Source organism: Humulus lupulus, chromosome 9 (genome assembly GCF_963169125.1).
Source record: "Humulus lupulus chromosome 9, drHumLupu1.1, whole genome shotgun sequence".
NCBI classification, from domain to species: Eukaryota; Viridiplantae; Streptophyta; class Magnoliopsida; order Rosales; family Cannabaceae; genus Humulus; species Humulus lupulus.
In genome coordinates, this window is record NC_084801.1 from 172176334 (window position 1) to 172248122 (window position 71789).

Sequence of the window (71789 nt, forward strand, 5' to 3'; positions counted from 1 at the left end):
TTCTGAACCTAGTTCAGGGTAATGCAACAGTAACCGAGTATGTTAACAGATTTGATGGGTTGGCCAAGTTTGCTTTTGATATGGTACCCACAGATGTAGCTTGGAAGGAAAGGTTTATCCAGGGATTGATACCCAGAATAGCTCAAGGCATTAGAGTTTCCCTAGTGCATGAAATCTCTACCTACGCTCAGGTGGTAGGGAAGGCTCTTGCTGTTGAGAGCACAAGAAATCAGACTAAAAAGGAGAGTGCTGGAGAGCACAAGCTCAAGCAGCGATACCTTCATTTATTGGATCGAGTAAGAACAAGGATTGGAGGACTTATCCAATATGTACTCGGTGTAAGAGGCGTCATCTGGGAGAATGCCGAGCAAAGGCATGTTTCGTATGTGGAATGGTTGGCCATTTCATGAGGGATTGCCCAAGGCAAAGGAAGGATAAGCAAAAGGGGGTGGACAGCTCGACTCCGGCTCGAGTGTTCACTCTGATGGAGTCAGATTCAGAGACTGAGACTGAGGTTGATTCCTTAGGGGTGGCAGGTCAGCTTTCTAGTTCTGATTCGTGTATTATGCTGACTGGTTTTGGTACCATGATGTTTCTTTGCTTGTTGCATATAAAGAGGCATAGACATGATATGTTGATTGCATGGTTATGTTATAAAGAGAATGTGATACTCTATTGGTAAATTTTAAGAGATGGGTTAGGTTATGGTGGAAATGACTCATCAGTTGTTTTGATAAGGTTGGTTATGACTGACTTCAGTATGATCCTGAATATGGATTGGTTAGCCAGGTGTGAGGAAATGATAGCTTGTATGGAAAGGATAGTAACTCTTGGGTTTGAGAGTGGGAAACCCTGGTGGTAGTTGACACTGTGCATGGATTTTGTATGCTTATGACATCTGTATTTAGAGCTAGAGATCTATTGCAAAAGGATGCATAGAACTCTTAGCTAGTGAGGTGGATACTACTTAGGTTGTGCCAGTGGGATCAGGACAAACTAGATTAGTCTGTGAAGTTCTGGATGTATCTCCAGGGGATTTGCCAGGATTACCTTTACATAAAAACGATAGAATGGTGATTGGATTGGTGCCAGGAATGGAATCAGGTCTAGGGCACTGTATTGCACGGCTTCAGCAAAGTTGTAAGACCTAAAGGCTCAATTATTGAGTAAGGTGGTATTCTCCAAGGTGGATCTTTGATCTGGTTATTACCAGTTAGAGATCAGGGAGAAGGATATGCAGAAGACTGTTTTTATATTAGATATGAGCACGGGGAGTGCTAAGTTATATTCTGACGGATTAGATGAACAGAGTATTCAAAGATTATCTTAATTGGATTTGTGATCGTCTTGATTGATAGTATTGTGGTACATTCTCGGTTGGAGATTTGCCAAGGTCAAGGAACGCCTCAGAGGCAGGATTTTCCTTGCACGGGCAGGATATTATATGTATTTTGTGGTAGAGTTATGAGTCTTCTTGCATATCAGAATCAGTTTGTAGGTTGTTATGACACCTCAGTGACAGGGAAAAGTGATTGCCTATGCATCATGTTGGTTAAAGGATATGACCAAAACTAGAGTAAAGTTTCTGGTGGGCCAGGTGGCCAACATTATGTTTGAGTTACTCTTGTAGAAAGGATTAAAGGAAAACAGTTAAGTGAACCACAGATGGGAGAATTGAAAGGAATATCTTAGCTGGATTAGCTAAGAATTATACAGTGTCAGGTATGGATTTATTGTGGTATAAGGATCGGATTTGGAATCTGATGGACACTGGGATTAAATGGGAGATTCTGGATGAATCTCATACTACTCTCTTATTCTCTTCATCTAGGCATCATGAAAGATGTATTAGGATATGTGTAACGCCCTGGATAGCCAAGACCACTACAGTGTGTATTTATAAATGTGCAAGACTCGTTAATCAAGTCATTATCTCAAAAACGTGTCACTAAACGTGTAAGAGCTAGGGTTAAAAAGGTTTTGGTCTCAAAAGACTCATTTCATATATTTTAACTGTGGTAAACATGGGATCCCATAAGAAAACAAAGTTAGAATAAGTTTACAGACTCCCAAAAGTACATGAGTTTTCACTAGCCATACTAAGGCAAAACCAGACAGTCTTCAGGTTTCACGTCCTTGCCTAGACCTCAACCATGGCGGCCGAGTACCTGGCTATGTACATTCCGCTCGCTGAGCTCTCCAGTCAAGGCTGGTCTAATTTGCGCTTGCCTTTACCTGCACCACGTAGCACCCGTGAGCCAAGGCCCAGCAAGAAAACATCTTATACAACTCAATCAACGATAACAGACAATTAACTCTTTATGCATGTATTCCCATCAGATAATCCACAACAGATATTCAGCACAAACAATCAGATTCAAGATACACTCTATCACATATAACACTCATATCACATAACATTCAGGGCCGACGACTTAGGCCGCACCCTCTGTTTAACCCACTGACTCCGGCCCGCTTAAACCGAGCTCAGTGCATAATAAGCTGTCCTCAGCTACCAGTGGCCGAGCCGCGCCCTGTGCGCTAGTGAAACCCTTGGCACCCTTAGGTCGTTGGTTCACTAATTGGCTTGCATGGCGTAATACCATCTTTTCAAGCATTTACTATAGGGAGCCCTTAGTCCCTTCACATATATTCAACCAAGTGCAGTTTTCTTACCTTTAGTCTGTACAGTTACTGAATTACGAGCAACGCCCCTCAAGCACGATCCGTTCCCGAGCCTAAGCCTTTATCACCTAGTCACAATCAAAGTATAGGGTTTCATTAATACTCAAATATAGGTTTCCGATTATAAAACTAACTCCCGGGAATCCAAATTCCACCAAGCACGGTGGTGAAACCAATCCCGAGCGCACTAGACCACCTTCCTGTGCCTAAAACCCTCAAAAACTCATGTGTGCAACCAAGGGTTGTAGCCCTTGGAGCTTAGCCGCGGTCCTAGCCTCAAAATAGAACCAAGCCTATCCTGAACAAGACACGCGCCGCGGCCCTTGCCTTGGGCGCCGCGGCGCCCTCCCATGGCCGAGCCTCCTTGGCCCTTTTTCATCCTAAGGCCGCAGCGCTCTAGAACAGAACCGCAGCCCTCCCCTTCGTGCCCAGAAAACCCATCATTTTAAAGCCCAAAACCTCAACCAAAACCATCCCTAAGCTTCCTACTTCAACACCCAACATATCCCCAACTCATGCTACACAATTTCAACAGAAATTCAGCTCAATAAACCATAGAAGATTCACCTCCAATCCTTGAGACTCTAAGAACACAAACACCCTGTTATAACCAGTCAAAACTCAAACTCAGATCATCAATTCATAAAGCAAGGCTTACCTTCTTGATTGAACTCTTCCCTTAGCCAAAACCCAGCTGATTCCAAGGATTTCCCTAGCTCAATTCCACCCTAATCATCAATGGAGTAATACCGTCAAAAATCCAGCTGAAGCTTAAGGTTAAATTTCAGGAAAAACAAATGGATTAAATCCTTACCTTGATCTTGATTCAACCCTGGTTAAATCACTGAGCTAAGCCTCAAGATTACTCTTGAATCCCTCTAAACTTCCAGAAATTCTTCAGCTCAAATCCCCAATTCCCTTGAGTGCTTCTAGTTAGTTTCCTTTGTTTTTTTCTTAAGAGTGAGAATGAGAGTAACCAGCTGAGTAGAATTTAGGTTGGTTTATTTTCTTCTAAAAGTTTCCTTCAGTCTATCTCATTGCTAAATCAATCCCAAGGCTCGGGGTGCCGGAACCGTCCCCGAGGCCAAAATAGTAAAATCCCCCAATATTCCCGCTTAGACATCCTAACCTCAAATATATCTCCATATATTTATTTTCGTAACCCGATAGTCCAATTCACTACCCGATACCTAAAATACCCCTGACTTGTCCAAAGTCACATCTTAAGCCTCGTTGTGACTTTTCCCCCGCTATCTGACCCTAAGATCGTCTTGAGTCGTGCCCTACAAACCTACCACATAATAATGTGGTTCTCACATTTATCACATATATATACATATCACATTACCACATAATATCATCGATTATCATATAAACATTACTAAACATATAATTACTCATTTAAATCACAATTATTCCATTAATGCCCTCCTGGCACACTAATCAAGGCCCTTAAGGCTTATTAGCGATTTTGGGTCGTTACAATATGAAAGCTTTATATTGGTGGCCTGGGATGGAGAGGGATGTGACTGAATATGTGGCAAAGTTCTTAACCTGTTAGCAGGTCAAGACAGAGTATCAGAAACCAGTAACGCTATTGTAGCCTTTGAGTATTCCATATTGGAAATAAGGAAACATCGCGATAGGTTTCGCGGTGGGGCTGCCCAGGATAGTGGGTCAGCGTGATTGGAATTGGGTCATTATGGACCAGTATCTAAAGTGAGTTCACTTCTATCAGTGAGGACAATAACACAACTGATCGGTATTCTGATCTTTGTGTGAGAAAGATAGTACGCATTCATGGAATTCAAGGTCTATCTTATCAGGTGAGGACTCTATTATTACTTCCAAGTTTTGGGGAAGGTTGCAGAAGACAATGAATATACAGTTAGAATTTAACACAGTTTATTACTCTCAGATTGATGGTAAATCAGAGAGAGAGAGAGAGTTATCCAATTATTGGAAGAACATCTAATGAGATGAGTGAGATATTATATATGGATCCTGAGCTTGGTATAATAGCCTCAATGATCTTATTGAAAATGTTAGAGCTTGGATGCTCACTTCTCAGAGTAAATGGAAAGTTACGATGATTTGAAAAGCAAGAACATGGAGTTCCAAGTAGAGGATTGTATCTTCCTTAAAGTATCACCATGAAAATGGGTGAGGAGATAAGGGGAAGTTGAGCCCTAGATTAATATGACTATTTGAGATCCTGGATAGGATCGGTTAGGTTGCCTTTGGGTTGACCTCAGTTTTGGCACTGTTGGCCGTATACAGTGTATTTTGTATTTCCATGTTGAGGACATGGGTTGGAAGAGACTCATGTGTTGAGTTATGAGAATTTGGAGATTGAGGCTAAGTTATCCTATGAGGAGTAGCCAGTTTAGATTTTAACCAAAAGAATAAGGTTCTAAGAGACAAAGTAATACCTTTGGTCAAGGTATTATAAAGAAACAATGAGGTCGAGGGAGTGACTTGGAAACTGGAATCAGTTGTGCGGAATTTATATTCCGTGCGGTTCAAATAAATTTCGAGGATGGAATTTCTGTAACGAGGGGATAGTTGTAATGACCCAAATTTCCTAATAAGATTTAGGACATTGATTAGGAGGCCAGGAGGGCCATAATTGATTTATTATTCCATTAAATGACTATATGCATGTTTATGTAAATTATATTATTATATGATGATAAATGCATGCATGCATATGAATCCATTTTTCATTATAAGGGCATTTTGGTAATTTGGCCTGTTGAGGGCGTAATTGCGTATTTTCATGCATTTTGGTGAATTGTGAGTAAGACCACATCATAATGTGGATTTTTTCGAGCCATTTGGCATGAGACAATCTTTGAATGCAAGTTATCGGTTTGGTCATAACGGGGTTAATTTCGGGGCTCGGGGTGAGTCTCGAGATAATTTGAGGATTAGTACATTACCGGGAATTAAAGGGTAAAGGGATATGATTTATTAGCATTTGAGAATATTGGGAATAACGGGAATTGTAGGGTGTTAATTATGATTAACGAGATAGAAGAGAAAGGACGGTTTTGCCCTTGGTGGCCTTAAGAGGACTTTAAATGACCTAGGGGCATTTTGGTCTTTTGACCTAAGATATATATATGAACTAAGAAAGCTGTAGAACTGAACCAAAACAGAGCATTGCTCCTTCTTCAAACGTTCATCTTTTTCTCTTCTTTTTCCTTTGAATTTTTGAGCTCCTTTTGAGGAACCAAGCCTTGAGGGTTTTGGGTTATGCTCCACCATTGAAAAGGGTGTGATTCTAAGATTGAGGTGAGTTTTTAGCCATTAAAACTGTGGTTCTTGCTCTGTTTTTCCTTTTGATGTTCAGTTGGGATAATACGAATTGTTGGGAGTTTTTGGCAAAGGTTGCTTGGGTTATGATGCCTAGGACATGTAGAGTAGATATTTGGGGGTTTGGATGGAGTTTGAGATCAAGTTTTTAAGGTTTGAAGTGGAAAACTCGAAGGAGGAAGAACCAGGGTTGTTTCAGCCTGGTCCTAGCGCTATAGCACCCAAGGGAGGGCGCTATAGCGTTGTCCAAGGCCAGACAGCTCTGGCTGTAGCGTTGGGGTGCTAGGGGGGCTGCGTTGTAGCACTACCCTGCTTTTCCTGATTCACATTTTGGGCACTTTTGAGGGTTTTTGGCTCAGGGCTTCAATTCCTAAGGCTCGGGATCAAATCTACTCACCGTTTGGGTACTATTCAAGGTCCCGGGAGTGAGTTTTAGGTCATGAACCTTTCATTGCTCATTTTCATTGATGGAGGTTATATTTGGTTATGACTAGGTGACCGCTAAGGAATTAAATGATCGATCGTTCTCAAGGGTTGTTCATTTGTTATTTCTCACTCGAACCAGAGGTAAGAAAACTGTACCCCATATGTGACATGCATGGTTATTAATGAGGCATGTTGAGTGTTTAAATGTGGATATTGATTGCATATTAAATGCTTAGCATATCTTGCTTACTTGTGAATGGCACTGACTCATTAGTCAGAATCGGCAATGGTGTCGATATTAACTGTGAAGTTGTGACTCATTAGTCAAGTTGGATAGTAGTACTGAGCACTAGTTGTATGGTATTGACTTATGAGTCAATAACAGTTTTAGCGTGTTTAACGCAAGCCAGAAAGATTAGATCTAATCGACATAAGCATTATCACCAGAAGCATGAAATGCTTGACCGACCTTAAGTTCGATGAAAACTAAAAGCGCTTGTCTAGTTTATAGGCTAGTTATTTAGAGCCATAGCCAAAAGGCTAAGGTGACCTACACGTCACATGACTAGGAGGGTATGGGACCTCAGAGATAGACTTATCAGTCATCTAACCGAGATAGACTTATCAGTCATATAACCGAGATAGACTTATTAGTCGTCTGACTGAGATAGACTTATTAGTTATCTGACCGAGATAGACTTATCAGTCATCTGACCGAGATAGACTTATAAGTCATCTATGCAGAGATAGACTTATTAGTCATCTATTTAGAGAGTGACTTATTAGTCAACTATTCAGAGAGACTTATTAGTCATCTACCTTAGAGCGTAGGACTCCACAAACATTTATTTGTACATGCTTGCATGCATGAGTAGGTTTATTACTGCTAGACATGCATATTATGACTTAGTAACATGTTATTACTTGTTCAAGAGCATATTAAGTTTTCTTGCTGAGCTTCGGCTCACAGGTGCTATGTGGTGCGGGTAAAGGCAAAAGAAAGCTAGACCATCCTTGAGTTGGAGAGCTTAGGTGACGATGTGTACATATGCGGTTGCTCGATCGCCACGGCCGAGGGTTGAAAGAGGAACTAGGGTTAAACCCTATTTTGCTGCTAGGCCGGCTGGTTGTAAATATTTTATTGTAATTAACCTTTAAATTATATTTTTGGGATCCCAATGTATACATGAAACGTTTTAGTGAAACATTGTATCTTAACCAAAAAAAAGTTAACCCTAAATCGCTAATCATACTTAATTACACGATTATACCTAAATGACTCGATTAGCGAATTTAGCACTGTTTAAAATGCACACCGTAACAGTCAATGGGTAGTAGGGCGTTACAGTATAAAATAATACTATTATTAAATAAAAGCACACGTACAACAAGTAGTTTGAATTTTATTTTTGGCACTTTAATTACTCGAAATTTCTCGAAAACTTGCAGGAGACTCGCTATATAATGAACATTATCATGAAAAAAAATTACGGTCAAGACACTCTTACGTATTCATATAAGTAGCATGTTGTACGAATAGGGTGAAAAAGAATCCCTTACACACAATCTCCCAACAAAATATTTTAAAATATATATTTTTTAATCATTACAAAAAACTGTGCGAAGCGCGACTATATTTTATAGTAATAAAAATAATAATAATAAAGACCAAATTAAGACTTGTAATATCCTTGTTCATTTAATATTTAAATAATAATGAAACAATATAAAATAACCTAATTTTCTTTTCTCACTCCCGACTAGGGATGAACATTTTTTCCACAGGATGGAGCTATTTTCTAACTCCGAATGTTAAATAGGGCGGGAATAGGGATAGTACTCTCCGCCCCAACAAGGTCTCGTTCAATTTTTTTTATTTATTTTACATATTTCTTATGTGATGTTTGTGGCGTATGAATGACTTTTTAAAAAAATTTAATTTAATTTTAGATATATTTAATACTTTGAGTTATTAAAATAGTGTAAATGGCTACCCATAGGGATTCCTTGTCCTACACTCGATGAGGAATATACGGGGATGAAGAATAAAATAGTTAACATAGATGGGAGAGGAGAAGCACCTCTTGCCAATTACCTGCTTCGTTACCATCTCTACTCTCTACCAATCAAGTATAGTTAAAACAAAATTTATTTTCCATCTTAGAAATTATTTTTCCCTTCCGTACATAATTTTTTGAGAAATTATAGGAAATGGCCCAAAATAAAGCCATCAAGAAGCTAATGTCCTCATTTTTAAAATTGTAGATAAATGACCATTTACATTGTTGATTACCTAAATTACTCTTTTTTTATAATTTATTTATTTATTTAGGATTGTATGAATTTAATATAGTGGTATATGTATATTAGTTTTGTTTAATTAGTTTTTATTTTAAAGTTATATTGATTTTTTAAGTTTTTTATAGGTTATTGGTATATTATTTTCCAATTAATGTATATGTTTTTTGTGGTATGGTATATAATTTTTTTTTTTGTGATATTTAATTTCTATTTTATTTTACATAGTGGTAGTATATAATTTTGTATCATGGTATATACATTTTAATGGTAGTATATAATTTTGTTAGCATAATATATATATTTTTGAGTAATAATTTTGTAAGTTTTGATGGTATCAGTATATATATTTTGTGGTATGGTATATCATTCAACAACCCATAAAAAACAAAAAAAAAAATCAAAATAACTTAAAAATAAAAACTAATTAAACAAAACTAATATACATATACCATAATATTAAAATATTTAGAATAAAATAATAATTTGTTAAATGGTATATTTGATAATATGTGATATTAAATAGCTACAAAATTAAAAACATAAACATTTACTTACTTTCACACAACATTAAAAATCATTTTGCACTGCCCCTAATTTTTTTCCACTACCAAACATAACGTTGGTTTTAGTTTTCATTTGTACCATTTTAGCCGAAATGTCAAATAGTGATATGGGCCAGCCCAATAGCCCATATATATTAGCTGAGTTTCTTACTATCTTCATTTCCCTCGGCACAACCGCTCAACTACCCCTTCCTACCTTCACTGGCCAATACTCTCACTGATGCTGATGCTCTAATCTCTACTCTAACCAAGTAAGAATTTAACAGTTTGTTTTTGAAAAAGATAGTTTTCATTATCAGAATCTGAGATTGTATGAGATGTTTTTAAAGATAAGCTATTTTGTTAAACAACTTAACTACTCTCAAATCTTTGATTATGATACAGCAATGGTACGATATGAGAGTTTTTGTGCCATTATTGTGTTTTTTTATTTGTGGGTTTGTGTCTATTGAGGTGTAAGATGAAAGAACTTCATTATTCTATTATTTCAACTTCCATTGAAATTGTCTGAGCAAGGATCAAATGATAAGCTCTCTCTCTTTAATTGAGTTGTTTAATTTTAATTTTAATATATTGTTTGAGTTTTTTTTTTTCTTTATAAGAGACGAGATATCAAATATATAGACAACTCTTATAATATAAACTAAATGTATTGTAAAATCAGAACATTGAAAGAAGAAATAAGAAGTAAGATTTCATGAGAAGCTGCTTGCTTTTTTATTTCATTTTATTTATTTATTATTATTTTTGTATATGTTCAGCACACCATCTAAGAGAGATTGCTCAAAATAATCAAGGCATGCGTTTGCTCCTTCAAATTTGAGGCTCAGAGTCCCTCTTGGGCAACTACATAGCAATGTTAAGCATACTTTATGTACCTCATCCCACCCTCACAAACAACTGAGCTCATTATCTTCCTTGTTTTATCCGTGAATACTATTAGTGGGATATAGGTTCTCTCGTTTTCATTGTCTTCACAGTTGTATCAATTGTATAGTTTGTATGAAACAGGAGAAGATAAAGATGCAGAAGAAGGAGGAGTTAGATAAACCAGCCCAAGCGCCTGTTTACTGGATCGAAATATCTGATTCTGTCTCACGCCGCTGCCAGTTTGAACATGATGGTCAACTTTCTGTAAGTTCCTTAATCGCTGAAACTTTTTCATGGTTCCATTCCATTAGGGTTAGGTGTTGTTGAGAAAAGTATGGGTGGGGTTTCGTAAGCCTATTTGTAGTAGAATAAGGGCATCTGACATCTTTGTGGAAAGCATTGTATTTATGACCTTGACAACCTTTGATAAGGCAATACAGGTGAGAGTCAAACAGTAATTTCATTGAGTATGCGTGTGTTTTGCGTAAACAGCCAAAAAGAAGGATTTTAGGGATATGGTGATGGATGGATGGAAGGATGGATGATGCACTGCATCAATTTAGGTTGCTGGGTTGAGTTCAAATTCAAACCACTGGATATATCATATAGGAGCATAAAGCTTTTGACATGATATCGTTGTTGGTGAAATTGAAAGGTCTTTTTTAGCAATGTCATTGTACAATTTTTGGTGTCTACTATCTGGTAATTTTTATTTTTCTAAACTTTGTAGTTGATTATCTCCAAATTAATTTCGTAGTATTTCTTTTTGAATTTCTCATTTAGAGGTGTGCTCTATGTTTTCATTTGAATGCGTCGAGATTGAGTTGAGATGAGCACTTGATTTTACTGATGTACTTTACTGGTGTGGGTTTATTTATTTGTTTTTATTTTTATGCAGGTGTCACTTGTTGATGACTCAAGACCAATAGCCCATAGGGTGGTTGAATCCTTCTTGAATAAATTTTTCCCCTCAGGATATCCATACAGGTGATATGGTTGGTTCATCATTGCTGGAAGTGAAACTAGCACTATAACAGATATACCTATTAATTATTTGAAGATACTGGTGTTTTACTTATGTAGTGTCAACGAAGGATATCTCAGATACACACAATTTCGAGCTTTGCAACACTTAACCAGTGCAACACTCTCTGTGCTATCAACTCAGGTCATCTCTCTCTCTCAAATATTTTACAGTATTCTGAAGAAAGATAGGCAGCAAATACAAACTACAAAATAAATACTCGTGTTTTTATTTGGTAACAAAAGATTTGAGGAAAAAATTAAACATAGTGATTTTGTAAACCAAGAATAATGTCTAAAGAAAGCGGAAGTCTTGAAGTTCTTTTGCCATTGAAGACCAAAGTGAAGTGTTGAAACTTAATTTTTTCTCACAAAGAAAAAAAAATCCAGCTACGTTACTTAACTATATAATTGTCCTTTTCCAACCAAATGACCCAAATAGTTGCCTACACAACAGAATTCCACATTACTATCACCATCTTAGACTGATCCCTAACCTATGGGCTTTTCAATATTTAATGCCTAACACCCAAAAATTTGTTTCTTTCAACAATTTATAACAAAGAACACTAGCTATCTGCAATGCAGGAATAAGTGGTCTGGTGTTTCACTATCTATCACACCCAGCAAAAGATTTCGAGCACCGATAGGCCTTTCCGATGTACAAAATCACAAATATTAATCTTCATGAGATAAACCAGATATGAAAAAAACTTTAATTATGTTAGGAACGGATGCTTAAAACTAAATTAAAATGCTCAAAAGAAGGAAGGTTGTCTATGTTTGTCAAAGCACAAAAATCTGTGAAAATTAGAGGTACGTAAAGGAAGATTCTCAGAAACGGTTGGTAACCCCATAGAAACTTGTTCAGAACTATTTTGAGAATCTGTGAGTTTCTATCTCAAGGAAAAGTGACAAAATAGAGTTAGAGTAAAAAAGTTTTGACGGACTAATCTCCCTATAAGAAATATCCCTCCCCACTAAGAAATAGTATGAAAAATTAGTTCGCAAGGCATTTATTCCAGTTGTATTATGCATTCAGTTATGTTCACCATGCACGGGATCTGGCTTTTTGTGTTTTAATTTTACTTTTATTGTGGCCAGTTAATGCATTATACTCTTGTTTGAGTCTTTATCCACTTTCTCCAATATATGCAATTTGACAACTGTAAATTGGGTTGTGTTCCATGCTTACTCCTTTGCAGTCACTACTGTTTGCTGCAGGCTTGCGACCCACTCCAGCACAAGCAACTGTAGTAAGTTGGGTAAGTTCTAATTGGTTTTGATGACCGCAATCATGACTCATGATCATATCAAAATTTATATTTTTCAAAAAGCTCATATAAAAAATATATAATATATATCTTGCTTACATGTAGGTCTTAAAGGATGGGATGCAACATGTTGGTAAGCTCATATGTAGTAATTTGGGTGCAAGAATGGATTCAGAACCTAAACGATGGAGAGTTCTTGGTTTGTCTTTTTTTTTTTTTTTCTGGAGTCACATTTTGTTTTATTTGTTATCTGTCTTTGAATGTAGAATGTTCATGACTGTTGCACATGTGTGATTTGTAGTTAGTGTTGATAACTACCTTTTGGGTATTATAATTTAATATGCCTTCATATTGCAGCTGATGTGCTCTATGACTTGGGCACGGGTTTGGAAGTTCTTTCTCCATTGTGTCCACATCTTTTTCTGGAAATGGCAGGCCTAGGAAATTTTGCCAAGGTAGAATTATACATAAATGTTTATTCTGAATCAAAATTTTACACTGCCTGTAAAAGTTAGATTTCATTTCATTCTATTTTTATAAGAAACGAAAGTAATATTTATTGATCAAATTTATTTATTTTAAATGTCGATCATTTTTTTGTTCTCGTGATGATTCTGCATCCATATGCTGCATTTTTTTTCCCAGTTGACTATAGAAACATTGAGCCCTCCTCTTAACCGGGTGTTGTAGTTATTGCAGCCATACCTTGTTATTTATTCTAAAAAAATTTATTGGTTGAAAAACTTTGAGCCTCTCCTCTTAACAGGGTATGGCAGTTGTTGCAGCCAGAGCAACAAGGTTACCAATATATTCTTCTTTTGCAAAAGAAGGTAATCTTAGTGATCTTTTCGCAAAAGGAGAAGCCATCTCAACTCTTTTTAATGTTGTTGGGATAGGAGCAGGAATACAGTTAGCATCTACTGTTTGTTCAACAATGCAAGGAAAGGTATATAATCTAATCCTATCTTTTGTTTCGCATTTACCCTACTTTTATTTCCACAAAATATGTTACTTCTTGGTGGTTTTAACATCCATAACTATGGTAAAGGAATAAGATTTTCTGATCCTAATAACTCGTTACAGTTGATTGTGGGGCCTCTTCTTTCGGTCATACATGTATACAGTGTCGTTGAAGAAATGCGAGCTGCCCCCGTTAACACATTGAATCCACAGAGGACTGCAATGATAGTAGCAGATTTTTTGAAGGTCTGTTGGAATTTATCTTTCTCCATGTGTTTGTGTTGTTATTTTGTTTAATGGGGTCAATTGGCTTCTCATCCAGACAGGAAAAGTTTCAAGTCCAGCTGACCTAAGGTATCGAGAATCTCTCCTATTTCCTGGGAGACTCATTGAAGATGCCGGAAATGTTAAAGTAGGGAGGGCTATACACAAGGTTGTTAAGCCTTCGAAACTTCGCGAACTGAAACAAATATTCCCCGAGGAGAAGTTTATTTTAAGTCATGGAAATAAATGGGTGGACATGGTATTGATGCACAATGCAACCGGTGAAGATGCCCTGCGGGGTTGGCTCGTTGCTGCACATGCTGCAGAGATGGAGAAGTCCTCCCACGAGCCCAGCACTAGTGTCTTGGAAGCGTCGTACCAGAAGATGAACCATGAATTCGGTCCATTCTTGTCTGAACTTCAGGTGAAAGGTTGGCACACTGATCGTTTCCATGATGGAACAGGATGCCGTTTCGCCATGTAAACTCAATGTGGAATTAGGTAGCAGGCAATCAATCCTTTTGAGAGACAAATTCTGTCTAGGGGACTTGAGAGTAAGTGATTACCTTCGATGTAGTTTTTTTTTTGGGGAAAGTGTTCTTACCAGAGTTTAGAGAAGTAGGAATAGGATGTAGTTGTAACTTTGCATCCAAAAGTTTAAGATTTTAACCTGTTAAAGTTACTGCATATATGCCTTGTTTTAGAAATTAGAACCATATTGTTCAATTGAATTCATTACTTGGCTCTAGACTACGTATTCAAGACAACTATAGTACCATTTTATATATATATATTTATGGTCCTACAGCTGAAAATTTATTTATTGAATTGCCTACTTTTGCTCATGGTTAGAGTATAAATTTTTTATGGCATGTATATTTAAAAAATAAAAAATTCCTCCAATATTATATTAAAAGTCATGCTGAAGTTACTTTGTGTCAAATATTTATCAAAATTGAACAATTAAATTATATTACCTGTATAATTTTTGTTTTTTCTTAATTCTAAATTTAATATTGCTATTGACATTTCATTGGAGATGGTAAGTAAACATTGTATATGAAATCTTTTTTTTTTTCTCGAAGCATTATTATACGAAGCTCAATCTGAATTATGCACTATGAGTTTCACAGTAATTAACATAGAAACCGATTTTAAACTTTCATTTTTCATTTTGATTTCTTATAATAAAAATATGTTTAGTAACTATCACTTTTATTGTGGTAAGTACTACACCTCTCTTTATAAGAAGATTTATGAAGGCATGGGTTCCACCATAAGGATCTCCATAGTGGCTGGGTTTTGGGCAGCTTCCTTGGTTAGATAGGTTATCCGTCGATGGCCATTTTTGTTCTTTCTCCAAAAGGTTGCCCTTTGCTGTTTAGGTCCTTGTTCGTAAGCCAGTTTATTCGTTACTCTGGTATTTCTGTTTCCTGTTGTGTTGAGCTGTTTTAGTCCGAACTTTTGGTTAGTTGTATTTCTTTTTTATGTTTCCTATAGAGTGTTGAAGGGTGTACTCTTTGCTACCTTCTTTTAGTTGTTTATTGTGGTTGTCTTTTGGTTTGGTGGGCTTCTAGTATGGAAGTGTCATTTTCGTTGTATTACTCCTTTCGATTAGTTTGAATTTGTGTGCTCTTGCTGGCTCACTTCAGCCAAGAGGAGGTTCAAAGTTGGAAACTACCGACCCTATTGTCTAAAAAGAGAGGGACAATGAAGAAAATGTTGGTGAAATGAGAGAGAATGAAATAGAGAAAAAAAAACTTATAGAAGGCGTGCTTGGTTGGGACTAACGAATAATGTTCATAATGAGAACAGAAATATAAATAAAAATGAAATTTAATAAATTTAATGTAAGTATAAAATATTAGTAAAAAGTACATATATTTATTACTATGCATTTGAATAATTTTTCTTTCCCCTAAAAAAAGTATTTCCTCTCTTTTTTCAGAAGGAATAATTATTCCACCGAATGATGAAAAACTATTTGAATGACATTCCAATGTTTTAAATTGCAACCACACAAAGACATTTAATAAAAGTAGATTCCTTTCCTTTCCGTTATATTTCATTGCCTCAACCAAACAGAGAAAAATAAAGTGAACATTTTTCTCCCAAACCACCTAAAAATTGTCAATTTATCTTAAAGACTTCTTTGTCATTTTATTTATTTTTATTGTAATTAAAATGCAAAATACAATTTTTTTTCCTTTTGTTGGCTCTAATTTCCGTCAATTAAATAAATAAAAAAAAGTTTGTAAAAAATCGTAAAAGGAAAACTAGAGGTGTTTGTTGGTATCAAATGATCAAATCAAATGTATGCAGCAGAATATATGAACTCATTTTTATAAATATTAATACCAGTCAGGATCAAATACATATACAAATATTAAATCACATACAAATAGATCAAGAATTACCTCTTGTAGCCTATCAAGTGTCATTGAGTCTTTTTGTATAAATCAACGATCTTCCTATCCAGTGTCCTGAGATCTCACACCCTGATCTTCCAGACTAATCCTCAATATATGTAGTTCTGTCCTCCATTATTGGTTCGTTAATTAGAGTTGGTTTACCCTTCTAATTACCTCTTGATCCTTAAGTACCATTAATTCACTAGCGAATAATTAATCTATAATCTAATTATAGATTTAAGCTCAATAACTATTCAGTTCCATAATCAACCCTTAAGGGAGCCAATATTCGATCCCTTAGGAAAGCATCTCCTAGCTCAGAAACTACACACAGACAAACACATGGGATTCCAATATTATAATTCATGTTCCCAGCCATCCATGATATTGAATCTCCTAAACAAAAGTCATTAGCCTCATTATTCTAAGAGAACTTAATGAGTGAATCAAAAGATCCAATAAACATAAACAGGAGTTCATGAATACTCAGGATTTAGACTAATCTATAAATGATCATCTATTATGACAAGAGTTAAATCTTTACGTCAAATGGCAAGTTTATAAAAATAATTAATTATCACCGGTCCTGTCATATATAATCTCTATTATATACAACACATTTACTAAGATGTCTATCCACATCAGTAATCCGAATCTAGATTACTTACATCTTGTATGCTTAGCAAACCGTACTAGTTACCATTCATTAAATATTCCTTACTTTAATATGTTACTGACTATTTTATTCATTGTAAATGATCTTAATTCTCTCAAACTAATACAAGATTATATTCTCATGAATGAATAGAGAATTTTCTTGATATTATTATATAATTAATTCAAACAATAATTATAACATTCAAATATAATAAAATTATACTTTTATTTAAAACCAATAAAATGTCTTTACATACTTTTAGGGCATTAATCATAATAGGGGGAGCATGTCGCGGCCTGTGTCCTCCAGCAGAGAGGGCCTTGCCCTTTGACCAAGTAGCGGGTCGCGGCTCTAAAGAGCATGCGGCAGCCCTAAATGGAAAAATAGGGGACGTTAAGGTTTTTAGCTCGAGAACTCAAATGTTAAGGCCCGGGAAGGATTTTACTACCCGGTTTAGTAGAATTTGAGGTCCCAAAGGCTATTATTTGATTCCAAAGATTTTTAAATGGTTTAGGATCTTATTGGTTATCCACTATCGCATTGTGACTAGGTTATACCGCAAGGGCTCGGGATTAGGGATCGTGCTCGGGGTTGTCATACGTTTACTGCTTGGGACCTGAGGTAAGAAAACTGCATCCGAGTTGTGATTGGGGCTTAAACCCCTAATATGAATATATATGAATATGAACATATTCATAACTGAGAATATCTAGATGGGCATGAAGTGAATAAGTTAAGGGGCATTGTCAGAACGAAAGCATTTTAAAGTCTTGTTAAATTGTGTCTCAATCATGACCAAAAAGTTTGGAATGATAGTAAGCACATTAGACTTGTGCTTGAGTAAATATATCCAAGTGAATTGGGATTTATCATCAACAAGGGTGAGAAAAAATCTATGATTAGAGTGTGATGATGTGTGATGTGGTCCCCAAATATCACAATGTACAATATCAAAAAGATCATCAGCAAAGTGGCTAGGATTTGCAAAAGATAGCATTCTGTTTTGCCAAAGGATAAATGAAACAAGGTAATATTTTATGTAAATGTGTAGTGTTACAATTCAAAGTGGAACTAAGAGTATCAAGACATTTGGAAGATAAATGGCCTAATCTAGAGTGCCAATTTCAACACTAACAGTATTGATGTGTGAAACAGAAAATGATGTATCTTAGGTGTATAAACCATTGCTTGAGCTACCATTGCCAATCATCTTCTTGCTGAGTGTTTCCTGTATGCAAAATGAGGCGTGACTAAAGATAATATATATAGAGTTTGAAAAGGTTAAAGCACTAACAGAGATAATGTTAAACTTGAAGGTTGGAACATAAAGGACATCTTTTAGAGTAAAATTGTATTGCAAAATCATTGTACCACTGTGATAAACATAAAGAGTTGAGTTATTTGGTAAAATGAGTTTAGTTGGACTTATAGAACCTAAAGATATGAAAAGATTTATATTTGAGCAAATACGACTTATGGCACCCGAATCTAGAATCCAAGATTCATTATTCTGTGGATGACTAATATGAGAAGTTGACAAAATGGTACCTGTAGTTTCCATTGAGGAAGGAGGAAGAGTTGGAGTTATACCATATTGTTGAGAAACAAGAAGATTTAGAAGTTGCTAGTATACTGAGTTGCATTGAGTTGAGGTAAAAAACTGGATTGTTCACCACTGTGTGAAGTCGAATTGTCACTGGTTCGCAGCTGATTAGCAGTAGCCGTTGGAGGAAGTTTAGGCTTGTTAAAAGGTGGATATTTATGGATTTTGTAGCACTTCTCAATGGTGTGACCATGGGCATTGCAATGTGTACAGAATGGTCTATTTTTCCTTTGAGGGTATGGTCGATTTGATGTAGAACTAGAAGAAGGATGGGATGATTGTCCTCCTGTAATCGCAAATGCCATTGTGGGATTGTTGACAAAATCATATGAAGTGGATGAATTCACAGTACTCCTTTGATTCTCATCTTGAGTGATGAGATTGAAAGCACTGCTTAAGGAAGGTAGGGGATCCATGAGCAAGATGTTGCCTCTAACTTGTGAATATGAATCTTGAAGTCCCATTAGAAAGGACATAGTGTATTCCATCTGAAAATGATCCTGTAATGCTTTTACTCCTCCACATGTGCAAGCAGGCCTGTAGTGAGACAACTCTTCCCAAAGTGTTCGGAGTTTGGTATAGTAAATGCTAACAGATTTAAGTTCTTGCTTGAGATTCATCAGTTCACGTCTAAGCTTGAAGATATGTGGCCCATTGCATCGCTAAAATCTGATTTTTAGATCTTTCCATTCCTCTGCAGTTGATTCATTATAGATAATACTATCAGAGATGTCTTTAGAAACATAATTTAAGATCCAGGAAATCACATTATTGTTACTAATCTAGGCATTATACAAAATTGAATTAGAAGTAGAGGGTTTAGGGATGGAACCATCAAGAAACCCCAATTTTTTCTTTACTAAGATTGAGAGTTTCATAACTCTACTCCAAGATGTGTGGAAGTTGAGAAACAAGCACATTTCCTGGGTTATCAACATGGTGTAAGTAATAGGGGTCAAAAGGGTCGTCGATTTTGTTCTTGCCAGAATAGATGAAGGAATCAATGATGGATTCGACTGAGGTTGTTGGTCATCGTTGTTAGTAGCCTGTGAATCTGAAGAGACAACTGAAGAATCCACATCACCAGTAGATGGGGAGGTACTCATGATTCAATCGAGAATGAAAAAAACTAGGAAGAAAAGGAAGACATATGAGAAGAAAGCTTGAGAACGAAGTCCCCGGAGCTGGAAGAGAAGCACCGCTCGCTGGAGAATGAAGAACACGAAGAGCAGGACGAACAAGACAGGATCACAGGGAAATCAAATTTCCCTCTCCGATACCATATTGCAGAAGAATTCAAGAAATGAAAAGTGGATTGTATTATGTGAATAGAATTGAATACAAAGCCAAGAGAACCTCAGGTATAGATGGGTTCTTATACCACGTAAAACAAGGTAAGAAAAAGGGTTTATGCATTTTTAGACCCTGTGTTTTGTCTCATTAACTGTTTGGACCTTGTGTTTTGACAAATTATTTTTTGGACCCTGTGTTTTCTAAAATAGTTCAAATTGACCCATAAACCCGATTTCGATCAAAGTTTTTTGAACTAAAATCACAAATAATTCATCAAACTAACAACTCAGAACAAAAATACAGTCATTCTGCCTAAAAACTGTGTTGTTATATTCAATTTTTTGTTCATCAAAATCAGATTTAGGGGCCTATTTGAACCATTTTACAAAACACAAGGTCCAAAAAATAATTTGTCAAAACACAGCGTCCAAACAGGTAATGAGGCAAAACACAAGGTCTAAAAATGTATAAACCCTAATAAAAATAAACCTAAAACTAATGAATTAACATAATTTGTTACAACTAATAACACTAATAAAATTAACTAACTATCTTAAACTAATCAGAGATACAATATAAAAATAAAGATTAATAGAGTAATCCTACTATCACTCTTTACCGCTACTGTCAAAAACTATTTTTCAAAATGTCTCCAATTTATATATATATATATATATATGGGGAGCGACTACAGCACATCCCATTTTTTTACAACACCGGTGCATCATTTTTCTATTTCAGCACCTGAATAGTTATAATCCTAAATTTTTTTATATGATGGTGTAGATTATAGCTATTTAGAACATCCTAAAAATTTTCAAAATTTTTTGAATAAATTATGGTACCGAAACATGGTCTAAACTGTCTGTTGCACGCGTGCTTGTTTTTTTGTGTACACGTATAAAATTTGACAGTTTGAAGTCTGTTTTTGGCTTCGTAAACTATTTAGAATTTCTTGAAAATTTGCAGAATATTCTAAATACCTACAATGTACATCGTCATATAAAAAAAATTGGGATTATATCTATTTAGGTGCCGAAATAGAAAAATGATGTACCAGTGTTGCAAAAAAAAAGATATGCGTTGTAGTCATTCCCTGTATATATGAATAATGCTTACATGTGAGAAAGATGGAAAGAATTGGGATGCCAGAAACTAATAGTAGATTGAGAACATAGAGACATTGATTCAAGAAATTTTGTTAAAAATGGATATGTATAAGACTAACATGTGAGAAAGATCAATGGAAGAATTGACATTTGACCGGTAACAAAGAAAAAGAAAGAGAAAGTAAATGATCAAAACGAGGAGACATATTCTATAAATTTATGCTATGTTTGGTAGGAAGGAAATGGAGTAGGATGAATAGATAATTTAAGAAATATTAAGAGTTTTGGAAGGATGGAGATTATGATGGATGAAGAAGATAGTAGCTCCTCTTTATGTTATTTGGTATGTAGATGAAGTTTGAAGAATGCAGATGAGATTTTTTTGCAGCATAAATATTTGTTATTTTTTAAAAAGAATAATGATATTATTTTACATATTTTAATTGTCTTTTTACTGAAAATGATTAAATTTTAATAGTTTGATTAAATTTTTATAGTTTGGAGGGAGAGGTCTCCCTACATCTCTCCTCTTCCTTCATCTCTCACTCTTACCAAGTTATTCTCCTATCCCTCCACCAAACATACCCGAAGTATAAGCCAAGTGAAGCCTTGCCCCCTTCCCTTTTTTTTTTTTTTATATTTACATTGATTTTTATATTTTTTACTTAATTTCATTTAAAAATACTGTTTTGGCTGCCCCAAAATTTGTTTCTTTATTTTGCCCCTTTACTTTAGGGTCTAGCTCCATCCTTAACCCTGGTAAGTCCAATCTAGTCTAGTCCTCCATTCCAAACAGACCCAATATATTATGGTCACTTGGACAAATTAACAATTCTCAATTAAAAAAAATGCCTTTGCTCTTAAAGTTTTTCTCAAAAACGGCCGCATTTAAAAAAAATTAATGGCTTCGACTTCGACGGTAGAGATAAAGCGGGAAAAAGGAAACGGTAAATCTTTTCTACAAGGAATAAAGCGCCTTACTCCACTACATGTATGTTACGTTCAGCTGGTAGAAGCTCTGCTACGACAATCCAACCGTGAAAACGTGTTCTCTAACATTTTTGGAGGCCTATAAGAACGCCACGTGTCCTATACTCTTTTTCCCGCGAAGGGCACGACAAATACGACAGTTGGCATCCATTGATTCGGTTAAAACTGAAAATAGCTAAATTGGGCCTGGACACAGGTAGGTCATTTTCGTAATTTCACACAAAGCTGACGTTTCATGCGCCTATATAAACACGGACAATGACCATGTTTGAAACGGTAGGCAATAGAGAGAGAAAGAGAGGGAGAGGAGAGAGAGAGAAACGAAAAAAAAAGAAAAAAGAGAAGGGGGGAGTGAGTGTGCGTGTGTGTGAGTAGAAGTAGGAGGGAGAGCAAGAAAAATAGCGAGCGAAGCTGAGAAACCAAACAAGGAATTTCGCAGAATTCATCCATTTTGTACAGACATTTGCGTGTTTGGCCCATTTTGGAGTTTTTGTAGGCTTCATAGCCAGTCAAAGTCGATCTGAATGAGTCGTTTAGGGTTTAAATCCTTGGTTTACCATGGCGACTTGTTTTTGGGGGAATTGGATGTTATTTCGGTTAAGGATCAGAATTTCCAGTTCCCAAACAACGAGATACGCATCCACCGGATTTCGCCACCAAGCGAACGATGTCCTCCCCTCTCGATTCTCCAAACGATTTCTTCATTTTCCGTTCGTTGCAAGCTTGAATCGTCTTCTCCCGTCGATCAGCCGCATTTGATCAATCTTCACGCTTCTTGCCACTACGAATTGAAGGTTCCGATCTTTATCTCCTTCCGTGTTTTCTGGTTTCTGTTTGGCTGCCAAGCATAGCTGTGATTAATTTTAAATTACTAATTCTTTTATTTAATTTGTATCTGAAAATTCAGTTTTCTTGGTCTTGAATTTTGGATAGTTATCTTTTTTTTTTTCTTTTCATTTTGGCTTGCAGACAGCTGTGGTATTGGCTGGAGATGAAGAAATTCACTTGGTAGCGATGCTGAGTAAGCAGAAAAAGTATCCACGCTTTTGGTGCTATTCAGTTCCGAAAGGTTTGTATAATGCTTCTATAGGAATGTTGAATATGCGGTGTCTATCGATCGTATTCGATCTTGACGAGACTCTAATTGTTGCGAATACCATGAAGTCGTTTGAGGATAGAATTGAGGTTCTACGTAGCTGGATTGCGCGCGAGATTGATCCTATGCGCCTGGCCGGAATGAATGCAGAGCTAAAGCGCTACTGTGATGATCGATTGATCTTAAAGCAATATGCGGACAATGATACTGTGATGGATAACGGGAAGATGTATAAGGTTCAAATGGAGGAAGTTCCTCCGTTATCTGATAACTATGAAAGAAAAGTCCGGCCTGTAATTAGATTGCAAGATAAGAATATTGTCTTAACTCGCATTAATCCCGAGGTAGGTGGATCTTGATTGGTTCTTCTGTTCATCTATATTTTTTATTATCGACTTGTATCTTGTCCTATTCAATTTTGAACCAAAAAAACATAGAGGGATAAACTAATCGAAAGAGTGCTTCGAGTGGCAATTGTGGACGAAAATAAATATCTTAGAATATTTGCTTTTCTTAGCTATAGATCAAGTGCGTGTTAGGTTGCTGTTTAGTGCTTGATTAGATGAATTCACATGTAAGTTTAGGTTAGTAACCTAGGTTTGCTTAACACTGCTTTGAAATGCAGACTTTTGTTATGTACATGTTAAGAAATAAATCTTTCCATGAAGTGTGAATAGCTTTAAAATGATTAAGCATTCATTTGATTAGATGTATATATCTGAATGGAATTTTGATGTTCTATAGTCAGCCAATTAGTTTGAGCATAGTTTTTGTATTTTGTTAATCTCGATGCAGATTCGTGATACTAGTGTGCTTGTGCGGCTACGACCTGCATGGGAAGATTTGAGAAGTTACTTAACCGCAAGAGGAAGGAAAAGATTTGAAGTTTATGTTTGTACAATGGCTGAAAGAGACTATGCTTTAGAAATGTGGAGGCTTCTTGACCCGGGGTCACATCTTATTGGTTTAAAGCAACTTCTGGGTCGTGTTGTTTGTGTTAAATCAGGCAAGCTTTTCTCTCAGGGTGTCTTTTAGGGATAGTAGGTTTACCCTCATGCATGAATCTTTCTGCATTCTAAAGTACTTGAATTTGATATAATTAATTAAACTGACATGCCATTCTTTTCAGTTGAAAGCTATTCTTTTGTTCTTTCCAGTTATTGATATTTTCGAATTTATCATAACTTGAAAGATAGAGTACAAAATGGAGGTTGCTTCTTTGTGGTCAACTCATTAGTGTATTTGCTTAATTAATTAAAGTCCAGTAAATATGCACTCTGCATATTGTATGTCAGTGTTTCTCAGCTATTGGCAAGTTTTAACTTAACAATTGTTTACTTTATTAGGCTCTAGGAAATCCTTGATTAATGTTTTCCAAGATGGCGTTTGTCACTCAAAGATGGCAATGGTAATTGATGACCGCTTAAAGGTTTGGGAAGATAAGGATCAACCTAGAGTACATGTAGTTCCAGCATTCACTCCCTATTATGCTCCTCAGGCAGAGGTATTCACTCGTGTTTTTATAAGCTTACATTACAATACAAGTTCTTTATTGTCTTTTATTAATTTTTTTTCTCTATTCCTTTAACAGACAGCAAATGCCGTTCCCGTCCTCTGTGTAGCAAGAAATGTGGCATGCAATGTCAGAGGTTGCTTCTTCAAGTAAGAGTGCTGGTATTTGATTATTGTTTCTTTTTATAACTCCAAGATTCTAAGTTGTGTCTTCTATATTGCTATGTTCCAGGGAATTTGATGAGGTTTTATTAAGAAGAATCTCTGACATTTTTTATGAAGATGATGTGGTAACTTTACCTCCATCTCCTGATGTGAGCAATTACTTGATGTCAGAGGTATATGATGTTGAAAAATTATTTGATTTTTTTAATGGTTATAGGTAATGTGTACATTCACTCATTTCTTTAAAATATATAACCTGTACTTTGAACTGATGAATGTTAGGATGCTGGTTTTGTACCAAATGGAGCTCCACCTATCAATGAGGGAATGAATGGGATTGAAGTTGAACGTAGATTGGGCCAGACTGTAAGTTCTCTTTGTTAAGTTTATTTGGAATTGTCTGTTTTTTCATGGCAAAATCAATGAGAATAATCTTATGGTAATATTTTTTTTATTTGCTAGATTCCTGTGAAGGATTAACTTTTACTAGCTGCTAGTTTTGCTGAACATGTTTGAGGATGAGAAACTAACAATATTTTTGCATTTTTGTAAATTTTTCTTTCAGGATGACAGGCATATTATGGAATCAACTTCACATTCTATGACAAACAATGCTGATATAAGATCTGAAACCTCTCAGGCACCTGTTCCGATTCTTCCAAATGCTATTAACCCTGCATCTTTGGGACCACTCCTGCCTTCTCAGAGTATGGAGTCTTTCTGATATTGTGTTTATGATGTCTTGATTTTAGAGCGTTATGCATAATGTCACATTGTAATTTCTTTGTACTTCTTATTAGGACCTGGTTTGCTTGGACCTCCTGTTAGACGAGATAGCTTTTCTGATCATGACATGAAACGAGGAGTTGGTGCTTTGAAGTATGGTATAGACTTAAGAAATCAAAGCTCTGGTGAACCTCCAATTCTATCTAGATTTCCTGCACCAATTTTAGCACCTCCTGTACATTCACCAGGTGGTTGGTTGGTAGATGACGACATCAATAGAGGACAGGTAAAGAATCGTCCTTTGGGGCCTCTTCAAGAGTCTGATGCATTAAAGCTAGACAAGCAACGAGTTCATCAGAACGCAACTTCTTATATGCCTTCGAGTTCTACTTCTGCTGGTTTACTTTCACAAACATCTGAGGTCAAGGCTGAAGAGGTTTGCTCTGAATTTCCTCAACATTATCTTTGAGAGGCTGCTGATTTCAGCTATGGCTTGGAAGAAATTACTAGTAGCTATAGATTGCCTTATTTTGTTGAAATATGCTTGTCTACAGGCTCACATTGGGAATAATTTGCAGATGCCAAAACTTCCTCTTGCCAGTCAGCTACCTGGTAGGTTTTATCCTTTTTCCTGGAAAAAAATTATGTCAAACGATTGAAGAGAATTGGATAAATTTGCATAATAACGTTTTTTACACCCAACAAACTTAGGTATTAGGTTGCACAAGAAGGAAGAAAATTATGTTACTCTTTTTGCCAGAGGAAATTGAAGTTTTTTTATGGTAAAAAAAAACTAAAAATTACAAGAAAAAGGATGATAATCTGTCCCCAATGGAATCAAGCATACACTTGCACACTAAAACAAACAAATCAGAAAAGAAACCACGGACAGCTAAACGAAGTGTTTTACAAGCCAGGATTAGTTAGTCGACAACTTAGAGTCATTCAGTAGATATGAATGTTCGGCAAGATAGACTTAACAAGTAATCCATCATTCTTAACCAAAATTTTAAGATAAAGAGGATTCCCCTAAAAGTAATCCCAAGTATGTTAAAGGCCATTATTTAAAAAATATGTTTCCACCTCGTTTCCTTGTTACTTTTTGGTCCAGAAACATCACAAAATTCTTTTATACATCAAGCAGTATACAAATAATTCATCGAGTCACTGAAGAAAACAAAATATTATTTGCATCCCTAACACATTATCCTGGCCTATTCAAAACCCCTTAAACCACTTGAGTAAAAATGGTGACAACAGGTCACCCCCTTAAATCCATTGAATCCCCAAAATTTTCTCTTGGTCTGCCATTGGTGATAGCATCATTAGTTTTATGATTCTATCTGATTATTTCCTTTTGCAGTTTCTGGTGTATTGCAAAATCAGCCATTTTTCAACAATAGAGACCTCCATGCTGAAGGTGGAAAGCTGAACCTGCTACCATCTCCTTTATCTATAGGAGTCCTGCAAGAAATTGCACGAAGATGCAGCTCAAAGGTACTGAGTGTGACTACATTAATTTTATTTTAAGAAAAGAAAAAGTTAACATCATTCATGCCTTTCTTTGCAGGTTGAATTTAAGTCTGTTCTTAGCACCAGTAAGGATTTGCAGTTTTCTGTTGAGGTTGGTGGACGTTTTCCCTTTTCTTCTTCTCATGTCTCTATTAGTTTCTACTAAATCTTTTGTACTTGTGGTTACTGTGAGTGATATAATAGTGATAATCTTGCATGACATATTGGTTTCTATTCATTGAGTTGAAGTAGTACCCATCGTTAATTTATTCACTAGTATTTAACTGAAAAATTAGTGTTTCTGAAGATAGTTCTATGTCTATCATATCAAATTACATAAAACCATACAAAGAGGTGATGTGCATGTTTTTGGTGCAATGAAATTGGAAATATATGGTGATACTATAGAAGTCCTATTTCTTGATGTTTTTTTTTTTAATTATCGTTTTGCTTAAGCCTATTTGTAAGAATATGTGTTTTGGCAAGTTTGTCCCTATAGAATTCTATTTAGCAAATAGGATCCCAAACTTATTGTTTTGATGCAAATACGTCCTTAGACTACCCCACTGTTTAAAAAACTTGCAACAAATAGAAATAATGCAATTTGGTCCCTAAATTTTGCATGTAATAGTAAATTGGTCTTTAACCATATTATTTTTAATATATTTAACTTTTGATGTTAAAAATAGAATTAAAACTAAATATAAATATAAAATAAACAAAAAATTGAACAAGAACTTAAAAAAAATATATAAAAGTCAACCGTAACAAATAATATATAATATTATTTTAAAATTAAAATATTAAAAATATCATTAAAAATTATAAAAATAAAGAACAACATTAAATAAGAATTAGCAAAGCTATAAAGTTTAAATTGACAACAATTCAATATTACAATTTTAACTTTTATTACTATTTGTTTATTATGATTATACTATTGTTCTCATATTTATTTTAAATATGATCTCATAAAACTATAACTCTCTGAATTATAAATATATATTTTAAACTTTATATATTATTTTTATATTTTTATAAATTTTTTATTTATTTTACAATATTTTTTTATTATTTTTATGAGATTAAATATTACAACTTTTCTAATTCTTATTCAATTTTTTTCATTATTTACAATTTTTGATTTATTGTGATAACTTTAATTCTATTTTTAATCTGAAATTATATAATATTAAAAATAATAAGTCTAGGGACCAATTTGTCAATATACGCAAATTTTAGGGACCACATTGTATATAATTTATTGTAAGTTTTTTTAATAAATTTTTTGACAGTGTTAGTACTAGGGATGTATCGAATCAATAAGTTTAGGGACTGATTTGAGAAAAAAGGGACCAATTTGCCAAGACACCTAGTTTGGAAACTATTCGTACAAATAAGCTTTGCTTAACTTGTACATTCTGAGAACCCATCTTTATCTTTTCTTTGAATCTACCATTCTTTCTGTTAACTTGGTACTTTTAGGTACTGTTCACTGGCGAGAAGATAGGCGTTGGAATGGGTAAGACTAGAAAGGATGCCCAACAACAAGCTGCTGAGAATGCCCTTCATAACTTAGCTGGTATAGCATCCTGTGATTGATTTTTTTTTTCTTTTTCCCTTCAGTTGTGCTAAATGTGTTCTTGTGTGCACTTTGTGTGTAGCCACATGATCTGTATTGTTATTGATTTTTTTTATTTCTTTCTATATATCTTGAATGGGGTTCTTTTATTCTTATAAATAAAATATATTTATATTAATAAATTTTTATCTTGGTTGTGGGGTTGTCTGTTCAATGTTAGTTCCCCCTTGAAATCCTTTTTCATTATTCAATGGTTGACAATTTTGAGCTTAAGGTCCGACGTCTGTTCATGTAGACCATGGTGGTTGTTTTGAGAAATAGGGCTTGAAATGAAGAGGGTTCCTTATTGATGCATGTATATTAAAATATGAATTTTAATCTGGACAGAGTATTACATGTGTGAAGTATATGCTAAAAGATGCTGAGGTAACTTTTTGTGCATTGAATGGCAGAAAAATATGTAGCTTATATTGCACCTCGCTCTGGAGCTGCTGTAGACAGGGATTTTAATAAGCTTTCTCTTGGAAACGACAATGGATTTCTATGGGATACTATCAAGCCTGGATCAACAGAAGCAGTTAAAGAAGATGAGCCGGCCAAAGAAAGCAGTTCCGAGGTGGGGATTCTTAAATGATGCTTTCAGTAATTGATTTGATATTTTATGCTCAAGAACATAGGTGATGCTTGGATAAAGGGTATGTGGGCAAAGACATTTCCAGGTAAAGGTTAGTGGTTATCTACTGAAAACCACTCCTTTTTCAAATTTTGCATTGGACCAATGTGATGGCTAAAACACTGAAAAAGGGGAGTGAGCTTACTCCATGTCTGCTACTGCTGCATGTCCAGCTCCATTAGTTCATTTTTTAAAAGGTAAGAGCTTGGTGGTCAGTCCCTAGTTCGACCCCTTATCCAAGTATTCCCAAGTGTGATTAATTTATCCTTTTTTTTTGGGTTTTGGTATCAATAATGTTGTTCATCGTCATTTGTTGATACAAGTTCATCTTTCCGTAAGGGGAGAAAAGTAAGTTTTTCCCCATGGTTGTTGTTCTGTCCCCAAGTCAAGTTTTTCCATAATGGTCGTTATTTTGATCCTGAATAGGTCATTAGGCTGTCTTCACACTGTTTTGCTTATTGATGTTGTAAAAACCATATTTCAATGCACTTTATTGTTCTTTTTTATTCACTTATAAATTAATTTCTTGTCAAATTTTGTATGTTTGTGTTGTGCCTAAATGTGCTTAGTGGATTGAAATATAGCTTTTTCTTCATGTGCAACATAAGCTCCTCGAATAGCTTTCAATTGTGATTCTTTTTCACAAATGTGTAACATAAAAAGAGTTCTATTATCTATGTATCTATCTTTATTTTTCTGAAATAGATTTTTTTTTTTCTCTTGATTGGTGCTCATTGATTCCTACACGTTAATGACAAATGAGAAATTACTGCAGGCTTCTGACATTGAACCTGGGAGGACATCTTCCACAGCAGTCAATCAGCAAGTGCAAAAGCGTGCCAATTCCCCGAGGTAATGTGGCACAGATGTGAAATCTCTAAATCTGTAATCGTTTGTGCTAGTTGTAGGGATCTAGTTTCTTCGGGCAATAGGAAAGATATAGATTCTGGCATCTAGAAAAAAAATTCTTGTAATATATTATATTTAACTTTCTTTATCAGCTTTTATACGTTGCTTGTTTGATGTCATTTTAGCGGTTGGGTTTTTTCAGACGGCCACATTTTATACTTGTATTTATATTCCTGATTTCTGTTATATCTTTCCAGATTGCAGCAATCTTCTCCAAGTAAACGATTGAAGGAAGAACTTCAGCAAGGTTCGCAAAACTCAACCCCTTCATGGCAGCAAAAAAATGGACATTCAGAAGTTTCATGAGTATTGGGAGATTTTTTAGAGCAGAGAAAAAGAAGAAAAACACAAGAATATAAGAAAAAAGTTTTCAGGCCGAAAATTTGGCAAATACAGTTGGAGATAGCTCGTCCTTAGCTCACTCTAAATTAGCAGCCAGGTAGCTAACACAGGTAAAGTTTATGTTTCTTTGTATTTTTTGTCCTGGAGAGGTGGGATGTGTTTCAATTTTGCCCCACTTCTTCCTTCTCACTTGGGGTGAAATTTACCCTTGCTCACAATTTAGTTATTGTGAAAACACTGTTCACTCATTGTTAACCCCCCGGTTTTTTTAATGCTATGTTCATTCTGTACTTTCTTTAGTCACAATCCGGTTTTTTCTTGAGCAGTCTAGTTGCATTCTTAATTTATCATTATAAGTAGTATATCTCATTTTTCTGCCATAATTGGTACCTACTTACAATGCACTCGACCAGTATTCAAAAACAGTATAAAAATACGATTTTTCGTGATAGAAAAATGACTTTCACATAGGATATACCATTACATCATGTATCACGTTCATAGAAGGTGTGGTTCTCAAAAACTATTCATCAATAAATAATCTTTTAGATAGAAGAATGGCTCTTAGTCATAAATAAGCTCTTGTTTTACAATCCCATCTTTAGCTTTAGCTTTGGTGTTTTACGGTTAAAGCCTACCTTAACACGGCCTCGTCTATTAGGTAGCTTCATTCCCTTACGGCGACGAAGCTGTTGCCACCAATGGATCCTCTTCACCAACTTCTTATTACCCTCAATTTTCATCTTGGGCTTTTTCTTTGAATGGTGGCCACCCACATGCCGTACTAGCCCCTCCACAAGAGTATGAAATTTCCCTACATTGTCCTGGCTGCCATGCTTCTTATTACTTTTCACCACTGATTTTTTCATCTGATTATTCCTTGTAGCTTCCAGTCCTCCATGTCTAATATTTGCATCTTTCTTCTTGGAGTGGAACATATTTTTCAATAGCTTCCAGTTGCTATGGTGATGGTGGTGGTGGTGGTGATGATGATGATGATGCTGGTGATGGAAGATGAACCCTAACTTGTTTTTCATCCTCCTCAATCGTCCGATGCCTTTTTCCGAGTCTGGCCTTTGGTTTGGTACATTTGTTTTACTCCGACTTAGTCCAGTTCTTTCGGAACTGGAGCTACTTTGTCGCATGCTTTTGTCATCCTCTGCAGAGCTTGGAGTCAAATACGATCCACTTTCACTTTCTTGGCCTTGTGAGGATGAAGGATATGAACTTGATGAGCTGGTCTCTCCGGAAGACATAATTATCTTTTGTTGGGCTTTCTTTCTTCTCTGATTACCTTCATCTGTCTGGTCCAGTAGAGTTGGCCTCATGATTATCTGATGTGTTAATGGCTTTATCTTCTTCCTCATGTTTGACTCATGATTCAACTTGCGACTCAACTGTTGATGATGATGATCATTAGATGACATGAGGGGTGGTACCATTGATCTCCTTTCTTCTCTAGTTGTTTCTTTCCTGACTGTGGGATCATCATTCTGATCGAGTGGCACCCTTAAGCCTTGAACATAGCTAGTCCGTTGACTGGCACCACTAGCAGGTTGGCTCATCGATTCGATTTTGTCCACCATTGTCTTCACATTCTGACCAGAAAATCTACTCTCATAAGCCTGACTCGCAAGCTGACCCGATGATTCATTTCCACCCCAACTTGACTTGCCAATACCACGACTCATCTTGCTCTCCAATAATGCCATAAACAAAGTGTTGTCATTGTTTCTAACAGGAGTACTAGTCTTCAAAAGTTGCAAAGCCAAAATGTGGGAATCTAATTGTTTAATTGCTTTTGCTACTTCCTTAGAGAAGTCATTAATCTCTCTAACATCATCAGACTTTTTCCCAGTAGAAACTGATACAAATGAAGTGGAACAACCAACTGAACTCGTGACAATATTGCTTGGACTTGGATTTGATATATCGAAATCAATCCTTTTCCTTATTATTATTTCGCCACCTTTCGTGTCGGAATGATCTAGGGCCTTCTCGATTTTCTGTTCATCACCATTATTAATATGGCTAATTCTGTCCTCTTTGCTTTCAGCTTTGTTTGATGTGACGCTTAGTCTGGAAACAACTACTTCATGAGGAGAGTTTAACTTTGTGGCTTGCGGACTCTTAAATATACCTGATTGATCATGACTCATTGAAAGTAACTGAAAAAAAAAAAAAATGAAGCATGCATTGAATTTTTATCAGAAACATGATATGGATAGTTGAAATAAATACAAAATGGTATGACATGGTTAATTTACCTCTGACTGTGTACTGTTGAAAAGCCTTTCCTTGCCATCATCAAGAAGATTCTTCAATAATTGAATTGCTTTTTTATCCAACAACTTGCAGGCCTTTATGAATTGCACCACTAATTAGAACATGAGAAGCTCTATTTTAATAATTTATTTATAATTTTAAAAAACAGCAAACTGTATGTATAGTAACTTCTTCTGTATGTATATAAGGACCAAAAGTAAGATAAATGATGTCAGGTATTGATAGAATTCATTACATTTCCTGTGCTTATATTTGGAACATTATTGTATCCAATAATACTTTGAAGAAGCCCATATAAATTTCTCAAGGCAAGGAGATCAGATAGTGCTTCATCAAGTTCCATGTGCGTCTCGTTTAAATCCATGAAGGATTTTGTAAGGCGTAACTAGCAATTAGAGAACCCCCCCATTCACAACAAATCATATCTGATGTAAAAGTTAACTGGAACTCTTATCATCTTCTTAACTCAATTTAATGGAGCTTAAATGACGATAAAACTCGAGATAGTAAAATGCGTAATGAAAAAATTATTGCGCCTATAGAATAATAATAATAATAACAAAATAAAATGTAGAGTAGACCAAACGTTGTAACCCTTCATCGAAGCACCACCAATGGTTGTATCATTTCCATTTGAAGAAGTATGTACCATCAAAGATTGTAACTCTTGATATAGGTACTAAAAACAAGTTTATATCTTTCGTTCTACCAATTACATAGTTTTGTAGTTCCAATTATTTTTGTCTTTTTTTAAAGGATACTTCCAATTATTTTTTTTGGACAAAGATACTTCCAAATTTTAATAGCATAATTTATGTAACATAACACTCGTCAAAAAAAAATTGTCCAAAATAGTGCGAAACAAAAAACTGTCACGTATCCACAATAACGGTTGTATTAGTTACCATAAATTATTACAATGCATTTGATTGGTTGAATTATATTAACAAAATATTTATTAAGAGTGAATATAATTCTTCATGGAACTTAACCTCTCTCACATTCAAAAAACACGTTTGTATTTAAGATTTAAGTTCAAATTTTCTTTAAAAACTTTTCAAAAATAGTATTACTCTATTTTCAATTAATTATTTTCTGGGTTTCATTAATATAACATATTTAGTGAATTGAGAAAATAATATATGTAACTCACTGTTCTTGAACTTGTGTTGTGGTGCACCGCACTTAGTGAAAGAAGAGAAAAGTGGCATTGATGGAAGCAAGATCTGCTTTCACTGATTTTCTCGGGAACCAAACAAAAAGGTAAGCAAGAGTAAAAAAATGATTAAATCAGGTGGGCAATGACATTTTCACAAAACAAAAACTCATTTACAAGTTTTCGGTCTCAAACCATGGTTTCCTTACACAGTCACTCATCTGTTTTTTTTTTTTTGTTCGTTTTCTATTTATTGTCGTTTCTATGAATATTTTTGTCGTTTGCATCTTTTGTCAGACTTTCTTTTCCGCTTTGAGGAATCGTTCTAGCGTTCTCCTTTATAATATCTTTTTTCTAGTGCGTTACCATTTTTGGAAATATATATAGATGAAATATGAATATATATGTATATTATTGTCATTTTTCTCATTTAAATAGTATTGTTTGTCTTTCTATCTGTTTATTGTTTTTGGGGTTTGCATATTTGTCTTAGTTATTGTGATTAATTTTGCTCACGAGCGCAAACTTTTAGCGGTTTTATTATTCGTTTTCGTGTTCCAGAACCTTTTATTCTCATTTTACATAATTTTAATCGCTTTCTATTATTACCTGTCGTTTTCTATTTGTTTTGTCATTGTATTTTCCTAGGGCTCTTGTCTTTGTATTACTTAACGATGTGTTTTCAATGAAATTAACCTCAATGTTTATTGCTCTTGTTAAGTCGTAATTATTCCACTTACCCCGTTGTTAGATTAATGAGTACTAATGAAAGAATGCTGGATAATTTTTCTTCCCATGAAAATCTCATCCTCACTCACAAGAAGATTAGTCACGCAAAAAAAAGGGGGAATATTAGGGGTAAAAGACATAAAATGTAGAACAAAAGAAGAAATGATAAAATGTAAACACATTTATTTTACACACTCAAAATATACATAATAATGTGACATATTTTAAATCACACCTAAAAATAGTATGTCCCACCTTAATAAATTTGAATGGTTTAAAATACATATCACATCATTGTGTGTATTTTGAGTATAAAATGAGTGTGTCTAACATTATTTTTTTGTGTGTATTTTGAGTATAAAATAAGTGTATCTAACATTATTCTTTTTGTATTTAGTGATGCTAGACACATACTCTTTCGAGTAATGAATGACACATATTTTTTTATGTATAAATTATATACACTGATGTACAAATATTACTGACAATTATATGATCCTATTCTAAATAAATTAAGTAAATTGTGCGGCTATAAATAATAACACATGCTAGTGTGCATATTTTATGCATAAATTGATAGTGTGTATAGCATTACTCATTGCTGTTTTTATTTTATTTTTGTAATTCTATAGAAGTGTCGTTTTTGCTGTTGTTTTGTTGTGCTATATCGTACTGTCGTATTGCATTGTTCGATGTCGTTTATTTCGATTGTTCTGGTTTTCTACGAGTTTATATATATGTAAATCCTTTCTCTACATACATAAACTACATTATAGTTATAGTATGCAAAATCTTCAAGTACGTAGACAATCCATATAAATCGGCAGTTGATGGAATAATATATAAATGTAACCTTCTCGTTTCATGTTAGGAAAGACCGAATCTCCTGCCTTGTAGTTATTAACTTAGTATATGTGTATAGATTTACCCAAGAATCTCATTCATTCATTCACTAATAATAAGGTTTCATCATATAAAGAAAGGATCAAAAAGCGGTGTTTTCAATCATAGACTAATAATCTTCGTCGCCGTACGCTGTGCGGCTATTTAATTAGTAGTATTAACATCAATCAATCTAGTACTAGTCCTTGGGAATTGTTTAGAATCTTTCTTTCTCAGATCTGTTTAATATCATATTCAATATTACTTTGTGTACTCATTTCAAACCTTTCACATTGCTTGGTCTCTTGGAACTCTTCCCTTTAGCCTTCTCTGTTTCAAAAGTTAAAAACCATTCAAAAAATTTAATGTTTCAATATAAACTTCTAACAATGTCTTTACCTTTCAGTGCGTTGAGTCATGGTTTTCTTCACTTGAAACACAAAATAAATCCAGGGAACAAGAGAAACCATTCCCATGAAAAGGGCATTGCTGCAAACTTGGTTTTAATCTTCATTTTGCCATGTATTGTTAACATCTCAGAGTATCTTCATAGAAACAATATTATCAAAGCACTGCAGAAGCAGAGACTTTTACTAATGAAAATTCACCTTATCAGTCTCATGATCATAAAAGAATTACATTGGATACTAGCTAGCTATTCTATAAAGCACACTCATAGAATATGCACAGTGATTTCAACATTATTAGCTAGAGAATATGAATATTTACATAATAAAAAACTAGCATCACTCCACTCTACTGTCCTGTTTGCTGGGCCAATAGAAAAATTTGGGCAACAAGAACAGCTCATTCACATGCCTAGGCACATAATATCAGATACTAGAACAACCCAAAATTAGTCAGAAACTTCTCCAGTGTTTTACGACCCCATTGAAGATCATTGTCCAGGACATTCACGTCTTCTACATCAGAGTCATATTCTTCTTCCAATTCAGTAATGGCAGGCTTTTTTTCCAGCTGGTTTTCAAGCTTCTCTCCTTCATCAGTCATCTTCAAGGACAGTGCTCCAGTTTCAAAAGGGTTATTGTGTTTGTGTAGTTCTTTCTCCTCATCCAACTGAATCTATTAGTTTTAATTCAATGCAACAGAAAGAGAAACAGGATGTCAATTTCAACATCAACAACAAAGATCACATAATATTCTGATACTGTAGAATAATATGTTGCATAAAATAGAACGCTGATAGAAAATACAAGTTCTTTAGCTCTTACTGTTCAAGAAATCAGATTACTCGTAATCACGATTATTTTATAACACTAAGGTATATGTGTAACAGATAAAGAAAAGCTCGAGGAACTGGAAATACTTTGAAAATTTTCCATGTGAATTGATAAAGAAAACAAGGAAGGCTCTGGTACCATATGTGGAATTTGCATTCATTCTAGTTTTATGTGCAATTGTGAAAACTTGTTTCAATTTTTCATTTTAATTGCTTAATGCTTGTGTCTTACATTCAACAAAAGTGCAATGTAACAGTATATAAGATTTGTACTTTCATTTTCATACAAGGATATCCAAATTGCATTTTGGTTGTACACTTCTGTTGAAACTCGTGAAAATGAAAAGGCAAAAGACCAATTTAACAAAGTAAAGAATTTTCCTGACAAAAGATCTCTTTTACTAAAAACATCAATTAGGTAAAATCCTCTTTATGAAATGGATTTTAAAACAAAAAAGTGGACACTAGGAGCACCAAATCTCAGACTTAGATAAGTTGCAGCTTCTGGGAACATAATGGAGTATTATTTCAAGCTAAGAAAAACTAGTTGAAGAAGATTATGAAAGGAAAAGTGCTTCACACCCATCAATCAAGCAGTTACCTCTGGCAGATTATGATCCTTAGCTTCCACTGCTGCTTCAACAGGTTCATAAATGGAAAGGGTATTCTCAACCTTATCTTGGTTTACTTCTGCAGTTGGCTCTGGCGTTGACTGAGTCAAGCCAGGAACCAGGACGGGTTCTCCATCATAGTTGACTAAAATTTTATCAACGTTTGTATTCTTGAATGTTGTAACTCTACCATTATTTCCTAGAACTTCTTCACCTATCACCACGTTGTTGTTCAATATAGCTGCAAACTTCTCATTTGTAGAATTAACTCTCTTTTCACTTAGCATTTCAGTATTACAATTTTCTGAGGAATCACTATGTGTGTAACGTATATTGCCTGCAACAATAGCTTTTGGCTTCTCTTCTGGTGAGGGAATGTTATTCAAAACAATTTGTTCTTCGTGTGGTTCTACTGATGGTTTCTCTTTTGGAGTCACATCATCATTAGCAATGGTTGACTCATTGTTTACATCAGACACCAATTCCTCTTGTGGATGAGTCAAGTTCTCAGCAGCATTTTGAATGGAAACTTCATCTTCCTCAGTTACTATCTGAAGCTCCGTGTTTTCCCAGTCTTCACTAACGATGATTGCATTGTTAGTTTCCCAAGTTTGAAAAACCCGATCTGGACCAGGCTGCCACAAGACCTCCCCGTTGCTGTCTTTAAGTATGAACTTAAAGTGGATCGATTTTCCGACAGGTATATCCTATTATAGTACAAAACAAAGCACCACATCAAACGTTGTCTGTAACAGATAACTTGTATGTCTATTGTTCTTTCTGAATTCCAACTCACCAGCTCAACAATCCACGCATGCCCGTCTGACCAGTTCAACGGTATTGCACCTTCTGGATCCCACAAACCAAACATAGGATCATCTCCCACTATGAAAAAATGCTCACCAAACATACATTCTTTCTGTAGCTTGAATTTGACATGAGCTGTTTTCGATTGATCTACAAAACAGAGATGTGGCATTGAAACTAAAAGTTGCAGAAAAAGCAGATAAGGAATTAGATGACTCTAAGTTTAAACTCACATGTGCCCTCAGTTTGAACATTTTCTGTCTCCAAGTCCACCTGAAAATCAGATGGGGTTGTCAGTATCAACAAGAAGATCTACTTGCATTAAGAATATAAAAAAGGAATTTCATTACATTGTGGTAACTAAACATTTAAAAACAGAAGTTCTCTCGGTAAAACCATGTATGCCCGCTTCAGTTTCTAGTTTTTCTTTCAACAAAGTAACTAATTCTTCGAAAATGGGGTGAAAACTACAAAAAGAAAGCATTTAACGTACAGAACAAAACATTTTTAGCACTCCAATAAAGTTTGTTGTATTCCTTGCTTCATCATCAAACAAAAAGGGAAAAAATAAAATAGAAAGAGCTGTAAAGGCAAAAAGGATCGTTTTGTTTTCAGCTTTTTTGTGCCAGTGAATTCATCCAAGATTAGCTTCCTCCACATATAGATATGGTATGAAGCAGCCTAAATAGACAGAACAAAAATAGAAGTAATACAGTCAAAAATTAACATCATGGGATTCTTTAACTGCTCTGTCACATACACACACACACACACAAGCTGGTAATGAAACTTCCATTGATGATACATGATCATAAATTCTGTAAATATAAAACTACAAACCAACCCAAACAAGATTCCAAACTTTTCTTCTTGGACACCATAAACAGCCAAACAAAATAATTATGATCAACAACTTCAAATGAAAAAAGAAGAAGAGGACGAATACAGACCTGGGTTTTGGGTGAGATACAAGAAACAGGGTAAAGAAACTTGTTGGTAAGCTTCACATTGTTGAAGTTGAAGAATCCAAAACCAGAAACTTTAACCCAAGGCCTTAGAAAACACGTCTCGATCAAAGACGAACAAGAAGAACCTCTTTCCCTGCAGTGCAACAAGTCGAAGGCGACCCTGCAACTGGGGCTGGTTAGGGTTTTCATGACTGGGTGATGACTCAGTGACTCAACTCGGTACTTCCCAGTCCACAGGTCAGTTTTTGGTTCGTTTCTGTTCTCTCTCTCTCTCTCTCTCTTATTTGCTTTTTTTGATTAAATTTCAGTTTTCATGATTAATCTGTTTTTTCCTGGGTGGTGGAAGGAGGGTGAATGAGGGTCCTCTATATATAGTGGTGGACCCCACCACATCTGATCTAATATGACGGATCTTTTGCCACCTGGCGGAGTGGACACGTCAGTGTTCGCCCTTTCTATCTAATCTTTCTATTTCACGTGAGAATCTCTAACAAAATTAACTGTTTATCCGTTTTTTCTAATAATGTTAATTATTTATTTCTAAAAGAAAATAGTAATAATAATAATTAAATACATATATGAATGATTAAGAACTCTTCTTGTAATCCTGACCGTCCGACTTAAAGCTGCTCGGTGTGACGTGTTGCTTTCTCGAAATTAGCCAATTTTGGATTAAGTAAATATTTCTTTTACATATTTATAGTGGTATTACTATTACTAGATACTCATAAGTTACAGCAATAATTACATAATTATCAACTTTAATAGTACGTTATTATATAATTTAATTAGTATAATTTTTTTTACTTAATATTTTCTAATTGATGTCATGTTTAGTTGAGAGTACTACTTGATAGATACTTATTTATATAAATTATTTTAAAAGATTTATTTTCACCCTCTAATTTACAAAGAATATTGAGAATTTTTATTAAATTCATTTTTTTTTGTTTTTTTTTTACTCTTTTATAGTATTTTAAATACTTAAATTTTCAAAAATAAGATTTATAAAGTTTTATAATTACAAAAATACAATTTTTAAGAAAAACAGTTAAAAAACAACGTGAAAATACATAAAATAAAAACTTAAAAACAACTTGAAAACTACAAAAAAAAAAAAAAAAGACAAAACTGTAAAATTGGAAAAAAAAAATATTTGACCGTAAAAATATAATTTTTTTAACGAAAATTAGTATTTTATGCAAAAATCTCAAAAATATATAACAATTGAAAAGTTTTTGCATAACTTGAGCCTTAAGAATTGGCTTGGTCATAATTTGATTAGAATTGAATTGTACATATTAAGGAGTTAATTAGATATTAAGTACAATTTAATTATATGTCACAGCTAAAGCCAACAAATCTATTGTTTTGTGTGACAAAAGGGAACACTTTCTGTAGAAATAATTATTAACATTTTTGTACATTTTCAACATTCTATAACTATATCATCATCATGGTACTGGTACGTGTACTTAACTAAAGTTTTTTTTGGTACGAACACCTAAAGACTTGTAACTAAATCACGTGAAGGAAAATCTATTTTTATACGATAAATTTTTCATTCATGTCAAAAAATGAAAGTTTAATGAAATTTGGAAGTAGAAAATCATTAACTTAATATGGGGAATTAAACATTATTTTAGAATTTTAATTTTAAATAATTAAGTAAACAAATAAAATATATTATTGATGCGTTTACTTAACATAATCATACTCATCCTCAATTAGATTGATGAATCCAAATCAAAATACTTTGTTTACTTTACTAGAATGTATTAGAATTAAATCAATAGTATTCACATTAATGTTACTTTACTTTAGAATTCGAACAGATAAATTACAAATTACAAATTAAATAAATTACTTCATTTTGAACCCACATATTTCATTATCATTCTCTAATTCATAAGTAAGCAGACCAATAAGTTAAAATATGAAGTTGGATTCCTAAATTTAGAATTTAGCTGTAGCTTTTGAATAAATTAGGACAAACAACCCTTCAGCCTTCTTGACTTTTGAAAAGGATTTCTATATACCTTATCACTTTTGCTATTTTATCAAATAGCAAAAGTAAATATCATTTCTCCCCATCTCTTACTTTTGTTCACAAAAAAAAAAAATAATGTTTTCTCATTTTATTCTTTTTAATAATTACAAAATAACTATGTATATAAATTACTATTTACTTGTATTATTATCCTTAAAGAACTATCCTAGTCCACGAGTCTCTATTATTTAGTGAGTTTGGAGTTTGTTATAGCAAGCATCAATGGTAATTATCAGGCAGCGTGTGTAACGACCCAAAATTGCTAATATGGTTTAGTGCCTTGATTAGCGTGCCGGGAGGACATAATTGAATATATATATGTTTAATTGGTTACATGCGTGACTATGTGACATGCATGATTAATATGATTATGTGAGTATGTTATATGCATGTTTATGAGTATTAAATATGCATATGGGCCATTTTCTGTTTATAAGGGCATATTTGTAATTTTGGCCCATTAAGGGTATAAACATGATTATATGTGATATATGGTTAATACCACATTAATATATGGATATATTTGTAGTTTATGGCTCGAGATGGTCCTAGTGAGCGGATTAGCGAAATAGTTATAGTAGGGTTTAATACCCAGCTCGAGGGAGCCTAGAGTATTTTGGGAATTTAGAAAATATTTTGGGGTTTATTGGGTAACGAATAAATATTTGGAAATTAATTATATGTGACAGGGTTAATTGGTTAACAGTAGGAACACTTGGGGAAATAGCGGGAAAAAGGGGCGGAATGACCATTTTACCCCTAGAAGCAATTAGAGGGTTGGGAAAGCTTAAGGGTAATTTGGTCTTTTTGGGTTAAGGATATGCATAGAAAGCCTTAGGAATTAATTAGAAACATCAAGAAGACTCTCTCTCTCTCTCTTATTCACGTTCTCACTCTCACCCTCTTTAAAACCCAAGCTGAACTTGGAGAGTTTGAAGGAGAAAAGCCAGGGATTTGAGTTGGGAAGTTAACTGAAGATAGTTGGGAAATCAAAGCTAGGACAACCCAGAAATTGTTGAGGATTTAAGCTGTAAGCTGAGGTAATATTTCAAGTTTAAAATCTCTAAATTATGTTGAAACTATGTTAAAAGTTAGAGTTTGCGTGAGTTTTGGTTTGCTAGCTGATTTCAGGTGTTTGATGGTGTAAGAAAATTGTTATAGGTTAGTTGTGATGGTTGGGACATAAGGATAGGTTTTATGGGCTCAATTCTGAGATTTTCTGAGGATTTGGGGTGTGAATTTGAGGTTAGGTTCGTGGAAAAACGTTGAGAAAAATTGGTTTTTCTGGGTTTAGGGGCTCGGGACGCAGCCCTGTTCTTCAGGCGCCGCGGCCCGCATGAATTGTGGAGGCTGGGAGCCTTTGTTTGTCAGGCGCGTCGCGACTTGGAGGAGAGCAGGTCGTGGCCCGTGTCCCCCATCTGAGGGGGATTGAGCCTCTGTCTAAGGGGCGGGTCGCGACCCTCAAGGGCAAGTCACGACCCGCAATGGGGAAATTAAGGGGAATAAGGTTTAAGGTTCGGGGAGGCTTGGGAATTCAAACTTAGGCGCTCAGGATGAATTCTACTACCCGGGTTAGAAGAATTCGAGGTCGCGGAGGCTAGCTATTGTTTCCTAAGTATTTATTTAGATTAGAAATTAATGGTTACCCAATGACACTGTGACTAGGTTTATCATCAAGGCTTAGGACTGAGGATCGTGCTCGGGACCGTTCTGTATTATTCGCTCGGGACTCGAGGTAAGAAGACTACACCCTTGTGTGATTGTGAGCGGGACTAAGGTTCCCAATAATTGGATACATGTACTATGTAATTGTACGATTGTTATGTTATTTGAGAATGAACGACCTAAGGGTGCCGGGGCTGATGATAAGCGTACTGAATGCAGCTCGGCCTAAGAGAGCCAAGGTCAGCTGGATAAACAGAGAGCTCGGCCTAAGTGTTAGAGAATATATGTTATTTCTCAATGGAAATATGGAAAAACCAAAATACAACTCTATGTAAAAAATACAATAGACAAGGTGATTGATTAAATAAATATTACAACTCAATTGATCAAAATACAAGTAAATATAAATAAGAGGAGGAAGAGAATTATAAGAACTAAAACCCTAAAACAAAAGACACCAATAAATATGTAAATAGAAATAGAAGTAGAGGATTACAAACTCAATACACTAATAATACAAGAAGAACAACAGAATGAAAGGAAAACAAATAAAAGGGACAAACTCTCACACAACCAAAGTGTAGATTAGTGGGGATCACCAAATTTAACAAGGTTCAAAACCTTTGTCCAAAAGCTTATTTCCCCCTATTTTCTAAGCACTAAGGATCTTTCTAGGAAATAATTCTCTGGAATTATCAAGCCCTCTATGGTGTATTTTCCAGCCAAGTGCTTTGTGGATGGAAAATGATGTGTCTTACAAGTGAGCGTTAGGCTCCTATTTATAGAGTTTGAGATACCCTTTGAATTTCAAATTCTACCAACCCCCATGGCTGTTACCAATGTTTAATTGGATGTTTATGGAATTAAAATGGAGATTTGCGAGTTATTTGGGATGTTAGAACCGTTCAATTTGGAAAAAATTGAAAAATCATATAGGCTGTCAGCCTCACTAGCCACGGCCAGGACTTTTCAGTGGCCGCGGCCACTGGCCATTTTCAGCACAAAAAAGTCATTTTTCCAAAACGTCCCAGATCCTTTCCCACATGATTTTGTAACCTCCAAACACCTATTGGGAGTTAAAAACATGTCTCCAACATCCATATTTCATCATGGCTTTGTGAAATCCAATCTCAAATGTATAACATATAATATACACATTATTGGGTAATATTTGGGAGTTACAAATTTGTAACTGATTTTGTAACTCCAAAATATATCACATTTGGGCACACACATGTGTCTAATTTTGTGACTCTCAATAATATGTTACAAGGTGGGACAAATCACATTTGTGTGACAAATCACATTTTATCACATTATTTAATCTAACATTATATTATATGAAATAATATAACATTCCCCCACTAGATTAAATAATCACTGTTTGTAACACTTATTTAATCAATCAAACATTATATTAAAATATAATATTCCCCCACTTGATTAAATAATCACTCTCTATAGAAACCTTTGCATTGGTGCATAAAGTAAAATGTCTTTCGACTTGAATTTTACCTTAGTGTAATTATCACAAAGTTTGTTGAAATTTTGGTTGCCGAAGCATTGAACCACTATCCCTTGATAAGAAACCGGTGATAACACACACACCTTTGCTATGCTCACTTGAGACCTCAATGCCTCGCTTTTGCACCGTTAATGGCCATGTGCACATTCCATTCATAAACTTTTCTTGAGAATGACTCCCAATTCTCATGAGGGGCGGCACCACCCCTAGTTCTATATAGGTAGAACTCTTACAGTATTTTGTTACCCTAAAATACTTGTCTTTTCAAGACTGAGTTCTATTAAAAAAAACATTTTGGTTTTAGCCCTCATTTTGGTAACACACTAGTACTCATATCTCAGATGGGACAAAATTTGAGTACTACTACTTCACTTGATTGACTTGTTTTTACCTATTGAACCTAATACTAGTTTGGTTACTAGTTGTTGACTGTGTTTTTAGCCAACGACGTGAGAACGTCAAAAACGATGAACCTTCAAGAGAATTTAAACGGCACATACAGTTTAATAAAGAAAAATAAATAACACAAGAGATTTTATAGTGGTTCAGCCCCGATCAGTCGGTAATAGCCTAATCCACTTAGAGTTGTGATTATAGATCTGTACTCAAGATCAGATGGACTGAGCCAACTGAGTTTTTTCAGTACAGATTGCAAAAATACAAGAATCCTTTCAAATACCAGCACTTTCTCTCTTTAGAATACTCAGACCCAAATTTTCTCTCTCTAGAATACTCAGACCCAAATTTTCCCAAAAGTCGAGAAAGAAGAAGCCCCTCTCTAATCCCATAAGTCCTATATTTATAGGCTTAGGGTCATACATCTGATATCCCCTAGAATCGGGATGTTTTATTATATTTATTACATTTAAATTACAAAAAACATTCAAAATGTAACAAAACCCCCCATTTGTGGGAAGAATGAGAGATTCCCGCGTATCTTGTTGAAGTTGTTTCTGGGAATCTTGACTTAGTCCTCCTCTAGCTAGTTGATCCACCTCACCTCCACTCTGGTCGATCATACACATGCTGGTCGGACATACATTTGCTGGTAGGACATGCAAGTGCTGGTCGGACATGTGCATGGTGGTAGGACATGCACTCTTCTCCTCTAGCATGCCATGTCTCTCCTTTAACATGGCACTCTCCTCTAGCATGCCATTTCTTTATTTGGACAACCATGCACTTGTTGGACATACGCATAAAGACCAAATTCTTGGGCTCTCCTCGGACCACACCCTTGGGGTCTCCTCGGACCACACCCTTGGGATCTCCTAGGATGCATTCTCCTTAGCTCTCCTAGGATGCACTCTCCTTATCTCTCCTCGGACCACACCCTTGGGATCTCCTAGGATGCACTCTCCTTAGCTCTCCTAGGATCACACCCTTGGGATCTCCTAGGATGCACTCTCCTTAGCTCTCCTAGGACTAAGGTCCGAACACACCCTCCTTGGGTTCTCCTCGGACCAAGGTGGTCCGACCGGACCTCTTGGGGCCTCTCAAGCAGTCCAAATTCTTCGTCAGTCTACCGGGTCACTTTATCACAACTCTGAAGAGTCAATGTATTTATTGACTATTAATATGTCTTTTACTGACCATGCACTGCCACTTGTCACCTTTATTGCCACGTCATTGATCTCCAATTTTTGGGGATAACACTAGTATTAAGATAGGTTACCATCAATCGTGAATCTCTTTAGGGAGTCTAAGTCCCATCCCTTGAGATGTAGACATGATTCTATTTGAATCATTTTTCTCATGTATGCATACTTAGACACTCTCATTATTTTATTCAAACTTTGTTGATAGCCATAGTTTGATTAAAATAGTTGCCTCTTTAAAATAGTGATTTTGACCATAGTCAATACCCCCACTATTTTATAGTTTAATATCCAAGATAAACATTTGAATATTAATTCTAGAAACCTATTTTGTTTCTAGAATTCTCATTTATGTTTTAAATTTATTCCTTCTTGAATCAAAATATTACAAAACAACAACTTTAGATACCAAGCATGTCTAGATTTGTTCATTCTATACACATATAGCCAATGTGATTTAGAATGTGAAATTCCAAATCATCTATTTGATAGGATGACCAAATTAATCAATTGATTAACAACAAAATAAATTGATTAACTTTGGAGCATCACCCCCACATTTCTCACATAGTGATAATAAAATATCACTTTAAAATATCACTTTCTATTAAGTCCTTTATCCTCTAAGATAAATCTAGACTTATAATTCTTAAAGTTCATCATGAGTCCTCTAAGCCACATGATAAACTCTCAATAGATCATGATAAAAACCTCAATGTTTATCTTGATTTATTTACTTGCTAAAGCAAGACACATTTCTTTCAAAGCAACTTTTACTTAGTTTCTTTCTTTTATGCATTTCACAAAATAAAATGTGAACACAAATGTAATGTGAGAATTTCTCAAACAAATAATCACAAATTTCATATTTTAGTTGTCTAAATAATCTCAAAATCACTTAAACAAATTTTGTGTATTTCTTAAGAGTCTCTTTGAGATTCTTTTGAAAACATCAATTTGACATCCATTGATTTTCTCATCAAAATCAAAATAAAGATGTCAATTTTTAAACACTTTAAATCAAAGAAAATAAACCCTCATTGATTTATTTAAACACTTTAATTTCTTATATTTTTGTTTAAAATTATCTCCTCATTGAGATTAATTTAAACATATCACAATTTTTTACTAAAATAAATAAAGTTCTTTTTTATTCACCATTGGTGTAAAGATTTGAAATTGCTTCTCCAATTTTGAAAATGTCTCCTCATTGAATATTTAAGAATTATTGTCACTAAATAATTTTTAAATATATTTCATTTGACCACACTCTAGACTATAAGTCTGTTGAGTCAATATGTCATCCCACAATTTTTTAATCCACTTTGATCCATTTTTCTTGCAATGACAAGACACTTATCAAAAGATGTAACCCTCTTAGGTTCATTTTTTCTTATCTCATAATTGAGATGCTCAACACTTTAAATGAGAATTTTAATTTCTCAAATTATTCTTTTTATTCACAAATTACTTGCTAACAATAATATAGGATAAAACCTATTAACATATCACAAATGTTTGCACGATTATAATTTCACATAGTTGTCAACATATATGACTTATATCATACTAATATGACTCTTTATTAATATGTAAACATAAATTACAAGTATCATACGCATATGATTTCATATTTCTATTGATTCACAAAATCAATATATTTATGCATGTCATATAGAACTCATAAAATTGTCATTCGAATAACTTATCATTATTACATAATAAGACAATTCTATAACATGCTAACATATTACCCAATAATCTACTAGATTATTTACATATTAATCACATATAACAAAAACTCAAGATATTATATTATCTTCTAATCTAACCACTAAAAAACAAAAGAGATTAGAAAACAATGAACCTCGTTTATAAACTTTTATTCTTCTCATTTCTATCACTATATGAAAACCATTAGATCTTCTAAGAAAACCAAAGTAGAACATTACCTTATCTTACCATCTTTTTAAAGTTGGATCCTCATATGATCTCCATGGTTTCTCTTTCCATTGAAAAAGGAAAGTAAGCTTTTGATTGTTAGAGAATATATGTTATTGCTCAATGGAAATATAAAAAAACCAAAATAAGCAAAAAATACAATAGAAAAGGTAATTGATTAAATAAATATTACAACTCAATTGCTCAAAATACAAGTAAATAGAAATAAGAGAAGGAAGAGAATTATAAGAACTAAAACCCTAAAACAAAAGACACCAATAAATATGTAAATAGAAATAGAAGTAGAGGATTACAAACTCGATACACTAATAATACAAGAAGAACAACAAAATGAAAGGAAAACCAATAAAAGGGACAAACTCTCACACAACCAAAGTGTAGATTAGTGGGGATCACCAACTTGAACAAGGTTCAAAACCTTTGTCCAAAAGCTTATTTCTCCCTATTCTCTAAGCACTAAGGGATCTCTCTAGGAAATAATTCTCTGGAATTATCAAGCCCTCTATGGTGTATTTTCCAGCCAAGTGCTTTGTGGATGGAAAATGATGTGTCTTACAAGTGAGCATTAGGCTCCTATTTATAGAGTTTGAGATATCCTTTGAATTTCAAATTCCACCAACCCCCATGGCTGTTACCAATGTTTAATTGGATGTTTATGGAATTAAAATGGAGATTTGCGAGTTATTTGGGATGTTAGAACCGTTCAATTTGGAAAAAACTGAAAAATCATATAGGCTGCCAGCCTCACTGGCCGCGGCCAAGACTTTTCAGTGGCCGCGACCACTGGCCATTTTCAGCACAAAAAAGTCATTTTTCCAAAACGTTCCAAAACGTCCCAAATCCTTTCCCACATGATTTTGTAACCTCCAAACAACTATTGGGAGTTAAAAACATGTCTCCAACAGCCATATTTCATCATGGCTTTGTGAAATCCAATCTCAAATGTATAACATATAATATACACATTATTGGGTAATATTTTAGAGTTACAAATTTGTAACTGATTTTGTAACTCCAAAATATGTCACATTTGGGCACACACATGTGTCTAATTTTGTGACTCTCAATAATATGTTACAAGGTGGGACAAATCACATTTGTGCGATAAATCACATTTTGTCACATTATTTAATCTAACATTATATTATATGAAATAATATAACATTCCCCCACTAGATTAAATAATCACTTTTTGTAACACTTATTTAATCAATCAAACATTATATTAAAATATAATACTAAGTGTGCCAAACCCGAGTATTTGTGTAATTGATTGTGATATGTATTTGAGATGAAATGTTTACCACTGATTAATTTTATACTTGAATTCTGTTAAATAATTGAACTGGTTGAATTAAGGTTAATTGAATATTACTGTTGCTTCATGTGTTTGCTGTTCATGGTTTGCTTGTTGGACCTTGGCTCACGGGTGCTACGTGGTGCAAGTAAAAGAAAAGGAAAGATGGACCAACAATGAGTTGGAGAGCTTTGGGGGCGAAGTGTATATAGTCAGTTACTCGACCGCCACGGCCGAGGGAAAGTGCAGGGACAAAGTCCTAAAGCTTCTATTTTGCCATTAGTGTGGCTTTTGATTGTATTAAACTTTTGAGGGTTGTAATTTATCACTTATACCATGTTTTTGGGATCCCATATACCAAACATCTGTTTTAATGAAAATTAACCATTTATAATCAAAATCTTTTAACCCTAACCTGATAGTTGACTTTAGGAACACAATATTGTTCAAACGACTTGATTAGAAAGTATTACACCATTTTAAAATACACAGTATAACGGTCTTGGTTTTCTAGGGCGTTATAAATTGGTATCAGAGCTAGGTTTAAGGGTTCCTGAAGACTGGCTGAGCATGTACACTCGCCACTAAAGACAAGCTCGACTCGGGGTTTGGTAACTGTATATATGTGATTACATGCTTACATGCTTGAATGAAATATAAATGTTTTAATTTGTATGATTAATAGGGAGCATGAGATACTGATAGGGCCTGGCCCTTGACTGCTGTGTGATTATAACGAGGCATGCTTATTAGCATTGTTGTTGTATGTGAATGGATGTTTAAATGCTTGTCTGAATCTTGATTGCATATGGTTGGTTGAGTTTCAATAATGGACTATGGAAAGACTGTTAACCTGCCATCATTGCCTGACTGCCGAGTCGTTGATTGCAGATAAACTTGGATTGCTATGTGTCCAAGGCGATCAATACGACTAGTCGGCACAGGGTCTGAGGCTAGAGATGATGAACAGGGCCAGAACCCTCCGCCAGTCCCTGAGAACTAACAGCAGATACTTGGTGATATGCAAGCCCGATTACAGAGTTAAGAAGATCATATTCGCCTTATGAGACAGCATGATCCGTCAGGGAGTGCTGCTCCTATTGTGCCATCTGTTGTGGTACCAGTTGTACAACCACCTGAGGTTGGGAGCAGGTGGGAGCCACTTTATGAAAAGTTCAGGAGACAACATCCCCCAACCTTTGAGGGAGGACCTGATTCACTTAAGGTTGAACAGTGGATGAGTATGATCACTTGCATCCTGGATTTCATGAGGGTGGAAGGTAATGACAGGGTGGCCTGTGTCGCCTATATGCTTAGGGAGGATGCCCGTATTTGGCGGGAGGTGGCATTACAGACCAGGGATATTTCTACCTTGAGTTGGGATAGGTTTAGAGATCTGTTCAACCAGAAGTATTACAATGTTGCCATTAGGGCAACAAAGGTGAATGAATTCACGGGGCTAGTACAGGGCAGTATGACAGTTACAGAGTATGCCCTGAAGTTCGATAGGCTGGCGAAGTTTGCATCAGACTTAATGCCTATAGATGCGGCTAGGCAGGACAGGTTCGTTCGAGGGCTCAATGCTATGATAGCCCAGGATGTGAGGATTACATCGGTACCTGGGCATATGACTTATGCCCAGGCTGTTGAGAAGACTCTTACCGCTGAAGAGGTAGAGAATAAGATCTGGAGGGAGAATGCTGCAAGACGGGATGTTCGTAGGGCAGTACCTCCATCCACAGGGTCTGGTAGGGGCGGAGGAACCAGTGATCTGAAGAGGAAGACCCCTGACACCTCGACCACTGCTGGTCCTGATAGGAGGGGTCGGGGTGCTCAGGGTGGCCGCCAGGGAGGTGGTGAGTCATGGAGGAGTTACCAGAATGCACGAGATGCAGGAAGCGCCATTCGAGCGAATGTCGGGCAAAGGCTTGTTATCTGTGCGGGGTGGTGGGACACCTCAAGAAGGACTGCCCAACAGCAAAGAAGGAGGAACCAGGGAAGGTGGACAACTTGACTCCAGCTCGAGTGTTCACCTTGACGCAAGCAGAGGCCAAAGCTAGTCCCGTGGTAGTGACAGGTCAGCTTTCTAGTGCTGGCTCTTCTTATACTGTATTGATTGACTCTGGTGCTACACATTTGTTTGTTTATAGTAAGGTAATTGATAGATTGTGTAAACCTAGTAAGTATTATACTGCGGGGTTTGGGACTATACTGCCAATAGGGGAACTGGTAGTTTCTAGGAGATGGATTAGAGCACTGCCAGTGATGGTAGATAGTAGGGAACTATCAGTTGATTTGATCGAGTAGAGTATGGATGACTTTGATATGATTTTAGTGATGGATTGGCTGGTGAGATATGGGGCTACTATAGATTGTAGGAAGAATATGGTGACCTTTGAGCTTGAGGGTGAGGATCCGTTTGTTTTCGTGGGTGCTATGCATGGACCCCACATACCCTTGATATCAATATTGAGGGCTAGGGACCTGTTACAGGGAGGTTGTATAGGTTTTCTAGCTAGCGTGGTGGATACCACCAAAGTTTTTCCAGCGGGGCCGGGAGAAACCAAATTGGTACGCGAGTTCTTGGATGTATTTCCTGAAGAATTACCAGGACTGCCGCCACACAGAGAGATTCAATTCGTCATCGAGTTAGCACCAGGTACAGAACCAGTGTCGAAGGCACCATATAGGATGGCTCTGACGGAACTGAAGGAGTTAAAGATACAGTTGCAAGAACTTCTTGATTTGGGGTTTATCAGACCTAGATTCTCGCCATGGGGTGCTCCAGTTTTGTTTGTGAAGAAGAAGGATGGGACTATGAGAATGCAAAGACTACAAAGAGTTGAACAAGTTGACCATCAAGAACAAATACCCCTTACCAAGGATTGATCACATGTTCGATTAGCTATAGGGAAAGATGATATTCTCGAAGATTGATCTTTGATCTGGTTATCACCAGCCGAGGATCAAGGACGAGGATATTCCAAAGGCGGCCTTCTGAATGAGTAATGGGCATTATGAGTTCCTGGTCATGTCGTTTGGTCTGACCAATGCCCTAGCAGCATTCATGGATCTGATGAACAGGGTGTTCAAGGACTTCTTGGATCAGTTTGTAATTGTCTTCATCGATAACATTTTGGTTTACTCCAGTTCAGATGTAGAGCATGAGCAGCATCTTCGGCAGGTATTGCAAAGACTGAGAGAGCATCGGTTGTATGCCAAGTTTAAGAAGTGCGAGTTCTGGCTACTAGAAGTGACATTCCATGCACACATTGTTGGTGAGGATGTGATTAAGGTAGAGGCAGTGAGAGATTGGCCGAGGCCAAGGAAAGCCTCAGAGGTTAGGAGCTTCCTTGGATTAGTGGGATATTACAGACGGTTTGTGAAAGGGTTCTCGAAGATTGCTGCACCGATGACAAAAATGACACAGAAGAATCTGAAGTTTTTCTGGTTCAACAAGTGTGAGAATAGTTTCCAGGAACTGAAACGACAGCTGATTACTGCTCATGTGTTGAGTCTTCCTTCGAAATGAGGAAAGTTTATGGTATACTGTGACGCATCAAGATTGGGGTTGGGATGCGTGTTGATGCAAAATGAGAAGGTTATTTCTTATGCGTCACAGGAGCTGAAGGAGTATAAGCAGCGGTACCCTACTCATGATCTGGAATTGGCAGTGGTGGTATTCACACTAAAAGTTTGGCGATATTACTTGTATGGGGAGGAGTGCAAGATATACATCGATCATAAGAGCTTGAAGTATTTCTTCACCCAGAAGGAATTGAATATGAGGCAGAGACGTTGGCTAAAGTTGGTAAAGGATTATGACTGTGATATCCTTTACTACCTAGGGAAAGCCAATGTGGTGGCAAATGCGTTGAGCCGGAGGGGCCCGGGACAATTATTCAACTCTACACAGATATCAAAGGAACTAGTAGAGGAGATGGCTAGAGCGAGGATAAAGCTGGTTGTGGACCAGTTGGCCAATATTACCTTATAGCATACCCTTCTAGAGAGGATAAGAGAGGGCCAGATGGATGATGTACAATTGCAAGAGGTTAGAGGGAATGTCCTAGCTGGAGTGGCTAAGGATTATTCCATTTCAGAGACCGGGTTACTACAATATAAGGGTCGGATTTGTGTCCCGACATATGTGGGTATTAGACAAGAGATATTTGATGAATCCCATGCTACACCGTACTCACTCCATACGGGCACCACGAAGATGTATTAGGATCTACGGACCTTATATTGGTGGCCTGGGATGAAGAAGGATGTAGTGGAGTACGTGGCCAAGTGTTTAACCTGTTAGCAGGTGAAGGCTGAGCATCAGCGACTAGCGGGGCTGCTACAGCCTTTGAGTATTCCCGAGTGGAAATGAGAAGACATTACTATGGATTTTGTGGGAGGATTACCAAGGACAGTGGGGCTACATGACTCGGTGTGGGTGATAGTAGGCAGATACACCAAGTCAGCTCACTTTCTACCAGTGAAGGCAACCTATACTGTGGATCAGTACGCAGAGTTGTACGTGAGGGAGATTGTATGTCTCCATGGAGTTCCCAAATATATAGTATTAGACCGGGATCCCATGTTCACCTCCAAGTTTTGGGGTGGTTTGTAGAAGGCTATGGGGACTTAGTTGAAGTTCAGTACAACCTTTCATCCTCAAACAGATGGACAGTTTGAGAGGACTATTCATGTATTGGAAGACATGCTTAGAGTGTGTGTATTGTTCTTTGAGGGGTCTTGGAGTAAGTACCTTCTGTTGATTGAGTTTTTATACAACAACAGTTATCAATCAGCGATTGGAGAAGTAACTCCGTATAAGATGTTGTACGGGAGGAGATGTAGATTGCTCATTCATTGAGATGAGATGGGTAAGAGGAAGTATTTGGGACTAGAGTTGGTTCAGAAGACTAGTGAAGTTATTGAGAAGATCCGAGCTCGAATGCTCGCTTCGTAGAGCAGATAGAAAAGCTATGCTGATCCTAAGCGTAGGGACATGGAGTTCCCGGTAGGGGACCATGTGTTTCTGCGAGTGTCACCACTGCGAGGGGTGAGGAGGTTTGGGAAAAAGGGTAAGCTGAGCCCTAGATTCATATGACCTTTTGAGATCCTAGAGATGATCAGGTAGGTGGCCTATAGATTGGCACTATCGCCATCTTTATCAGGGGGTTCACGACGTATTCCATATCTCTATGCTTTGGAAGTACGTCTCAGATACATCTCATGTGTTAAGGTAGGAGGATTTGGATTTGCAGACAAATTTATTATATGAGGAGCGACCGGTTCAGGTCCTAGACAAGAAAGACAAGGTTCTACGAAACAAGACGATTCCTCTAGTCAAGGTGTTGTGGAGGAATAGCAAGGTCGAGGAAGCGTCCTGGGAGCTTGAGTCAGCTATGCGGGATCAGTATCCCAAGTTATTTAGGTAAATTTCGATGACAAAATTCTCAGTAGGAGGGGATAGTTTTAACGACCCAAAATTGCTAATAGGGCTTAGTGCCTTGATTAGCATGGGGGGGGGGGGGCATAATTGGATATATGTATGTTTAATTGGTTAAATGTGTGACTATGTGGCATGCATGATTAATATGATTATGTGAGTATGTTATATGTCTGTTTATGAGTATTAAATATGCATGTGGGCCATTTTCTGCTTATAAGGGCATAAACGTGATTATATGGGATATATGATTGAGACCACATTAATATGTTGATATATTTGTAGTTTAAGGCTCGAGACGGTCCTAGTGAGAGGATTAGCGAAATAGTCACAACGGGGTTTAATACCCGGCTAGAGGGAGTATGAGGGTATTTTGGGATTTTAGAAACTATTTTGGGGTTAATTGGTTAACAGTAAGAACACATGAGGAATTAGCGGGAAAACCGGGGCGGAATAACCATTTTACCCCTAGAAGCAATTAGAGGGCTGGGAAAGCTTGAGGGAAATTTGGTCTTTTTGGGTTAAGGATATGCACAGAAAGCCTTAGGAATTAATCAGAAATATCAAGAAGACTCTCTCTTTCTCTCTCTCTTAGTCACGTTCTCACTATTACCCTCTCTAGAACCCAAGGTGAACTTGGAGAGAAGCTGTAACGCCCTGGATAGCCAAGACTGTTACACTGTGTGTTTATAAAGTGCAAGACTTGCTAATCAAGTCTCTTAGTTAGAAACGTGTTACTGAAACTACAGTTGAACTAGGGTTAAAAGATTTTGGTCTCAAAAGTTTTATTTCTTATAATTAAGCATTTTGACATGGGATCCCAAAAGTAGTAGCGTTAAAAGACACTTTACAAAACTTCAGGATTAAAATACAATTACTAGCCACTCTATGGGAAAAACTGACAATTAGGCTCTTCTCGTCCTGGACCACTCCTCGACCGTGGCGGCTGATCAGCTGACTATGTACATTTAGCCTTAAAGTTCTCCATCTCAGGACTGGTCCACTTTGCCCTTGCCTTTACCTGCACCACGTAGCACCCGTGAGCCAAGGCCCATCAAGAAACCAGATAACAGAGCATAATCATTAAGCAATCAATTTAGAAACCAGCAATCAAGCAACTCATAATGCATAGCCATATACTCAACAATCCATAGTGTTCATATAAAAGATATTCAACATATCAAATTCATCGTTAAACATTTACAATCAATTCACATAATAAACAGTGTCGACGCCCTTAGGCCGCACCCCCTGATTACCCCACTGACTCCAGCCCACTTAAACTGAGCTCAGTGAATATTAAGCTGTCCTCAGCTACCAGTGGCCGAGCCGCGCCCTGTGCGCAAATTTTGATTCCGACACTCTTAGGCCGTTAATCACATGTCCCATGGCATAATACCATCTATGACACAATTCATGTATAGGGAGCTCTTAGTCCCATCATTAACACGCAACCGGGTGCAGTTTCTTACCTTTAGATTCTGATAGCTTTGTTCAACTCAATCCTCAAGCACGATCCCGCCTGAGCCCTAGCGTACACGTAGTCACGGTTACAAGTTAGAACCAACTCCAAACTTCAATTCCAAAACCTAGCCTTGGGAAGCCCTAATTCCACCAAACGAGGTGGTGGAATCAAACCCCGAACCCCCGGCCAAAAACCCTAAGAAATAACCCAAAAATCCCTGAGTTACAACTCCAAATTCCTTCAAGAAATGGGGAAGAGACCTCAAACCGAGAGAGAGAAGGAATGACTCCTATTTTTCCTTCTTTCCTTTTCCTTCTTCTTTTCTTTTTACTTCTTTTAGTTTCTACTATCCTCTAAACTTTCCACTAAGGAAATAAAGCCAAAATAACACTTATTTGATTCTAAACACCAAAAGACCATATTGCCCTCCCACTTATAACTAAGCTTTTAAACATCTTAAGGTCATTTTGGTCATTACTCCCAATTCCCGTTAATTCCCCGAATGTCTCTAATATTTATCGCTTACTTCCCGACACCTAACTAATCACCAATTATATTCCTCATTATCAAAATAGACTCCAATATATTTCCTAAATCCCCAGAAATACCCCCAGGCTCGCCCCGAGCCAGGTATAAATCACCGCCGTGACTTTTTCGCTAAACCGCTCACTAGGATCGCCTCGAGTCGCAAGCTAAAAATATATCCACATAATAATGTGGTCTCAACAATTTATCACAGATATTTACAGTTATGCCCTCAACGGGACAAAATTACGAATATGCCCTTCTAACCTAATCAGGGCCTACATGCATACTAATACACATAGTCATGCATCACAGATATCCAAATAATCATGTAACATGCTTTTAATCATTTAAATCACATATAATCCAGTTATGCCCTCTCGGCACACTAATCAAAGCCCTTAAGCCTTATTAGTAAATTTGGGTCGTTACAGAAGTTCTCACATTTTCCATTGAAAATGTGAGAAGACTAGGCTAAGAGATAAAATGAAGAAGAGGAAATAGAGAGGAAAGATGGTAGGGAGAGAAGTGTGTAGAAAATGTGTGAGGTTGAAGGATAAGGGTGCACCTATTTATAGGTGAAGAGAGGAAGGGACTAAAATGCAAATAAAATTACACTAAGAATTACAAGCAAAGTGACTTAAATTAAATAAAGCTAATAATAATAACAATATAATAATAATAAGGATTTATACTTTTTTGGATCCTATGTTTTGTAAAATTGTTCAAATAGATCCTAAAACCTAATTTTGATGAAGAAAAAATTGAATGTAACAACATATTTGTTAGGCAAAATAATTTTGTTTTTGTTTTAAATTGTTAGTTTGGTGAATTATTTGTAATTTTAGCTCAAAAAACTTTGACCAAAATCGAATTTAGGGTTTTATTTGAACTATTTTACAAAAACATAAGGTCCAAAAAGTCGTTTGTCAAAATACAGGATCTAAACAGATAATTAGATAAAAAACAGTGTCTAAGGCCATCTCCAATGTATCACAAAAAAATTATATTTGGTGTTGGAGATACTCCAATGTAGTATTATATACATCTCTAATTTGCTGTGTTTGCTACAGTACACAACATATATGTCGTGTATTGTAGCACATGGTATTCTTTTTTTTTCTTTTATTATTTTATTATATATAATTATTATATATATTTATATTATTATATATATAATTTAGAATTTAGTTTATTATGTGGAGATTAAATTGTATATACCACAAATTATTTTTTTAATTATAATTTAAATAAAATATTATTAAATATTTGTATTTTTTTAATATTACACAATACAAACATTACAAATTTAAAGACACATTAAAAAAATTAAAATTAAACACATTAAACATCACATTCTCATTATAATCAATAGTACACATTCTCAACATTCACATTCACAATCACATTACAATTTATTTTAATATTAATCATAGTAATGCATATGAAACATACTCAAAATTATACAATAAAACATTATAAACTTAAATCATAGTCAATGTTACAGAATAAAAACGTTACAAACTTAAACAAACATTGAAAAATTAAAATTAAACACGCCAAAATCAAACGGAAAGCAATAACACAAAATTAAAATATATATTTTCAAGTGTGTCTTTTAGGTTTAATTTAATCTAATGTAATGTAATATTTTTTTTTCCATGAATGTAATATTTTTTCTCTAGTGATGTAATATTTATGTTAATACATGCAATATGATTTTTTTAATTTATTGAGTTTTAATTATTTATATAGTATTATTGTCATATAATTAATGAGTAGTTTTATTTAAAATATTAATTAGATATAATAATTTTGATGATTTTGATAAATTAATATAATAATAAAAAGAATATTCAATTTATTTAAAAAAATAATAATATAATAATAAAAAATATTTTTTTGTGTAGTTTTTAGTGATATGATTGGAGTGAAAATAATTTTTGACACCAAATTTGATGTTAGTGTGACACCAATTAAAGTGTGAAGGTTAGGGAAGCTCTAAAAAGGCACATATCCTAATAATAATAATAATAATTACAATCTAATTATTATAGTTATTATATTATTGTTATTACTATTGATGTCTTGTGTTTGCAGGTGCACGGTTTTCCTTCTCCAAAAATAATAATTAAAATATTCAATGTGGTGTTGGGTTTAATGCAATAAAGAGTAGAAGAGAAAATCAAATGAGATTTTTATTATTAAAATATTTCTTTTCCTTTGCTTTGTTTGTAGCTGTAGCTGGTGAGTGAGGCACGCGGCGCGAGGTAGGGGACAGGCACGCAGAACGGCGCCTGCAGGCGAGTGGCAGGTGCGGCTTGCGCCAAGTGGGGCGCTGGGGCGATGTGGGCCGCAAGGGAGAGAAGCGGGCCTAGAGTCTTTTGGCCCAATTCAGCTGGGCTTTGAACTTCAAAAATGCCATATTTTCCTTCTTTTCTTCAATTTTACTTCTTTCTTTCTTTCTTATTTCTTTATTTCCAAGGGCAAAAAATACCAATTAATTCCTAAAAAATAAAAAAAATTAAATATTTTTATTTATAAAAAAAATTATATTAATTCATGAAAATATTAATTAAAACTTAATTTATTTTTACTATTAAAATCAATAAATGTATATTTTTGGGCACTAATCATCAACAAATTAATTTATTTAACTTTGGAGCATCGCCCCGACATTTTTCACATAGAATGAAAATATTATTTTTAAATATAAATCTCTTTATTTCTATTAAGTACTTTATCTGCCAAGATAAATCTAGACTTAGAATTCCCAAAGTTTATCACGAGTCATTTAAGTCACGTGATAAACTCTTAATAGATCAAGATAAACAAAACCTCAGTATTATTTTATTTTGATTTATTTACTTGCTAAGGCAAGACACACTTATTTGAAAGTAACATTCACTTGGTTGCCTTCTTTTATATATTTCACAAAAATGAAATATGTGAACAAATGCCATGTGAAAATTTCTGAAGCAAATAATCACTAATTTTCACTTTTAGTTGTCTAAATAATCTCAAAATAACTTAAACAACCTTTGCGCATTTTCTAAGAGTCTTTTTGAGATTCTTTTGAAAACATCACGTTGACATCCATTGATTTTCTCATCAAAATCATTTTGAAGATGTCAATTTTTTAAACACTTTAAATCAAAGAAAACAAACCTTCATTGATTTTAAACACTTTGATGTCTTATGCTTTAGTTTAAAATTATCTCTTCATTGAGATTAATTTAAACATATCACCATCTTTAACCAAGATGAATAAAACTCTATTTAATCTATTCACAATTGGTGTAAAGAATCAAAATTGCTTCTCCAATTTTGTAATGTCTCATCATTGAGACATTTAATATTTAAGAATTATTGTCTCTCATAATTCTAAAATATTTTCACTTTTTGACCACACTTTAGACTCCAAGCCTTATGAGTCAATATGTTATTCCATAATTCTTGAATTCACCTTGATCTATTTTTCTTGCAATAGCAAGATACAATCACTAAAAGATGTGATTGTTGGGATTAGTGCCATTTAAAGCATATGTTTTGAATAGTGTTTTATGAAATGATTTTTTGCACATATTGTTTGTTTATTATTAGAATAATATTATATGAATATCAGAAAATTCTCAAATTCGTTATTGTGACTACAATCTTGTATTGGTACAAGATGATTAAGACTGTAGGGAACGAATTTAAACAGTTCGCAGTATAACAAAATTATATGGAATATTTGGATTAAATACTGCAAGTACAGTTCACTAGTAATATGAATACATGTAATCTAGATCTGGATAACTGATGTAGTAGGACATCTTAGTAGATGTACTTTGTATAAAGAGGTTATACATGAACATGACCCGATATGTTATTAATACTTAATAATACCATTTACTTTATAAGTATTAATTAAACATATCAATAAGATGATCATATACAAATTGGTCTTAATCCTGAAGTTATTAAGAACTCCTATTTATATCATATGAGTTTTTTGATTCACTCGTTATGGTTTGCTAGAATGATTAGGCTGAAAAACTTTTGTTTCGAGAACTCATTGATGTAAATGGTTGGAGACGTAATATACAAATATAGTATATCTAATTCAAGCATACATCTCATATCGAGTGAAAACATGTTTGGATTAGGAACGTTCTCTATGATTATATGCATTAAATGAATCATATAATTAATCTAGACTAATATAGAACAAAACAGTAAATTAATTTTAAGTGTTAATTTCAATACCTATTTGATAATTAATTTTATTAGATATGCAAATGATATTCTAAATAATTAGAGAATTTATTAACTAGATATTTAAGGGCGTATTTAATAAGATGATTAGATCTTGTTTAATGATTTAAATGCTTAACGAGATTAGTAATTATTAAAATATCATTTGGTAAATCAATTGGATTAATTTAATTAATTAAAAAGCATAGGATGTTTTGAGAAAACACATATTATAATATAATGAGTAGGATACGGAGTAATAACAATAACTCTTATGGTCTCCACTATTAGTTAACACCGATGTTTCATGGAATGGGCCTCGAGGCGCCTTTGTTTGCGTCCCCCTAAGGAATGTTTCTGACTGTGTTATTATTCAAGGTTAACTTCTATATAGAATATGATTGATGATGTATCTCAAGTTTGACTGACCTTAAGATACACTTTTGAGTTAAGTCATTAATATAAAATAATGGGTTACACTCACAAAGCTTAACTAGGCTTTCGAGCGGACTAGTTAATCTTGACCAAACTAGCAGTGATGAATAATTCAAACGCTATTACTGCTTTACTTGCAAACGAGAAACTTACTGGTGGTAATTTTATGAAGTGGAAATCAAACATGAACATTATTTTAATCTGTGAGAACCACAAGTTTGTCTTTACTGAGGAATGTTCTGAGGTCCCTGCTTCCACTATTCCCAAAATTGCTAGGGAGAAGTATGATGCTTGGATTTTATCCAACAACAAGACTAAGTATTACATGCTTGCTAGTATGAGTGATGTACTTAGAAAGAAGCATGAAGACATGGAGACTGCATATGAAATATGGGAGTCTCTTTAATCCATGTTTGGACAACAGTTCGATCAATGTAGACATGAGGCTACTAGAACCTATATGAACATGAAAATGAAGAAATGAGTTTCTGTCAGAGAATATGTTCTAAACATGATCAATAAAATGCATGATACAAAAGTTCATGGAGCAACCATTGATGGGAGAAGTCAAGTTATTCTGAAACTTGAATCACTCATTCCAGCTTTTTCCACATTTACTACCAACTATGTTATGAGCAAGTTGGAGTATAATATGACCTAGCTACTAAATGAGCTGCAAACTTTTGAATCACTCAATAAGAGTAATTCAAAAGTAGAAGAATCAAATGTTGCTGATTCTAAACCTTCCTCTTCAAAAGGAAAAAATAAGAAGATAAAGAAATCCCATGACAATGACATTGACAAACAGGAAAGGAAGCCTAAAAAGTCATCCAAAGGCAAGGAGAACAAAGATAAAAAAGCTTCCAAGAAAAAGCAACCCAAAGGGACATGCTTTCATTGTGGAGTTGAGAGTCATTGGAAGAGAAACTGTCATAAGTATCTCTCAGACCTAAAAGAAAAGAAGAAAGGTAAATATGATTTACTTGTTTTAGAAGCCTGTTTAGTGGAGGATGATACATCATCCTGGATTATTGATTCTGGTGCCACTAACAATGTTTGCTTTTCTTTACAGATTCTTAGTTCTTCGAGGGAACTTGCTGATGAGGAGGTGACTATGAGGGTTGGCAGTGGTTAGATCGTCTCTGCCAAAGCATTTGGAATAGCCCGATTGGAGTTTGATAAAAATAAATTTCTTATTTTGGACAATGTTTATTTCCTGGATTTACTAGGAACTTAATTTTAGTTTCTATGTTCCATGAACAATGTTTCAATATTTCTTTCAATAATAATTCAATTGTAATCTCAAGATCTGGTATTGAAATATGTCTTGCAAAATCCAATGATGGGTTGTATAAACTTAAGGCAAAAGAGTGATCTATACACAACTTTGAAATGTTTAAAGTTGCAAACCCAAGATCTACTAAACGTCTAAAAATAGATTCCGACAGTGAAACTGATGGGTGTCGTATACCACAAAAAATTTAACAATTATTTTTCTTTCAATACTTCCAATTATTTTAGTATAATAGCAGGCATAGGTCAAACCAACGAGAACTATCGTTCACTTTTGTTTACCCAAAAAAGATTCATCTGATGACGTGGCAAGTCCAGTACGCACGTGGGATACGCGTGACCCTTTAAGCAGTTACGTTTCTGGTCGGCCATCGACCAGAAGAGAATTCACCCAGCAGAAGGCCTGTTTTATCATCGACCAGGCTGATCGTAGTATATCAGATACTCTCCATTGATATGTGATCTCGCATTAATGTAATGATTCTAATTTCCATTATTATTTGAGATATGCTTGTAATAAATGTAATCAAGGCCCACCGGCCCATAATGAGATCCTTTAGCCTATAAATAAGACTAAGAGGGTTCATTTAGAGGGATGATGGTTTTTACGCAATACCTTGTATCTTTTGTAAAACTTGTGAAACTCAGCAAACCCGAGTTTACTGATCATGAGTTTTCATACATTAATAAGAACACTAAGTGGACGTAGGTCATTACCATCTCTGGGGCCGAACCACTATAAACCTTTGTGTCATTTATCTTTTTGTCTTGAATTCATCTCATTTCTGTCATTTTACTTGACTCCGTGTCGTTGACCAAATCAATGGTCAACATTTTGGTGCTTTCATTGAGAGCTGAACTCAAGACCTCCAGAAAGAAAAATGGCGAAAACAACTAGGAAAACTGGGCAAACCTCTGGTACCGCGCCAACTCAACCTCCTCCACAAGGCATAGCTGAAGATGAGCCACAAGTGGAATTGGAAGAAAAGGATATGGATGCTAAAACTTTGAGAACGACTTTGATGGTGCTGCAAGAAGAATTAGCCAATTTGAGAGCTAATCAAGAGAATGTGGCTGAAACAATGGTGTTGCAGCAGAGGGATATTGATAGGCAGCACCAAGAATTGAATAAGACGCAGGCTAACATGGACCGCTGGCAGAGGGATGCCACTGCCGCCCTGGAGGCAGCCATTCAGTTGGCCCGGGGATAGCTTGCGCCTACCTCCCAACCGGACCAACCACCTAGTACTCACCCACAGCAGAATCCACAATCAGATCATCCCCAGCATCACCACAATCCGCCACAACCGGCAAACCCTCAGAGGCCAGAACAACCTCCTGCTGATCAACAGGAGAATCCGTTCCAAGATCCTGAGCAGCAGCCACCCTCCTGCGCTAGTCGATATAATCCCCAGCAGCAAAGGCAGAATAGGGCCAGGCAGCGTCCTAGAAGCCCTAGATGCCAAACGGTTGAGGAACAAAACCCCCTGAGCAGAGGATATCGTCCTTCTGCAAGTAGAAGGCAGGTGGAATCAGGCTCTGCGGTTAGGGGTCCCCCATGACATAATAATGCTTGGGGACCTACCAACCAACGCAGGCCTCAACCTACCTATCGGGACATTCCAGCAGGGAGAGAAGGAAACAGTGCAAATAGCAGGTCGCACCGTCATCAGTCACAATTTAGAGATGGGCATGACTATAATGAGGCGAATTCTGGCAGGAGGAATACTGGTCGGCGGTGAGAAGAGAGGGGTGAAGATCAAAACCCTCCGCCAAGGGAGAACCGACCAGTAAGCCAAAATGCTGGGGGGCATCCCAAACAGTCCAACGTCTTTGATCGACTGGGCGCGAGCGAGCAAGGACGTAGGGAGAAAGATCTGAGGGATGTCTTCAATGATAGAAGGGAAAGACACGATGAGTATTTCCCCCCAGCGCCGGTTGCACGAATAGTACCAGATGTCGTGCAGGGCCAGCTCGATGCTTTAAACCAGGTCGTCCAATAACTAGTTAGGAACATAACATCTCATATTGAATTTGATCGGAGAACGGGCACTCCACTTGTGCAAAGAATCGCGATGACAGAGACTCAAAGCAAATTCAAAATGACGGTCTTGCCCAACTTCACTGGATTAGAAGATCCTGTGTCTCACGTTAACAAATTCGAGATACAGATGGACATCCATAAGGTGTCAAACGATGCTCGGTGCAGAATTTTTCCAGCAACTCTATCTGAAACTGCTCAGGAGTGGTTTTTTAAATTCCCTCCGGCCAGTATAGTCTCTTGGGAAATGTTCATAAATGAGTTTTATGGATAGTTCTATGCTGGTCGGGTGCATCCAACCGAGGCCAATCAACTGGTCGAAATACGCAAGAAGGAAGGAGAGACCCTGAAGGGTTATGTTCAACGATTCATGTGAGCAGCTGCTGGGGCCAAGACAGTTGGGGATGAAGGGAAGATTATGGCTCTTACTGCTGGGGCACGACGCCACTCATCTCTTTGGAATAGTTTGCGAAAGAATGGAGTCAAGAGTACTCAGGAATTTCTGGACCGAGCAGACAGGTACATCAAGCTCGAGGAGGCCATTGCCAATGAAGGGAAGTCTCCCATAGACGATCAGGGCCCAAAAGAATCTCCCGCAAAAGCCACTAATGAATTTGGGAAGACCAATGGCAACAGAAAAAATAATGGGGAAAATGGAGTAAAAAGGGTGAACCATGAGCCGATGACATCCGATAACAAGCACTTGAAGCAAAACAGATATGAGCCGAGGTTCACCAATTATACGGCCCTAGTCGATAGCCGAGCAGAAGTGTACCAAGCCACTCACACAACTGTTCCCTTCAGGCGACCAGCCCCAATCAGGAAAGATATCTCTAAATGAGATACTACTAAGTTTTGTCGTTTTCATAACGACTATGGCCATGACACCAACGAGTGTAACCAGTTTAAGGATGAGATTGAGTTCCTTATTATACTGTTAGGAAAATATATATTGTCTCAATGGAAATTGATAATAATATTACAACTCTATGCAAAATATTACAATAGACAAGGATTGATTAAATAAAGTGTTATAACTCTATAACTGAAAATACAAATAAAAGGAGAAGGAGATGTAAGATGATAGAAATAGAAAGTACAACTCTATTACAAAAGGATACAAGTAAACTAGAAGTGTTTGAACAAAGGAAATAAAAGGATTACAACTCTTAAACAAAAGTACAAGTAAATAGAATAAGAAGAAAAGAAGAAAGAGCAATAGAAGAAAATAAGAACAAGAACCAAAACAATAAACTCTCACTCACACAACCAAAGTGAAGAGTGTTGGGGATCACCAACTTGAACAAGGTTTGAAACCTTTGTCCAAAAGCTTATTTCCCCCTAACTCAGGCACTAAGGGATCTCTCACAGATTATAGGAAATGCTTTATGGAATAATCAAGCCTCAAGGTGTTTCTAGCCAAGTGCTCTAATGGATAGAAAATGTTGTGTCTTACAAGTGAGCTATAGGCTCCTATTTATAGAGTTTAGAGACACCCTTTGATTTTCAAATTCCACCAACCCCCATGGCTGTTACCAATGTTTAATTGGATTAATATGGAATTAAAAAGGAGATTTGGGAGTTATTTGGGTTTTTTGAGCCGTTCAACAAAGATTAAAAAAACTGAAAAATTGGTCAGTTTTTGGCTTGTGGCCGCGGCCACTGGTCTCTGTCCCACAGGCTGCGGCCACCGACCAATTTCAGCACAAAAAATGTGCTATTTTTCCAAACGGTTCCAAACCCTCCCAAATGATTTTGTAACTCCCAAAACACATTATTGGGGTTAAAATCATATCTCTAATAGCCATATCACATATGGCTTTATGAAATTCATCTCAATATTGTTTAACAACAATTTTACACAATAAAGGGTAATATTTGGAAGTTACAAATTTGTAACACCAAATATGTTACATTATTTGGATATATCTCATATATCTAAATATTGTAACTCTCTATTATATGTTACAATATGTGACACACTTTGTCACATTTATTTAATCTAAAACATTATATTATATTATAAAATAATATAACATATACAAGGACACCTAAGGAGGTATGTGCGAGCAGCTGGAGGTTCTCAGTGAGAGGCGCAAGGAGGCAACGAGCAAGCACCTGCGCCAACGCTCGCCTCCTTTACAACCAGCTCTAGTTGCTGGTACATCGTTGACCGTCTGCGGAGGACCACACATAGCAGGTGATAGTGGGAAGGCAAGGGAAAGATATGCCTGAACCTTACATCACGATCAGGACATTGAAATGCTGAACATAGAGAAGCGAACTCCCAAAAAAGCTCTAATAGAGGAAGAATCAATAACTTTCTCTGAGCTTGACGCTCAACACGTTTGATTTCCCCATTCTGATCCTCTAGTCGTGGACGTCCAGATTGCCAATATGAGGGTTAAGAGGGTGTTCGTAAATATAGGAAGCTCAGTCAACATTCTATATAAATCTTCACTGGAAAGGATGAAATTGTAAGTGCAAGATTTGGAACCATGCAACCAAACCATTAATGGTTTTTCCGGCGAAGGGCTTGCACCAACTGGGTCGATCAGGCTTCCAGTCACATCAGGGGCTGCACCTGCGAACATGACATTACTCGCTACTTTCATAGTATTTGATTATCCTTCTGCATATAATGCGGTGATTGGAAGGCCTATTTTAGTCGACCTACGAGCTGTGACCTCAATCTGTCACTTAGCCATGAAGTTTCCAACCAACGCAGGAGAGGGATGCGTGTGGGGAAACCAACGAGAAGCGCAGGAATAATATAATTCCTTGATCACCAAGGCGAAGAGAGGCGGATCGGAGGAAAAATCCGAGAAAAGGTTGCTGATGGAAAATGAAATACAAGCCCAATCAGGTGAACAGGTCACCAAATAGGGTGTTGCCCAAACCGAGGATAGAGTGTTGACGCCGCTTTTCGTCAACTTAAAACGTAGAGCAACTAAACAATATGAACTATGGTGCAGACGAATAATACAGTAAAACAACAAGAATTTTACGTGGTTCAGCAGTTAACTCTGCCTAGTCCACGAGTCAATTTTATTAAGACTTTGGAAATTTCAGGAAACCCTCCAGGGATGAATTCTCCAGAAATTCTCTCAAGATATCAAAAATTTGTCCCTTCCAAATGTTCATGACCTCTATATTTATAGAGGGTTCTCAGAGTTCGTTCCCACATATTTTGGGAAGATACTACTATTTATTAATGGAAATAATGACATTAAATTCTGTAACTCCTATATACAAGGAAACGTCCCCTGAAGACTAGGGGGCATATAACAGACTAGTTAATATCCCTTTAATGTAGGGAAGTTACAACAATAAATATCTTTTGAATGAATGGATTGCGTCTCATCAGATGACCCACTAAGTTGTTCGAGGCCGGCAATCAGCATCATACCGATCAAAGTCTATAGATAAGCTATGAGCTAGGTACCTTTCCCCAAGACCACCTCGGAGCGGGTGGATACCACCGAGGCTGTCACACTTCGAGGTTATACTCGTGCCAGGCTTGGACTACTTGATCCGCAGACACCCGACACCGGGGCATATTCCAGTGCTAACTCTTTCGATCTTAGAAAGAACGTCGAGGTTAAAAAGTTTTCGAGGTTGCCATCTTGACTCTAGGGTTCGACATCTAGGTCATGCACATGCAGTTCAGATATTTCAAGCTCGCAATTGACGAGTCCAGCTATCGAGATCACAATCTCGGGTCTCAAAATCTGGGTGTAACATTTTGCCCCCTCAAAAGTATTAGTTCGAATCCTATGAGAAGGAAACTTTTGAACTACTTCCTTCGAGAATCGTTCCATCACATACTCGAGTATGGACACGCGTCAGCTGTGTATTGCTTACTCAAGGTACTCGAGTACCTTGAAACTCTACCCATGATCGTTCGCCTGCCACCTTTATGGTACCATCATGTCATTTATCCCTGGCCATCGGATCTGATATGGAATCTGGCCAATGGCCCAGATTAACCCTGTCTTTTGCATTCTCACGGGTTTATAAATTGGACTCCAATCATCTTCCTCTTTTACTCCCACGTTCATTTCAGAGAGAAAAAAGGAAGAAAGAAAAACCAGAACCCTCCTTGCCCATTTCTTGCATGTTCTCGAAGCCGAGTAGACAAAGTAACATTGGACTCTTCGACTCAGTGAGGTCGCACTTGCAACGCTCGTTCACTCATCCATTTTTTTCTGTTTCCTTTGATTGCATTGTGTAAGTTTTCGGTTTATGGCTTTTTTACGTTATACATGTACGTTTTTTTTGTATGCTTTTGCCTCTGTTCCACCGTGAGTGCTAGGATTTATGCTAGTTTTGTGCATTAGGATTAGGGTGCTTCGGCTAATAGTCATTAGGCTCAAACCCAGTTTCTACGAAAGAAGGTCCAAAAATGGTTCATTTTCTGGGTTTTCAAATTTTAGGAACCATATATTGCACACCAAGATATTGGGTACAAAATCAAGGTTTTTTAAGGAATGCACAATTCCCAAAAATATCACCTTTTAGACAACTGCCACCTTTTTTCGCTAATATTTCGGGATTTCCCATAACTTATCCACCTTCCTTCTTTTCTGGTGGATTACACACTCTGAGATTGGCTTCATCCTTTTGGATCGAGCCTGCCTTGCAGTCTCGACCATTTGAGCTTAGGTACTATTTATTTCTTTGTTTCTTGCTCGCTCGACCCTCACCCTTTTACTTTCTTGTTAGATGCTGCAGAATTCGGGAAAGTGGTGGGGGTCAAAGCTCGCAATTCTTTACTCACCAGTAGCTTTGAGCCCGGAATCTCCATTCACTCGGAACCAACGCTTAATTCAGGAATACGAACTGAGACGTGAGCAAGATGACACTTGAGACCACTTTCGACGTCAGATTGACGAAGTCGAAGAAGGAAAAAGGAAAAGGCTAAGGGTTGCCCTTCATCCAGATCCGGACACCGAGCCCAGACCGATCCCTCTCGACCCTACACTCAAAGTGACAATTGCGTTCAAACCCGGTGAGCTTTAGTTTTCACTGATGGGGGAACCCTCTACCTCGCATCCGAGGAGAGAATTTTTTGAGGCCGAGCATTACTGGAGCTCGGTCACGCCACTAGGCCAGATAACTGATATTTTGGCCTTTCACGGCATAGGACTATCAGGATCGCTGAGGTGTCGAGCCCCTACCTCGCACGAGCGGAGCTGTCATGCTCCAGGAGATGGAAATCCTGAAAGCAAGCTGAGATATGCGGCTTGGAGCCAGGAGCATATGAAAGCGGGGGTGATACTGCCCTTGAAGTATTTTTTCAAGGACTTCACAGACTTCATCGGGTTGGCCCCCTTCCAGCTCAACACCAATTCCTACAGGGTCCTGTCTGCCCTGAGGTCGCTGTATCATGAGCTGAAATGGGTAGGACCTTCACCAGAGGAGATTTTATATCTCTTCTACTTGAAAAGCAATCCCTCCCGAGCTCGGGGAGGAGACGGCTTCTACTACCTCTCGAGCTATTCGAAGGAGAAGAAGATGTTTGAAGACCTTCCTAATCATCCTCCTGACTTCAAGAAGACCTTCTTCTGGACAGATGACCTAGCCTCGTCTCAATGCTATTCGTTCAGATGGATTCGTAAGTATTTCAACCTCCTTCTTTTTTGTGCTCGAACTGTGTTTTTAGGCTCGTACTTAGTTGAAATGCGTTTGACTTTTCAGCCAACTACCATCGCCCTACCCCTACCAAGGAGATGAGGGAGCACAGAGAGACTCTGCTCCAACTTCCTTACGGCAGGAGATCCCTTTCCTATCTCCTGCATGAAGACAAGCTCCGAGCGTGTGGGCTCTTAGGAGAGGATCAGTCTACATCGGACTAGTCCAATAAAAAATACGAGTGGTGGGAGCTTATGCCTCTGCCAACCAGTAACCTCCCTCCAAGGAGAGATGTGAGGCCTCCACCTCCAGTTCGCCATAGGAGTCCATAATCAGGGAATGAGGCCAATGACGAGGCTTCAAGCTCGGGCTCGGATGATCAAGGTACAGTCATCCTTAGCTCGAATATGTGGTCCCCCTCCCTATTAAAGCATAAACCCGATAGGTTAATATTATGTAAGGATGATAGGAACCATTTCTATGTATGGTCTTGGGTAGATGATAGGGTACATAGGTTTGATAGTTGGCTCGGGAAATATGACACCATGTATAGCTTGAACGAGGTATGGAATGGGATAGCCGTCCAATACAGGACTAACGACTATAGGGACCTTTTGAGGTTGACTTCCACCTATAGGGAAGGCACTCCCCCCGCCTCTTCTGAAGATCGGGGAATTTCGTGGTCGCCGAGCACAAGCTCGGGGGAGAGTTCCAGTTAGGTTTCTCTCCACTTGTCTTTTTATCCCATGTATGTTTACATTATGCTGAGTTACTTTATTTTTTGATAACTCATGTTGTGGTGTAACTGTGCAGGCGAGATGGACTCCGACCTTGATAACATTTTGGAGAGTGGCGGGGCCAAAAGAAGCAAACGCTCGAGAGGCTCACGAAAATTTGAGCGTCCCGCCAAGGTCCTTAAGAGGACTAAAAAGACAGCTCCTCCACCAGCTTCGGCTGCCACGAGCTCGGCTGTGGATCCGACTCCTCAGGTCGGAGCATCCACTATGGTCGAGCTCCAACCTCCCATCATGGTTCACTCAACACTTGGCCCACCTCCGAAAAAACCCTCGGCTTCCATAACACGCAAGTTGTCAGAATCTACTTACGTTGATGAGTATGTAGTTGACAATGCTGCTGGACCCCATGGGGCTACGTTGGGCTCGGACAGTCTGTCTCGAGTGGGCCAGAGCTTTAGCAGTTTTGATGCTCCTCATTGGCAATTTTTGAACAACGCCCGAGACTGCAACACACTTTACGAGAAGAGTGTTGAGCTTACTGTCACGGTAACTTTTCTTTTCTCGTTACTAGCTGTATTTATAGATGGTCCATATGCTAATGTTGATTTCTTTGTATGCCAGGCTCTTGTTGTCTCTGCTCAGCTCAATTATAAGTTGAACAATGAGATCCACTCGAGCAGGTCCTATGCTCAGGAGGCGAAGGATCTTCAGCTTAAATTGAATGACGAACTCAAGGCAACAAAAGCCAAGATGGAGACGGGAGCTGAGGAACTGAGAGCCAAGTCTTCCGAGCTTGAGAAGCTGAATGCCCGGCTCGCAGAGCTTGAATAGGAGAATGTTCGGGTCAAGGAGACCAACGCCAAGCTTGAAGAAGAGAAGGCTGCCACTTTTGAGATCATGGAAAACAATCGAGGAGTTTAAGGAGAATAAGGA

At 36.4% G+C, this 71789-nt stretch overlaps 4 protein-coding genes and 1 long non-coding RNA gene across 12 annotated transcripts; 2 read left to right on the top strand and 3 right to left on the bottom strand.

The window, feature by feature from the left end:
• The first annotated feature begins 9408 nt into the window (after positions 1–9408).
• Positions 9409–14487, top strand: LOC133801117 (protein root UVB sensitive 2, chloroplastic). 3 transcript variants are annotated; one of them, XM_062239264.1, is made up of 11 exons: positions 9409–9544; positions 10055–10167; positions 10305–10427; positions 11062–11150; positions 11247–11331; positions 12392–12451; positions 12566–12659; positions 12818–12915; positions 13227–13406; positions 13544–13666; positions 13743–14487. In XM_062239264.1, exons 2-11 carry the CDS (start codon positions 10150–10152, stop codon positions 14166–14168), a joined length of 1296 nt encoding a protein of 431 aa, XP_062095248.1. In that variant the 5' UTR covers positions 9409–9544; positions 10055–10149; the 3' UTR covers positions 14169–14487. The 3 variants fall into 3 exon arrangements, with proteins under 3 accessions (XP_062095248.1, XP_062095250.1, XP_062095249.1); XM_062239266.1 differs by lacking the exon at positions 10055–10167 and having other exon boundaries at positions 9441–9544; XM_062239265.1 differs by lacking the exon at positions 9409–9544 and having other exon boundaries at positions 10049–10151.
• Positions 14488–17771: 3284 nt separating this feature from the next.
• Positions 17772–19675, bottom strand: LOC133802466 (uncharacterized). Its single transcript, XR_009877354.1, has 2 exons — positions 18302–19675; positions 17772–17981 (listed from the first exon to the last, which is right to left on the bottom strand). It is a non-coding gene; the product is annotated as an uncharacterized LOC133802466 (long non-coding RNA).
• Positions 19676–22028: 2353 nt separating this feature from the next.
• On the top strand, positions 22029–32839 carry LOC133801118 (RNA polymerase II C-terminal domain phosphatase-like 2). 6 transcript variants are annotated; one of them, XR_009876741.1, is made up of 18 exons: positions 22029–22542; positions 22718–23188; positions 23640–23850; positions 24191–24348; positions 24436–24506; positions 24589–24694; positions 24804–24887; positions 25087–25228; positions 25322–25683; positions 25802–25859; positions 26611–26744; positions 26818–26871; positions 28245–28341; positions 28794–29211; positions 29790–29866; positions 30121–30375; positions 30927–31066; positions 31152–32531. XR_009876741.1 is itself a non-coding variant. In XM_062239267.1 (16 exons), exons 1-16 carry the CDS (start codon positions 22273–22275, stop codon positions 30227–30229), a joined length of 2568 nt encoding a protein of 855 aa, XP_062095251.1. In that variant the 5' UTR covers positions 22029–22272; the 3' UTR covers positions 30230–30555. The 6 variants fall into 6 exon arrangements, 1 of the variants encoding a protein (XP_062095251.1); XR_009876737.1 differs by having other exon boundaries at positions 28794–28957; XR_009876740.1 differs by lacking the exons at positions 30927–31066; positions 31152–32531 and adding an exon at positions 32624–32839 and having other exon boundaries at positions 28794–28957.
• Positions 30781–32894, bottom strand: LOC133800309 (protein KOKOPELLI). Its single transcript, XM_062238264.1, has 3 exons — positions 32787–32894; positions 32527–32625; positions 30781–32433 (listed from the first exon to the last, which is right to left on the bottom strand). Exons 1-3 carry the CDS (start codon positions 32892–32894, stop codon positions 30853–30855), a joined length of 1788 nt encoding a protein of 595 aa, XP_062094248.1. The 3' UTR covers positions 30781–30852.
• A 2947-nt stretch (positions 32895–35841) lies between these two features.
• On the bottom strand, positions 35842–39284 carry LOC133801120 (uncharacterized). The gene is made up of 5 exons (XM_062239268.1): positions 38927–39284; positions 38210–38249; positions 37966–38126; positions 37160–37876; positions 35842–36401 (listed from the first exon to the last, which is right to left on the bottom strand). The coding sequence occupies exons 1-5, from the start codon at positions 39131–39133 to the stop codon at positions 36159–36161; spliced, it is 1368 nt and encodes a 455-aa protein (XP_062095252.1). The 5' UTR covers positions 39134–39284; the 3' UTR covers positions 35842–36158.
• Positions 39285–71789: the final 32505 nt, after the last annotated feature.

What these genes read in the sequence shown, in the direction of transcription:
- LOC133801117 (XM_062239264.1), top strand. An exon ending in TCTCTGTGCTATCAACTCAG is followed by an intron (nt 11,332 to 12,391) that starts GTCATCTCTCTC and finishes ACTCCTTTGCAG; the next exon opens with TCACTACTGTTTGCTGCAGG. An exon ending in TAGTAGCAGATTTTTTGAAG is followed by an intron (nt 13,667 to 13,742) that starts GTCTGTTGGAAT and finishes CTTCTCATCCAG; the next exon opens with ACAGGAAAAGTTTCAAGTCC.
- LOC133801118 (XM_062239267.1), top strand. Translation starts at nt 22,273, where the DNA reads ATGAGTCGTTTAGGGTTTAAATCCTTGGTTTACCATGGCGACTTGTTT. An exon ending in ATTATGCTCCTCAGGCAGAG is followed by an intron (nt 24,349 to 24,435) that starts GTATTCACTCGT and finishes TTCCTTTAACAG; the next exon opens with ACAGCAAATGCCGTTCCCGT. An exon ending in TCTTGCCAGTCAGCTACCTG is followed by an intron (nt 25,860 to 26,610) that starts GTAGGTTTTATC and finishes TTCCTTTTGCAG; the next exon opens with TTTCTGGTGTATTGCAAAAT.
- LOC133800309 (XM_062238264.1), bottom strand. Translation starts at nt 32,894, where the DNA reads ATGGAACTTGATGAAGCACTATCTGATCTCCTTGCCTTGAGAAATTTA. An exon ending in CAAATATAAGCACAGGAAAT is followed by an intron (nt 32,626 to 32,786) that starts GTAATGAATTCT and finishes CAATTCATAAAG; the next exon opens with GCCTGCAAGTTGTTGGATAA. An exon ending in GTACACAGTCAGAGGTAAAT is followed by an intron (nt 32,434 to 32,526) that starts TAACCATGTCAT and finishes TTTTTTTTTCAG; the next exon opens with TTACTTTCAATGAGTCATGA.
- LOC133801120 (XM_062239268.1), bottom strand. Translation starts at nt 39,133, where the DNA reads ATGAAAACCCTAACCAGCCCCAGTTGCAGGGTCGCCTTCGACTTGTTG. An exon ending in GTATCTCACCCAAAACCCAG is followed by an intron (nt 38,250 to 38,926) that starts GTCTGTATTCGT and finishes TCTGATTTTCAG; the next exon opens with GTGGACTTGGAGACAGAAAA. An exon ending in AGGATCATAATCTGCCAGAG is followed by an intron (nt 36,402 to 37,159) that starts GTAACTGCTTGA and finishes TAAAACTAATAG; the next exon opens with ATTCAGTTGGATGAGGAGAA.